This window comes from Lates calcarifer, unplaced genomic scaffold, assembly GCF_001640805.2.
Source record: "Lates calcarifer isolate ASB-BC8 unplaced genomic scaffold, TLL_Latcal_v3 _unitig_4509_quiver_412, whole genome shotgun sequence".
In the NCBI taxonomy this organism is placed as follows: Eukaryota; Metazoa; Chordata; class Actinopteri; family Centropomidae; genus Lates; species Lates calcarifer.
In genome coordinates this window covers 83,496-145,341 of record NW_026116942.1, presented here as the reverse complement: position 1 = coordinate 145,341, position 61,846 = coordinate 83,496, and the positions used below count along the sequence as shown (strand labels likewise).

General features: G+C 39.9%; 3 protein-coding genes across 6 annotated transcripts; 2 read left to right on the top strand and 1 right to left on the bottom strand.

Annotated features, from left to right (window-relative positions):
* Nucleotides 1-6,972: 6,972 nt before the first annotated feature.
* riox2 (ribosomal oxygenase 2) lies at nucleotides 6,973-28,483 on the bottom strand. Of its 4 annotated transcripts, none has more exons than XM_018700916.2 (10): nucleotides 28,237-28,483; nucleotides 26,094-26,546; nucleotides 23,313-23,432; nucleotides 22,346-22,474; nucleotides 17,178-17,281; nucleotides 15,552-15,654; nucleotides 14,387-14,549; nucleotides 14,140-14,228; nucleotides 9,637-9,747; nucleotides 6,973-7,246 (listed from the first exon to the last, which is right to left on the bottom strand). In XM_018700916.2, exons 1-10 carry the CDS (start codon nucleotides 28,252-28,254, stop codon nucleotides 7,094-7,096), a joined length of 1,443 nt encoding a protein of 480 aa, XP_018556432.1. In that variant the 5' UTR covers nucleotides 28,255-28,483; the 3' UTR covers nucleotides 6,973-7,093. The 4 variants fall into 4 exon arrangements, with proteins under 4 accessions (XP_018556432.1, XP_018556434.1, XP_018556433.1 ...); XM_018700918.2 differs by having other exon boundaries at nucleotides 28,144-28,482; XM_018700917.2 differs by having other exon boundaries at nucleotides 28,249-28,481.
* Nucleotides 28,484-44,219: 15,736 nt separating this feature from the next.
* LOC108900062 (SIM bHLH transcription factor 2) lies at nucleotides 44,220-57,700 on the top strand. Its single transcript, XM_051068401.1, has 10 exons — nucleotides 44,220-44,439; nucleotides 49,596-49,678; nucleotides 51,929-52,018; nucleotides 52,416-52,524; nucleotides 53,498-53,583; nucleotides 54,737-54,936; nucleotides 55,201-55,307; nucleotides 55,510-55,657; nucleotides 55,746-55,923; nucleotides 57,368-57,700. The coding sequence occupies exons 1-10, from the start codon at nucleotides 44,265-44,267 to the stop codon at nucleotides 57,698-57,700; spliced, it is 1,509 nt and encodes a 502-aa protein (XP_050924358.1). The 5' UTR covers nucleotides 44,220-44,264.
* On the top strand, nucleotides 57,089-58,856 carry LOC108900063 (uncharacterized). Its single transcript, XM_051068390.1, has one exon. It carries the CDS (start codon nucleotides 58,035-58,037, stop codon nucleotides 58,773-58,775), a length of 741 nt encoding a protein of 246 aa, XP_050924347.1. The 5' UTR covers nucleotides 57,089-58,034; the 3' UTR covers nucleotides 58,776-58,856.
* The last annotated feature ends 2,990 nt before the right edge of the window (nucleotides 58,857-61,846 follow it).

Here is a 61,846-nt window from a genome sequence, read left to right as displayed (position 1 = left end):
ATTCACCATGATGACAATGTCTTGCTGGATATCAGCTTGGACATTCAAGTTTTGTCAGATGACGATCTTGAGGCTTTGTTGTCAGGCCAGTGCCTGCTACTTCAGGTAGCCTGGACGACACATCCTTCTTTTTGCTATATTGCCGTGCTGCTCAAAAGTTGAAAGTAGAGTGATCTTCTCCCCCACCAGCTCAGATCCCATCATGGTTCACTAGGTTTTTCCCTAACCCTAACCCCACCTGAGCCGACGACAATCAAAAAAACACCTGCCCATGTTCCCGGATTTTGTCACAAAATTAACATCTATGTGGGACCAACCGGGTTTGTTTGGCCAGTCGCTTGATGCTATCCAGGCCAAATTTTAGCTATGGAAGAAGCAGATGGAGGCGGTATGATGCAAAGCACATGCCCTGTCTGCACTTCGCGAATCCGCAACGCCGGATATGTACTCAGAGACATAGTCCCAAACGGCATTGCGTTCCGCTAACACAGCACAGCCACAATCCCACCGTACACACAAGTACACTTTTGTTGCCTCAGGCTGTAGCTCCTGGTTTAGTGCTTCAAATGTTTCTCAGGTGGGTAGAGAGAACTGTTGCTATGGGTTACCGGTTGCAGTTCTGTGTCAGACCACCTCGTTTCATCTCAGTGGTGAACACAGGTGAATGGGACGAGGCAGCAGCTACAGTATTGAGGGAGGAAATAAACACGAAAGCAATATGAGTGGTTCCTACTTCAGAGATGAACAAAGGTTGGTACAGCCGTTACTTCCTTGTCCCAAAGAAGGGGGTCTTCATCCTATTCTGGACCTCCAAGTGTTAAACAAATACCTAAGAATGTACAAGTTCAAATGTATGGCATGTCACTCACCCCACGCACCTTCACCAAATGTGTTGAGGTGACGTTAGCTCCCCTTAGGGAGAAGGACGTTCACGTTCTGGCCTATCGAGATGACTGGGCTCTGGTAGCAAGCTCCAAGGAGCAGGCAGCAGAGCAGCTGAGGCTAGTTCTGTCTCATATTCAAGCACTGGGGTTTTCAGTGAATTTTCAGGAGAGTTTGCTTTTCCCGAGCAGACAATTTTCTTTTCTCGGGCTGGAAATATGTTCCATTTCCAGCCAAGTGCGTCTGTCAGAGCACAGGGTCGAAGCGTTTCATTGTTGCCTTGCTCAATTTCAGTTGGGATGCAGACTGTGTTTCCATTTGATTTGACGGCTAATTGGCATGACAGCTGCTTGACATGACTGCTCTGACTGTTGCAGGTGCAAGCCTTTCAACACTGGACTCGAGCTCACAGAATGTACACATTGCATCACCTCTGGAGGAGGTTGATGATACTGTCCTCTTGCATGTCAGCTCTTCCTCCATGGAGGAAGCCCAGTTTGCTACATCAGGGCACCCCCATAGGGAGGGTGTAATTTTGCAAAGTTGTGTCAACAGATGCTTTCTCCTCCTTCTCCTCTCTCAAACAGGAAGGGAAGTGATTCATCTGTGCCCAGAACTGTGGCGGCTGCATGCCTACCTGTTGAGAGGTCTAACTTGATTGCTAAGGGTCTGCTTCCAAATGTTGTGGCAACAATCCATAGTGCAAGAGTACTGTCTGCTAGAGGTCTGTATGCCTATAAATGGTGGCCGATTGAGCAGTGGTGTCAAAACTGAAATGTACTCCCATTTCAATGCTTTGTTGTTGACATTTTGAGGTTTCTTCAGGAGCTGCTGGATAAGGGTCTCTCCTTTTCCACAATTAAGGTCTATTTGGCAGCTAATCGTTGCTTGTTATGTTGGCTTTGACAGGGTTACACTGGGTGCTCACCCTTTTTTTTTTTTTTTAAACTCTTTTTTGGGTTTTTATCAACAAATTTTTAAATAATTAGTTTCCTTTCCTATTGACAGCTGTACATAATATTTATACATATATTTCAGTATTATAAAAAATAAGTATGTGGAAGCATACACACATAGCCGCATGTATGCACACATGTAACACAAGTCCATCAAAGCCCATCAGCAAGGTAAGCCAGAGGTTTAATGGCACAAGAGGTAAATCCAGGCTGAGGTACAAAAGACAGTAGGCAAAGGGCAGGTCATAAAACAGAGGTGAAGTCTAAATCTGGGAATCACAAAACTACAAAGACAATGCTGGAACACTGGTAGAAGACTCAAGACGAACTGGCACAGGAGGTAGGGAATGGCGGGCTTAAATGGGGCACAGGTTCAACCCATAGGGCCGGGCCAGGTAACCAGGCACGAGGGCAGGACAGGAAATAACTGGTCTGGAATGAGAGACAGGGTTAGGGTTTCGCAATAAAACAGAAGACACAAAAGGTAGGGGTAAACATGACCTGCAGCTGACAGGGGATGTGGTCTGTGTTCCATAGTTTCTCCAGCATGAACTGAAATACACTGCTCAATAAAATAAAATAAAAGGGAACACTGAAATAACACATCCTAGATCTCAATGAATGAAATATTCCAGTTGAAAATCTTTCTTCATTACATAGTGGAATGTGTTGACAACAAAACAAAAGTGATCAATATAAATCAAATTATTCCATGGATGGAGGCTCAGTAGTGTGTGTGGCCTCCACGTGTATGACCTCCCTACAACGCCTGGGCATGCTCCAGATGAGGCGGCAGATGTTCTCCTGAGGGATCTCCTCCCAGACCTGGATTAAAGCATCAGTCAACTCCTGGACAGTCTGTGGTGCAACGTGGCGTTGGTGGATGGAACGAGACATGATGTCCCAGATGTGCTTGATTGGATTCAGGTCTGGGGAATGGGCAGGCCAGTCCATAGCATCAATGCCTTCATCAAGCAGGACCTGCTGACACACTGCAGCACATGAGGCCTAGCACTGTCATGCATCAGAAGGAACCCAGGGCCCACTGCACCAGCATATGGTCTCACAATGGATCTGAGGATCTCATCCCAGTACCTAATTGCAGTCAGGGTACCTCTGGCTAGCACATGGAGGGCTGCCCTCCCCACACCATTACTGACCCACCGCCAAACCGGTCATGCTGGAGGATGTTGCAGGCAGCAGAATGTTCTCCACAGCATCTCCAGACTGTCACGTCGGTCACATGTGCTCTGTGTGAACCTGCTGTCATCCGTGAAGAGCACAGGACGCTAATGGTGAATCTGCCAATCTTGATGTTCTCTGGCAAATGCCAAAGACCCTGCACGGTGTTGGGCTGTAAGCACAAGCCCCACTTGTGGACGTCAGGCCCTCATACCACCCTCATGGAGTCTGTTTCTGACAGTCAGACAGAAACATGCATATTAGTATCCTGCTTGCACAAAGGAGGAGGTAGCGGTCCTGCTGCTGGGTTGTTGCCCTCCTACAGCCCCCTCCATGTCTCCTGGTGTACTGGCCTGTCTCCTGGTATCTCCTCCATGCTCTGGACACTGTGCTGACAGACACAGCAAACCTTCTTGGCACAGCTTGCATTGATGTGCCATCCTGGATGAGCTGCACTACCTGAGCAGCTTCTGTGGGTTGTAGACACTGCCTCATGCTACCTTTAGGGTTGAGTATTGTTTAAGTGTTCCCTTTATTTTTTTGAGCAGTGTATGTTGGGCCCATCCTAGCCATTACTTATGGTGTTCTAAAATATCTGGTTATTATTTTCCATTTGAATTCCCTCCATGAGTTCACGTCAGTGGACTCCTACGTGTAATGGAACCGAGTTTACCACTACGGCAAATAATCAGACCCTTAGTAACGACCTAGCAACAGAAATGATTTTCTAGTCCCAGATGAGTTAACTCTGAGCTGACGTTAATGCTTTCCTGGGTCTTCAAACATAGCACCTCTCCTGCTTTGACGATCCCTTTCATGATGATTTTTGTGATTTTTTGTGTCCTTGTTGAAGCAGAGTGTCACATATTTGGTGCCTTAAAAAAAAGCATTGGAATTATCAGGCAAGTTTGAGCATGACATCACAACATAATGATTCACATCACAAATGATTATGCCAGTATGCATTTCTATTTGACATTGCTCTTTGAGAAACCCACCTGTAAAATCACGTTTTATGTCAAAGGACTGAGGTGTTAGTTTCCTCAGACCCTCCTTTCCTCTCCTCCCAAAATGTAACTGGATGTCGAACCACACTTTGTTTATCAGCCCCCTAGGTGAATTAATTGCCTCTGACCTCCTCAAACCTACCAGGTCCTCATTGGTGATCGCAGCATGATTTCCCATTTTGTCACGGCCCACTCTCCTGAGAGACTTTATGAGTCCACTAAATACATTGTTTGATGTTGTGAACTCAGTGTCTTGCATGAGACACCATGCCCGACTGAAAGGAGGGTCGTTGATAAAACGGTTGATGCCTGCCCTCAACCCGACGTAGCTGCTGATGGAGTAGTGCTGACCTTGGCTGTTTCTTGCTGACCCATAAAATTCATGAAGAATCCTGTTTAGCTCTTCTTTCAAAATCTGAACATTTGAGTGTCACTAATCATTGCCATCACTGAGTCTTACTGTTTGTCAGTTACCGGCAAGGATATACTCAGCCTTCTGATTCTGCTGATGGGAGAATGTTCTTAACGTACTCCATGGCCTTTTTGGGATCTAGGAATTCCTTGTTCCTCCTGGTGTGAGATCCAGAGTCTGGCTGGGCAGAGCAGACCGTAGCTGATTCCCTTCTGGCCTTGTAGTGCTTTGCATACATCAGTGAATGCGGCTCTGGCCTTGGCAACGCTGGTGATATAATCAGGGAATATGGCAACCCGATTCCCCTTGTAGGTCAGTGGAGCTCTGTCTTGGGCTCTCCTCAGAATCTACATGGCGTCTTCATCATATGACATGACTTTGAAGGCTAGTTACTGTGGATTGCAGCAAAGCTACTTCGCCGGACCATGTCAATGATCCACCCTTCATGTCCAGAATGTCCGACCTTCATGTGGTCAGCTTCCGCTTGGATTGCTTTTGTGTTGCTAAGTGAGCGGTTGTTTTGGCTTTCTCATGGGATTGTGGAGGCTATCTCTCTGGCTTACAACAGCAGGGGTCTGCCATTGCTTCAAGGTGTGAGGGCACATTCAACCAAAGGCATGTCAACATCATGGGCACTGTTCAGAGGTGTATCTGTAAGTAATATCTGTGTTGCAGCTAGTTGGTCATTGCCACACACTTTGGTTTTATCTTTTGGATGTGACTGCTGCTTCAGTTGCTCATGCTGTCCTCTCTGCTGGGTCTCTGATGCACTAATGTGCTGTGTGCTTCGGTGGCTGCTCTGTGGGGTGTGTATACATGTCCCATACTTATGGAGTGTATGGAGTGAATCGACTGAAAGGGAACGTAATAACTACTGCTCCCCTCACCTCGTTCCTCTCCTTCAGGGAACAGTAGTTATAGTCATAACATTATGTTTTTCAGATGTAACTTAACTTACACTTCTATGTCAAGCCTTGTAGCCAGAGCTTTCCTACATTTTTGTATGGACTGGCTGCTGTCTGGAATTGATTACAGTGACACTATTAAAAGTGAAGAAAATGAATAAAAAGGATGTGTGGGACTAGTTTATTCCATATAGCAATATATCAATTAATGGCACCATAGTGGTGCAGTGGTCAGCACTGTTGCCTCACAGCAAGAGGGTTCTGAGTTTGAACCCTGGTTCACCTGGGACTTGTCTGTGTGGAGTTCATGGAGTCATCCATCCAGGGGGCGCCACGTGACAGAGACAGAGGTATAGTAAAGATAATGAGATGAAATTATTTGTCTGTTGAATTGCATTAGTTATCTAGCAGACTGTAACGTTAACTTGCTTTTGAACAATAGTAGCCTTAGCCTAACATGGTTTGCTAATCAATAAATAGCTAGTTTTAACGTCAGTTCATGTTACTGCAGCCGAGTGTTATGGAAAATAGTCATGTAGATTACATCTCCCACCTTACATTCCTCAGGGAAATTTCTAAAGATTAGATCTATTCAGCAGGTGTTATACATTTGTCTACATTTTATTGACATCTGGTTAGCTAACATTTGCCCTGCTTGTAATAGTCAATCAAAATGCTATTCCTTTTCCACCCCTTTATATATCATAGTTGTTAGTATAGGTGTTTGTTGTTACAGTTAATGTTGTCTAAAATGTGTTTACAGTGTTAAACATTACATCAGTGTTAAAGTTCACATCATTAATGTTACTCCATAACTACATACTTGTGCTTTGTTGTGTCAGTTCTGGTTTCTTTAATATCTTATTTTGTGCAGTGCCTTATTGATATTGCATTTATAATTTATTTTATGTCACTTGTTAAAAGTTTTGATTTTCTGAGTAGTTAAATCTTATATTTTGTGTAGGCTATTTATATTTAAAATGTTTTGTATTTATTTATTTCTAATGTATTCTACTTCTTGTTAACTTGTTTTCTTAAAAGAAAATGTCAAAGACAAAGCTATTCATTTTCGTGTGTATGTAAATTGGCAGTGGAATTTACTACAATGCACCTAAAGTCTTGCCTAGGGCAGCAAATTGGTTAAAGTCGGGACTGGAAGTTTCCACGTTCTCCCTGTGCCTGTGTAGGTTTTCTCTAAATTGTCCGTAGGTGTGAATGTGAATGATTGTTTGTCTATATATGTCAACCCTGTGAAAGACTGCTGATCTGTACAGAGTGTACCCCACCTCTCAACCAATGTCAGCTGGGAGAAGCCCCGGTGGCGACAGAGGTACCATGTGGGAACCACAAGAACTGTCACTGGTCAGCATGGGCTGCTTCTGTTTTCTCCTACAGGTTCTACTTCTCCTTTTCAGTAACACAGCCTAGATGTAACTGCAGCTTTATTTGTGATGGACATTACAGGTCTTTGTACATCACTGAGTTACAGAAGCTAGTGATGTGACGTCAGAACTTTGGCTCTCAATAGCCAATTCTAATGTGAAGCAGGTCTACATCAGCCAACACTGACCAGCTGTAGAGAATATATAATTTAAACAACAACAAAGTATTACTATGGGGACAAAAGGTTACATTTGCAGTGCTGGAGGCATGGCAACTTTATTCAGGAGAAAAACGCAATAAATCACCAAGAAGTATTATTAAAAATCAACATATATTGATGTAATACTTCAGTGATATTGTGGTGTGCTACAGCACATGCAACAGGCTCTCACTCCAGAGAGCCAGGACCAGATTGAGTTTGGCCTCGTCTGTGGGCAGCTGGAGCTGGGCCACAGCCAGGTGCTCTGCCTTTTGGAGCTGTCGCAGAGCCTGGAGGTGTGACAGAGGAAACTTCAGACCCTGCATAGACAACAACACACGTTTCTCAGTTTAGACAAATAGGGACATTCTTCATAAAACAGATTTACACATAAATCAAATAGAGCAAGGACTGTGCAGTGCCAGTACTTTATGTTTTAATCTAAGTGCAGAACTAAGTGCTTCGGGAATTGATGTTAAAGTCCCCTGCTATCAGACTGTGCATCACCAGTGAGCCAGACCTCAGACCTCCCTTTCTAGCTGTGTAATGGCTCATATACCATCACCACCCCACTGTGATTTATGACCAATATGCCTGCACATAATCACATCAGGTTTTCTCTCAGTACTTTATGGCTTTTCTACTCTAAAATATCTAGTTTCTTTTTAAAAAGGTCAGTAATTTCCTAGTTTGTCAGTAGATTAATTGACACTTTAGTGAGTACATTGCAGGGTGGTGCTGGGCGGTGTTATGTGGGACTGAATCAAAATATGTGCATCTACAGACCAACTTTTAATCATAATGTGATTAAATGATAGACTTCAAAACAGACTAAAGAACTGAAGTAGATTACGAAGAAATCCAGCATAAAAGCAGCAGACAACTTGAAAATTACCAGCAACAACAAGGAGAATCAAGACAGCATGCCTCAGTGACACAGACATTCACCAGAACACTCAGCAAACATGTGGTCTACCCACACCTACATGGAGCACATGGAGCACATGACCCCTACGACTACGGTGAACAAAGAACAGAAAGGTAGTTTTAGTTTTAGATTTTTCTGTAGATTTTGTCTACAAAAGACATTTGACACTGTATGTTAAAATATGTGTATCTGTAATAATATGTCTATGTTGTCTTAGTCATGTTTTTATTCCACCATTCTTAAGCTGGAAGGTGTACAAACAAGTTTCATAAAATACAACTGAGATTAATAATCATAATTCCAATTGACCTCTCTTGTTTGGCCAGCAACAAGGACTATGCCCCTATTATTATACCATACAGTCTCTACTTTTTTCCCTCACTGTCTGACATTAAATATGACTAAAGCAAAATAATTTCTATTTGCTAAATGCCAGAATAATGAGAAATAATTTTTTATTACTTTCTTCAAAGTCAGAAGTTTACATACATTTCCTTAGTATTTGGTAGCATTGCCTTTAAACTGTATGACTTGGGTCAAATGTTTTGGGTATCCTCCCACAAGCTTCTCACAACAGTTTTGGCCTATTCCTCAGACAGAACTGGTGTAACTGAGTCAGGTTTGTAGGCCGCCTTGCTCGCACACGCCTTTTCTGCTCTGCCCACAAATTTTCTATGGGACTGAAATCAGGGCTTTGTGATGGCCACTCCAAAACATTGACTTTGTTGTCCTTAAGCCACTTTGTAACTAATTTGGTGATATGAATAGGGTCATTGTCCATCTGGAAGACCCATTTGTGCCTAAGCTTTAACTTCCTGGCTGATATCTTGAGATGTTGCTTCAATATTTCCACATAATGTACTTTCCTCATGATGCCATTTATTTTGTGAAGTGCACCGGTCCCTCCTGCAGCAAAACACCCCCACAACATGATGCTGCTACCCCTGTACTTCACAGTTGGGATGGTGTTCTCAGGCTTGCAAGCTTTCCCCTTTTTCCTTCAAATGTAATGGTGGTCATCAAGGCCAAACAGTTCAATTTTAGTTCCATCAGACCACAGGACATGTCTCCGAAAATTATGGTCTTTGTCCCTGTCTGCATTTGCAAACTATAATCTGTCTTTTTTATGTTGCTTTTGGAGTAATGGCTTCTTCCTCACTGAGTGGCCTTTCAGCCCATGTCGGTACAGGACTCGTTTCACTGTAGATAATGACATGCTATTACCAGCTTCAGCCAGCATCTTCACAAGGTCTTTTGCTTTTGTTCTGGGGTTGATACGCATATTTCGCACCAAAACACGTTAATCTCTGGGTCACAGAACCCTCTCATATCCCTCTCATTATTCTGGCATGTAGCAAATAGAAATAATTTTGGTAATCTTAACTGACCTACAACTGGAGTTTAGTCTGATTTAATGTCAGACAGGGAGAAATTATGTTATGTGAAAAGTTATGTGTCTTTTTATACAGTGTATGCAAACTTCTGGTTTCAACTGTATGTCATTTTTCATAATTCCCTTCAGAATCACACCATATCAGCATTACAAATTCCTAACCAGAAGAGCAAACATGAAGTTAATTCTTTTAACAAAAAGTATTCTTAGTTTTAATTTCTTAGTATTTATAAGTTTGTTTGGTCTCAGTGAATGTTAATCAAACTGCATGTTAATGTGACTATCATTGTGAAATCCTTATCCTTTATAAGGAGTGAAAAAGAAAAATCACTTTTATCCTGTTAGTATGACAAAACCCTCAGCAAGGAGATCAGGAGTCAACAACTTACCCTGGAGATATCACGTTCCTCCTCTTCAACACAAAGTCCACCCATCATGTGGCTCTCCCTCTGGTTCTTCAAAGAGTGTAAGACAAGGACAACCAGCTCTGGGGCCTCATCCTGGAAAACACACACATGCATGCACGCACGCGCACACACACGCACGCACACACGCAGATGGAATATGTAATTCCCCAGCAAATTCTGGGTCTACCCCTGGGTTTCCTCCCAGTTGGTTGGGGGCTAGAAAACCTCCTAAGGAAGGCACCCAGGAGGCATTTCCTAATCAGAGGCCTAAACCACCTCAAGTGGCTCTTTTCGACACGAAGGAGCAGCAGCTCAGGGCTCTCTCTAGACGTTTGAGCTCCTCACCTTATCTCTAAAGCACAGTCCCGACACCCTATGGAGGAAACTCATTTCAGCTGCTTGTATCCACATTCTCATTCTACGCACTACCCAAAGCTCATGACCATAGGTGAGGGTTGAAACATATACTCAGTGGCCATTTTTTAGGGACACCTGTGAAATCTAATGCAATGCAATACAACAGCACAGCCATAAATTTGACCTTTATAAAGAAAATAATGTTCAGTTTTGAGCTGTCACTGTCACAGAGGTATTAATCTATCTATCTTTATTTATCATTGAGGTAGTAGGTTGCGGGTGTGAGGAAATGAACTACTATATACTGACAGGTGTTTCTAATGTTTTGGTCACCCCATTTAGAAATATGAGGGGGAAGAATACTAGAAACACATCTTCAATATTAAAACTGTGAGCAACGTTGAACGGGCCCTCGCGCCCTGCGCCTGTTGGGGGACTGGCAGCCATGAGGTCATTGTGACTCGTACAACACCGAATGAAGGAGTTAAAAATCACATACTGTGCTCCTCAGCCGGATATTTGTATCATGCATGAGGTCAGCCACCTGCACAGATATAGCCTGAAAACAACTTCTTCCTCTGTCCTTTTCCCCTCAGACTTGACAAGTACGCTCCTGGCTAATAAATGTAATGTCTCTGATCTAATGTGAAGTCATACAACATAGTTCTGAAATTGCATGACCGTTGGACGCAGAACAAATGAGTTAATAATACACTCTGTGTCCAGCAGTTGCATATTTGCATATTATTTCAGAAGGCAGTCCTGTGCACAGACAGACCCTTAGAGGGGCTTAATCCTCTTCAGGGCTCCAGACTAACTTTTCATTTTGTAGCACCGGTGGTCCTTACTGAAAATTTTAGGAACACCAGCCCAAAAGTTGGGAGCACATTTACACTGAAATTCAATACAACATATTCATATTTTTTCCATGTTAGCTATATTACTGATAAATGCTTTAGTAATAAATAAAATAAAAATGTGTTGTTGTATTTTAAAGGTAAAAGTATTATTAAAATCTACACAAATGATTTAAGTTGCCTTTTTAGAGAAAGGGGAAAATAAAGTAATCCACAGCCAATTTGTGAAATTTTGAGATTAGTGACAAACTAACCAGTTAGACTACATACAGACAAGCTTTCATTTCAGCTTCTTAGTAACAATTCGCTATGAGCTTAACCAGCGTGCTGTGCTTCCTGTTAAATGTGTGTCGGGAGACTGTGATGCTGGCTGAACAGCTGGTTTGACAAAGAAAAGGTAAAGGCCAGCAGCTTTTACCTTTTCAATTCCTCACCTCAACGCCGGTCAATGTAGACATGCACTTTTGCTGTCACCGGACACTGCGTTAACACGTAAATATCAAGCGACCCTGTGTGTAATTTCGTAACTGATCTAAATGAAACAGTAAAGACAGCATCAATCCATGCACAGCTTTTGTCAAGGGAAAACATATGGGAAAATCTGTAGGTTCAATTTAACAACACCACACACAAGGTTTTTTATGGTGTGATAAAAATGGGGCTGTCAATATTTACATTTCCAAGCCAGGTTTGACAACTGCGAATATGAGTTTCTGAAGAGGGGCCTGCTCAGGCTGAGTGTTCTGAATAATATGTATTTTCATATCAGAAAAACACTGCATTAAACATTAACTTAGTTCACTGACCTGAGCTCAACAGGTCAAGCTGCAATGGCTCCATCTGCTGGATAAAGTAGCAAACTACTTCAACTACTTGGATTGGACTACAGATTCCCTCAGACTGCAGGATTGAAACTAACCATGCCTTCACATGCTGCCCTTCAACAAAAACTCAGTTTTCACAAAGTCATCGTGAAGGCCTTAAGGCTGTCCTGTCAACGTTTGTCGTGAATGGGATCAACCTGCTAGTAACAGCATGTCGCACTACAAAATAGTTAAAAGTGTCATTTCCTGTTCTCAATAGGTGGCGCCGCAACTTTATGAATATTGACATATGGATGTGTGCAGGTAGGGACCATTAACAACTCTGTGAAGTTTGGACAAAGTATGGCTGAATTACAGCAAGTTAAATGCAACTTCCTGTTTCATGGCGAATCATTGAACTTTGAGGGCCTGGGACAGGCACGCACTTCAACAAAAACTAAAAAACTATAGTAAAGTTAATTAGTTAGTTCAAGTGCGACCCCTGAAAATGGCCAAAAATACATAAATTTTTCGCCTTCCGGTCAAAATAACAGACTTCCTGTTGGGTTTAGGGTATGGCCATGATAGACTTTTTGGGATGTTACTGCTGTGTGCAACTTTTCATAGCTGTAGGTGAAACAGGCTTCAGGGGCTGTAGAATATGTGGCAGAGCTGTTGTACTGGACTGCACTGGATCGTATAGGTGAACCGCACACTCTCCATGGCTGCACCTTGAGATTCTGTCCATGAATATCACAAACATGATCGGAGACAGGAGACAACCTAGAAAATCTGTGAGACTTAGTGCCAAGAATGCAGACACAGCTCTCACTTTGGTTGTACAAGGACAGGATGGCTCATAGCAATGGCCCCGGAACCCCTAACTTCCACAGTAGCACTCCGGGGGACACAGCTGTAAGCCTTCTTTAAATCTCTTAAACATATGTAGACTAGATAGTCAAACTCCCATGACCCCTGCACTCCTGCAAGGGTAAAAACCACCCTGGGTGGGTTTTTTTTCTCCATGCAGTGTTTTCACTTTATTTGTGAGCTTGGTCTGTCGGTTGTTCATCAGAGCATACTCAACTCAACAAGTAGCAGAAGGGCAAAGATACACAGTCACCTTCTAAACACTGGCAGTACACACTATACCTGTGTTACCCCCTGGTGATTTGGAAAGGGGTGGAGCACAGTGAATATAGAAAAAAATACAAAACATCATTACAAAACAATTAGAGAGCACCCTATACTAACAATATTCATCTATAATTCCATCACATTATCATAATGTATCAGTGATTCTCAGGTTAAATAAGAAAAAAATCTCAAAAAGATATAGAATAAAGAGATATGTATAGGTATATCAGGTATAGGCGATCAGAAGCCATAGACCTTGAAATTCTATGACAATAGCAAAAGCAATTTAGCATAGATTATAATATTACAGTGTGAATCCAATAAAGCTCCCTTTGACATATCTTTTTTCTCGTGGCAGTATAATGTGTTCAATACCCTAAAATTGTAGAGAGGAGATAGGGTTTGAAGGCAACAGGATAGTTCACATCATTGCACCTGATAGAGCTCTTATGCTCACTGATCCTTTGTTTTAGCATACCTATAGTTTACCTTATATAAATCTTATCACATGGACATTTTAATGGATAAATAGCATTCTCTGTGCTACATGTGATAAAGCCCTTTGTCGGCCTGTTTTATAGACAAAAAATTGGGTGGGGGCCTTGAAAAGCTGAGTCAGAGGTCAAAATAGGCCAGTGTTTTAGAATAGTATTTTTGAGGGGTATATGTGGTAATACAGGAGACAGAGTAAGTTGTATCTTTTTTAACTTGTTTTTATTATTATTATTATTTTTTTCAGAATGGGATTCCTAAAAAAGCAGCTTGGTAAGCCTCATAATACACTGTAAAGAGTAGTCTCTGTCCATAAAGTACTTTTTCGTTGTAGCAGCTTTATGAATGAATTCCTCATTAGAATGACAAAGGCGCCTAAGTTGATAAAACTGAAGACCAGGTAAACCGTATTTAAGAGCGCTAGGGTGAGCGCTACTAGCCAGAAGGAATGTATTTCCATCTAAAGTCATCTTAAATGAAAACACTGCATGGATTTGAATGTACAGGGACCTTTTCTACCATTAACAACAGAGGTGAACACTTTAATGCTAGCAAATTTGATTTTATATTTGCTAAACCTCCTAATGTTAGCTACCTAGCTACCACCATTATTACTATCATCAGCTGTAACATGTAAAAACACCAAGTGAGTAATCTGTTAAATATTAAGAGTAGATATGTGACTGATTTGAAAGTCATTGTTTTTTTTAATTTATTTAACAGGCAGTCAGACCAGACAAAATAAGAATTCTGACATTCTGACAGAAAAATTAGGAATATGAGATCAAATTATTGGCCAGGTCAATCCCTGCTTAAAATAACAGATTTAATGTACTTACTGTTCTCTCTTGGCTGGGCTCCACTGTTATTACCATGTGGTCTTTAAATCTCAAACACACCATATCCTCCATGGCAGGAATCCTCTGAGCTGTGATACACACACACACACACACACACACACACACACACACACACACACACACACACACACACACACACACACACACACACACACGTTTACATACAGGTATGATATGACAGGTAGATAATGTTGGAACACATACAAATAAGCACAAAGAAGCTCACATGGTGTAAGTAGCTGCTGGCTGTATGGTGGCAGTCTGTTCATGATAAAGTCTCTCTTCATGTGAGTGGAATGGACTCCCAGCTTTCCTGTTTCCATTTCATCAGCCAAAGATCTGAGGACACTGGCCAGCCGCCTGCTGGTGTCTAGGTCCTCACTGCTACCCTACACATAAAACAACAGGGCCAGTGTAAATGCTTGTGGCTGAAGATGTGAATATTGAGAAGCTGAAGCTTGCAGTGCATGCAGGTGTAGGTGCATTAACTACTTGCTCGTAGAGTCTCGGGTGCTGCACTTTGTGCACTGGGATGAGTTTTTGTGTCTTGGCATCATTGGCATCAGGTTGGTCTGTCTATTCTTACAGTCTTGTGTGATTGCTTTGTTGACCAGTAGCTGGTGCTTTGGCCCCCTGGTGTTGCTTCCAAGGCCCTTCAGAGCTTTGCTCATGTATTGACTTATATGCCTACTCAACTTAGCTGCTATGTTGTCTGAGAGGAGCTAACATGTTGTGGAGAAGCCAGGTAATATCCTGGACTTTTGTAATTTGGTTTCCAACCTTATTTTCCACAGGGGACTCTCTGCTTTGGTTGGCTATGTTTAGTCTGGCCACAATCTTCATTTTCCACTTAGTATCATCTAGTTCTTAAAATCCTGCTCTCTCCTCCTGGGATTAGCTCAGTATCTCCATGCTGCTAATAGTGCTGCCATTTTGTTGAAGCCTTTCATTCTCTACTTTTGAATTACATGATGTAATCCTTCACACTGGGCCACCAGCTGCTTCTTGGTCAGTGTGGATGTTGGTCTTCTGCTCATTCCATAGTTCCCACATATGCTGCATGTAACCACTTGCTGTTATAGTAGAATTCCATCAATTCCATATTCTCAGTGGTTGACCATGTGTATCTTGTTCCAGCTAGTACAGCTTTACTTATACTTAAATTATACCCATTCATGTTACAAGGTAGGTTGAAACTTTCATTTGCATCTGAATGACTGTCGAAGGCTTAGGCCTGGATGTTCTCCAAAATACATACACAGACATGTTCACACATGAATATGGTGCTTACAGTCAATAAATTCGGGCTGCACATGCATGCCCGCATAGAGCTTGCAAGCACCTTTGTATCATTTTTAATTGTGCCATAGTTGTCAAAACAGCAGTTTTACCAGCAGGAGTCTTCTGGGCATGCCCTCTCTCAGACTAATATCAGTCTTGCTGCTGTCACATAGCAAGCTCGGAAATACGTCCAACAGCATATCTCCCCATGACCTGAGGTAAGGACAGGTAGAGAGGACAGGTGAGAGAATAAAAGTCACTCTTTATCAGCCACATCACAGAGGAAGAACTACCATATGCCTGCTGGTCACCTGCCTGTCTAGACCCATCCAGACTGTACATGAAAGCTGACAAGCCATTACTGCAGTGGCACCTTACCTGTAAACCCATGTGTCATACTGTAATATATAGTATGTGGATATATGAATTTTGACTTGTGCTTCGTCTGTCACATCCAAAGTGGAATACAGTTCTATTTGTTATGGCATTCAACACTCCTGGCTCACACTCTGATATTTATCTGAATTTGCCATCTCATTTTTCATATTTAGTACTTTATACATATTGGTTACACACAGAACCATGGCAACAGCCAATCAGCAGTGAAAGCTGTGCATGCACAGTGCTCACACACAGAACAACTCTGCTTTTTGCACCACAATCTGGTGCTGCTCAACTGGGACTACTAATTGATTTGAGACTCACATTTCTGTGTAATTTTATTTAACTTTGTTTTATTTACTTTATAAAACTTCAGGAAGCTATTTATTTATTTAATTAAAATTTCAGTTAACTTTATAAGTCATGCTGCTGAGCCTGGGAACTCTCTGCACTTTTTGTTTTTGTTTGGACTTAAAACAAAGATAAGTGAAAGATAAAATAACATTTCAGTTATATTGAAATTTTGGTAAACTTTATTTGCTGTAGAAAACTTTAGGGAGCTATTTATTTGTTTAAGTTTTAATTTAACTTTATAAGACATGCTGCTGAGCCTGGGAGCTCCCTGCACTTTATGTTAGAATTTAAAAAACAAAGCTGTCTATTGTCTAAGATAAAAAAAAACCTTTAACATGTTGCAAATCTGAAAAGCTGTTTAATAAACATATTTTTAAAGGCATTTAAACAAAGTTAAGCGCCGGAGTTTGTATTATTCAAAATTTTTATGCCATTTTTACTGCAAATGAATATCGGCTCCAAATATCGGTTATCGGCCTCCTTGACTACTAATAATCGGTATCGGCCCTGAAAAAAACATATCGGTTGATCCCTAATGTGGACCTAAGTAATGACAGCCTTAGCTCTGTGTTTATCTCAATGCTGAACTCCTTCTGCTTCTCTCAGTTTTTAAATAAATCCACTCACTGTTTGAACCCCACCCTCGACCTTGCTCTGGTTTATGGCATTGTTATTGAACATTTAATTGTCTTCCCACAGCATCCTCTTTCATCTGACCACTATTTAATTACTCTTTCATTCTCATTACCAGATGTGCCATTAGGCAAAAATGTCCTTATTAGAGGTCTATATGATTGAAGATGAAATTTAAGGAACTTAATTCAGTGCCATCTCTCAATATAATAATTGGTGCAACCCAAATCATATTTTTACACATCAAGTCTGTTTCTTCTGTCTGTAACTAATATACATATGCACATAACTAATGTGTTGCTCACGCTACACCTCCTGTGTAGACATAACGTTAAAGTGGGGGCGGTGGAGAAAAGTAGCTCTCTTACATTCTCTGGTAGGTGCTGAGAGTCAAGTGGGTGGAGTGATCCACTCCTGCTGGAGTCTTGGCTTGATGGATAGTTCCTCTGGGAAAGTAGAGAAGATCTCCAGCCTGTGGAGAAAAGATAATTCATTAACACAGACATAACACAAACATATAACTTTATAAAGCAACAACTTTGTGTATAAAAATTACAGATTAAGTTGACATTCAAGTTTGTCTCTTTGATGCTAGTCTCACATAGCCAGACCCATCATTGGGCCCAAGCACACAAGAACTGTACAGCCAGGAACTGGAAGAAGATTCTGTGGTCAGATGAGTCCAGTTACCAGCTTTATCCTCCTCCTGATAATGTGAGGGTACACAGAAGGCCAGGCCAAGCATTATCTCCAGCATGTACAGTATCTACTGTCAAGCATGGTGGAGGCAGTATCATGGTTTGGGGATGCATGAGTGCTGCTGGTGTTGGTCATCTCACTGTCTGTGATGGCACATTGAACTCTGCCAAGTATTGTGCCATTCTCAAAACCCACATGCTCCCTTCTGCACGTGCACTGTTCCATCGAGGTCAAAACTGGATGTTTCAACAAGATAATGCCCCTCACCACACATCCAGGGCCAGGAGAACTTGGCTGCAGGAGCACTGTATCCAGGTCTTAGAGTGACCAGCTCAATCCCTGGACATGAGCCCCATTGAAAATCTGTGGTGGATTATCAAAAGGTCTGTTTCAAAGCGTAAACCAAAGAATGTAGAAGAATTAAAAGCAGTAATTCAAGAAGAATGGGACAAGATTACCCCTCAACAGTGTGAAAGGCTCGTGGGGAACCTGCCAGCCAGGATTAGAGCTCTACTGCATGCTGCAGGACTGCTAAATATTAATTTGATGACGTGATGGTTTATTTATTTTTTTTATATTTTGAACACATTCTCTGTTAATTGTTGACTTTGATACCGACAACGTTGAGAACTGACATATTGAAACTGTCAAGAATTTAGTTTTGTTAGTTTTTCTTGTAAATAAACAAAAAATATCATTTGTATTTGTTTGTGTCTGTCTAATGCAGCCACACCTTTTGAAACACAAAAAAGATTCTTCCTCAAATATTTCATGATAATATTTGAGATTGTGTAAAATTTTAAGGGTGTGGCCTGAAAACTTTTTTCCACCGCTGTATGACAGAGTTTGGCACAAGTGCCGATCAGTTGTGATCAAATAAGACAAGAACACGTTAGCATGTTACACGTTAACAAACCGAGACGTTAACATGCAGAAACTCTGCTGACCGTGACACAAATTTCTCCCATGGAGAACGACGACAAAAGGGGAGAGGTGAACACGGAAGACCCCTTTTATATGGGGGGACCCCCAGTAGTGCACATAGGGGTGCAGAGACTGAACTTCAAATGTTCCACATATTGATCATACGTGTCAAGAAAGTATTTACACTGATTTTGTGTAATTCTATCTGATTTACATATGCTATCACTGACACTGTTACATTGGGAGCTGAATTATCTGCAGAAGCATCCCCCTTTCAAAAACAAACAGACCTGATAAGTAAAACTGGAAAAACAAATGAAGTAATTTCACATTAAAAACAAGTCTTTTTCTGGTGCTCCTCGGCAGACACAGGATGTCAGTAAGCTGCTGCTGCCTGCCGCTAACATAAGCTCAACTTGTTTTTAGGTTAGGATTCCATCAATGTCAATCATTCAGGAGGATTTTACTGGGAGTCGAATTACCCACACAGGTCTCCTCCTCTCTAAAAACCAATGGACCAAAGGATACAAATTGTTAGGAACTGGATAACACATTTGCACATTACAAATTGATGTTTCTCCATGATGCTGAGAGGGGTTGTGAGGGGGGCTGTTTGTTCTACTTCTTTCTCTGATTACTTAAGATCCAGATGTTCGATGACAAAAATCCTTTATTCACTTTCAGCAGGAGTGTACTGATATGCTGGTATACACCATATTAGCATATACAAAAACTCATGGATTTCCATATAGGATGCACCTGTCATTTTCTGTATGGCGAAAGTAGCAGCTGTCAAGCTGTCAAGCTTCCATCATTTCATTGAGGCTATTTACTGTGGTTGGAAAAATTATGTTCTAACCCAGTTTAGATGAAACCATGCCCACTTCCGTATAAGGACAGCTTCAATGAAATGGGCGTGTACAGAAACGGGCGTGGTTTCATCTAAAGCGGGTTGGAGAAATTATGTTCCAATTTTCCAAATGCCATAATCATGAGCTCACAGAATGTGACCGACTTTGAATGAATAATTTTTTTTATTCAATTATATGCATCTTGAAAAGCAACAACTAATTTCCCACAATATTATCGTAGTACATAACCAAAAAAACAGTGGTGGGCTGTCAGGGCCAGCAAGGCCTGTTCTGCTGGCCTAAACACAATCACTTAATTATATTTTTATTATTAATTATAATTATATTTTTACATATGTTTTTTCCATTAATACTACATGTGTTAAATTGTTCCCAATATAAGACTCTAGACTGTGACCAATTAGGTGTCGCACCAGTGCGACTTACATTATACCCCCAACGGCGTTCTAGGGTCGGTTCTAGTGTTTCCTAAACATTACGGCCCATTTGTTGTTTATGTAAGTGGTCTTCTGACATGTTTAACACAACCAAGCGTGCTGGTTAAGCTAATAGCAAATTGTTACTATGAAGCTAAAACAAAAGCTGCCTCTATAGTCTAACTGGTTAGTTTGTCACTAATCTTAAAATTTGGCAAACTACTGTAAACTTTACTTACTTGCTAAGATAAACAATTTCTTTCCAGTGAGATTTTGAGTTTAAATGATTTTACTGTTGTGAATAATACTGTTGCTGCTTTAGAAAAGTTATTTAGTTGTATTTAAAATATGATTCAGTTCTACTCCTGTTCTGATTTATTCTTTTAAAAAAAGATTCATTTACAGTTATTGTACAGTTATTTCGTAATGAAAAAGAACCAATAACAGTGTGAGCTGGACCGATAAGGGTCTGGATGGACAAGATAAAATCCTAATGATACCCATCCCTACAGCTGGTTAGAGGCTTCACCCTGACTTTAGGCGGATGAGCATATCGCTGTTCAAATAACTTCACTATAAGTCTAACCAGCGTGTTTAACCAGTGATATTTTGTGATTATTATTTTTTATGGCACACTGCGATCATTCTCAAAAACGTGAAGTATTACTTTATTTTGTCCCATATTAATGGGCAAGTTGAATCATTCATGAAAAGTAAAACAATACATTGTTATTGTCTATTTTTACCAAAGCATTTATTAATAATATAGTTAACATGGAAAAATATGAATATGTTGCATTGAATGTCAACTAAAGCGGTGCTCCTAACTAGTGCTACTAGAGGAAGAATTAGTCTGGAGTCCTGCAATAGTTTATTCTCTTTGTCTCATAGCTTTCCTCTTGGTTGCAGTGCTTCCAATAAAGTCTGTTTATGTGAGAGCTTTTGTCCAGTCAGATTTCAGCCAAGTTAAAAAATCAGAGTCAGAATCAACAGTGCAGGCTCCGGTAATTTAAAATTAATGGCAATGAAACTGTTGCCTCGCAGATCCTTTAACCAATCAGATTTGAAGTTGGTGAGGCTAGGGCCATCTAACAGTCCTACGATAACGTCAACATTTTCATATCATTTGATTAGATGGTCAGAGAGCGTACTGGTCAGAGCTAGCAAACCGCATCTATAGCTACTAGTGCAAGCTAAAACATGTGAGTATAGATTTAATAGCTGGAGGAGGAAGAGCTAAATTATTATAAGTTATTTGTGCATCTCACTTCCAACAATAAGTCCTTTTCAATTGCTATGAAGGCTAACGCTGAAGTAAGTTGCCTAAGTTTTAATTTGCTTTAGGGCTAAGAATGTCCCCTCGACAGAAGCAGTTTTTTTTTATTTGTCTACAAATAATCAGCAGATTTGGTGAGTAAAATGTATTTTACCTATATTTTATTGATTACATCTTTGTCATTTTATCAGTTAATATTGATACTTCTGCTGGAGATGATGTGTGTGGAGCAGCTGTGGCTGCAGTGTTTAGAGACCTATTGAATTGTGTTAATTGGGTTTTTATAGCATTGCTTCAGTAATGGCATTTATTCTGGCTACAGGACATGCCTGTCTGTGATGCAAAGTTCTGTTATACTGCGTTCCTGTATAATGTTGATGGTTTTCTATAGCCTTGACATCATAATGATGGTATTAAGAGGTTAATTCAGGTAAGACACCAGTGAAACATATATAATTGTCTCACATTATATTTTCTTAATTTAAAAAAATGTGAATACCAACATGAAGGTTGCTGGAATTTCCACTATTTTTTTAATACACAATATCTACTTATTTTAAGGTGCTGGAACATAGAAAAAATTGTTTCAAGATAATCAGCTTTATGCATTATTCTAATCGCTCATTATATATAGACATTTCTTATTCAACATTTCCTTGGTTTTATAAAGAACACCCATAGATTTGGATAATTTTCTTTTAATATATTCTATATGTGGTTTCCAACAAAGTTTCTGTTTTATAATCACTCCCAAAAATTTTGTTTTATGAACTCCTTCAAATTCAACACCATTTAAACGCAGTTTGATGTCAAAAGCAGCGCTGATACCACCAAAGGCCATGAATTTTGTTTTGTTTTCATTTGGAGAGAACTTAACATCAAACCATTCCTTCAAAATAATCAGTTCTCTTTCTGCTGTATTTAATAATTGTTTCATGTCCTCTCCTGAACAAATACGTTAGTATCATTAGCAAACATTAGGAATTTCAATATATTAGGTACTGTACATATAATTTAAATAAAGTATATTGCTGTTTCTTTACTACCGTTGCTATATTTTCGATGAATTCCATCACTACTAAAAATGTTATGTTACTGATGGTCACTCAGTAACCCCCATTTCTCAACAATGTCATCAAGTCTATTTACATATAGTTTTTCAAGTACTTTAGACAACTGAGGTAGTGAAGACATAGGTCTATAATTTGACACAATATGTATATCACTATTTTTATAGATTAGAACCACTATAACCACTTGACTGCTGTCTTCTTATACTCCACCCCAGCAGACAGATAGACAGATTGTAAAGGACACTCTGAGGTTGTCTTCAGTTAGGGGAGCTGTACCTTAAGTATAATATCATGAGTTGGGCTACCGATCCTGTCCCCTGATTCCACACTGTACTCTGCTGCCAGTGGAACGGTAGGAGTGTAGAGGAGCCACTGTTTCTGTCCCTCCAGCTGCAGAATAAACACCTGGAAAAGAAGACCATCAGAGTAAGGAAAAAATACACTGAGACCAAGTCAGTATCTGCTCAGCAGGGGCCATATCTGTAAACTTCCCACATGCACATTTTCTTAGTGGCATTAAAGATTCTGAGTGGAGAAACCCTTAGAAACTAAAACAGACAGACAGATTGAGGTGGGTATAGAGGAGCAGCACCCTCATCAAAGTTTTTTTTTTCACATTTGAAACACGCCATACATTTTTGAACTTAATTATGATTAAGTTTGCCAAAAATATTGAGCTGATTTCCTCACGTAAAGTAACCAGCTACAAAAGTAGCTTATCGCTCCACTCTGGGAGGTCTATCCCATTTTTCCATTGGATGGGAAGCATACTTTAGTCAAAGTGGCTTCTGAAAATAAGCGAGATAAAACATTTTTTTTATCAATTTGAAACAAATCTACAAAACAACAAAGAGTGCAAAAAGGGATCTGAGCACTTTTTGAAACCACTCATGTTCTATACCATATTTTCATGGTTTCATATTTTTGTCTTTATCTTTGCTTATTCAGTCACCTACCTCCTTGCTGCATGTTTTGTAGCATCTCTTTTTATGCCTTCATATTCTTGTTGTGCTGTTTAATATGTCACAAAGTTGGAAGTCAACATGAGTTAAATTTGTAGGATTAGGTCAGATTTAGTGCAGGACTGCTGCATAAGATTGTATTTGTTTGAGCTGGGTGTGACTGCAAAAGTGACTGTAAAATACACATTGATTTGAGTTGTGAACATTTTGTCAAATGAGAGTGTGTCATACATATGAAGCGACTCTGACAGCTGAGTCCAGTCACAGATTCATTATAATACCTCAACATCATCATAGTGAGCTGGAAGGCCCTGGGACTCCTGTGGTGTGATGTAGACGTTAGAGCCCACCAAGGCTCCAAAGAAACACTCCAGCTTCTCCTGGATCCTCCACAATTCATCCTGACAACGCACAGGAAAAACTTAATCAACTGCTTCTTGATTGAAGTATCTGATCTTGAGGAAGCATTCAAAGGTTTTCTAGATTTTCATCATACTTTCTCCATTTATCTGATTACATCAAACTCTCTCTCTTCCCAGCAGGCTGAATATTTGCAATTGGGTTATTCCATGTCATATCACATCAAGTTGTTGCAGCACCACCTCAGATTTTGTTCAAACCATATCTGACTGACCCAATCAGATACAGGTCTTCAGCCCTTGATATTATTTCATTTTACAGCCTCAAAAACATAAATATTTTAACAAGTACTGTTACTAGCCACACCAAACTTTGTAGGAAGAGAAACATGTTTATTAAATTAGAACAGAGCACTGCTGTCAGTCAGTGTTTACTGGACACATACTCTGGCCAAATGAAACATGAGTGCATTGATTCAGTCTGTCTTTGGGACCTGGATGGATAAGGTCACATGCTGACATGCCACTGCAGTTTGTGGTGTTCATCCTATTGTTGAGACATTGTAGAGACAAAATGAGCAAAATCTGAGAATGACCAAATTTGCTTTATAAATGTAATATGATTTTAGAAAGTTAACAGTAATGGTAGATATTCTGGTCCAAAACATACTGAATATGAAATATGTGTTCTTAAAGTCTGGATTCAGTAAGGTCTGGCAGACTTTTATTTCTTATTTTGAACATGAGTTTTCATCTGCTTCAACATAGTTGGCAGCTTGTAGAACCCCCCACACCCCCAGTCGTTTAGTTTTATGTATGTTTTTTTTTTGTGTGTGTGTGTGTGTGTGTGTGTGTGTGTGTTACCTGAGAGTGTCTGGGCCACACTGGTGGTGGCTGTGTCTGATGTCTGGTATTAGTATAACCTGTTTTGTTATTGTAGGAGTCTCACTGTCTTTGTCTGAATGGGATGTTCACTGTGTTGTATAAATATTAAAAATCAATAAAAACACATTGATTATTATTAAAGTCTGGATTCAGGACTAGAATATCCCCCTTGTGTTCTTTTACTTAAAGACCAGCTGTTAAAATAATCAACAAATGAATCTTTACTTTATTGGATAATACTTGTACCACTTTCCCACTAAATGTGACAGCAAGAAGTGAATGGCCTTTTGAGGAAGCCATCATTCATTTGCTGGAGGTTGGGACATTGCTGAAATCCTGTGAAATTTAGCACTGAATGTTTTATCAGATTCAAAATCTTTTTGATCTGCCGGACTTTTCTGTAGCTTACAGTCAGGAAAACCCACCTTGAGTTGTTGTTTTTATTTCAGTTAATCTAAAATTGTTACAAGCAAGAAAACAAGAATAGTGTCCAATAAACTGAGGAAAACTTGGTTCTTAAGCTGCTATGATCCACTACATTTACTAGCTACAGTATCTCTAACTGTGTCTGTTTGCTTTTTAGTGCTGAGCAGGTAGTATTCAGTGGGTCAGAGTGGGTCAGTGGGACACGCAACTACACTATGTAAATCAACAGGTGCTGGATGGCACAGTGGTGCAGTGGATAGCACTGTCACCTCACAGCAAGAAGGTTCCAGGTTCAAGTCCTGGTTTAAGTCAGGGGGTTTTCTGTGTGGAGTTTCCATGTTCACCCTGTTCTGAATGTGAGTGTGAATGGTTGTTATGATGGATTGGCAATCCCACTTCTCACCCAATGTCAGCTGGGATAGGCTCTGCCTGTTAGCTCAATAATATTTCAATATTTTATTCAATCATGTGATCATCATCATCTAATGTTTAATATTTCTGTTTTTAGAATTGTTCATTCAAATCCCTTCACAGTTGACACTGCACTTGACCTTGGGTCTACAACAATACTTTCAGTCTGAAGTTGAATGGATGAACAGTCTTTGAGCAAACTGAAGGACAGACAGAAAGAGATTCCTCCATTTATAGAAAGGACATAAAATTGAGTTTTTTGTTTTAAAAAAGATCATGTAGCTGGACATAATGCAATTAACTTTTTTAAATCTGAAACATCTTGAGTCAGGCCATCTAACAAAATTGAGAAATCTCTGTCTGTCTTTCTTTCTGATTTTCTCGTCAACCGTTCATCTGATTAACTTCAAACTTGGCTGGTATATTGCTGAGGACCCAAGGAAATGCAATGTTGGCTGTGAACTTTCTTGGATAAGCAGATCCATCCATCAATTCATTATCTCTACCACTTATCCTTTAAGGGTTGCAGGGGTGCTGGAGCCTATCCCAGCTGACATTGGGCGAGAGGCAGGGTACACCCTGGACAGATCGCCAGTCCATCGCAGGGCCAACATATAAACAACCATTCACACTTCCATTCACACCTACAGGCAATTAGAGTCATCAGTTAACCTGCATGTGTTTGGACTGTGGGAGGAAGCTGGAGAACCTGGAGAGAACCCACACACACACAGAGAGAACATGGAAACTCCACACAGAAACCCGAGCCCAGATCCTTCTTGCTGTGAGGCGACAGTACTAACCACAGCCTGGATGAGCCGTTGTTGAACAACAAATTTTGAAAAAATTAATACACATGAATGCCAGAAATAACGATGTCACAAACTGGACATGACAAAATGAGCAATATTAGCAGTAACATATTTTGGCATGCAGCTAACATACAAAGCCATGATTTCCTCTCTTCTCTCTCACTCTCACCTTGAACCTCTGTGGCTGGTGGAACTGGATGGTGGCCTTATTCTGAGACAAGTATTTAGTGAGAACACTGCTCTTAACTTGCCCTTCCTTGTTGAGCACTTCTTTTTTGCCATTGGTGCAGCGAACAACGTTGACATCCCTGTAGTATTCCATACCCTGAGAACACAAGCTGTACAAGTCAGACAGCTGGAACAAAGACTGGTAGTAGGAGGCTGTGCTGGAATCAGACCTCTGCAGATGGAGAGGTTTCTTCTCCCAGTACTCCCTGAAGAACACCTCTCTATCCATGGGCTGGATTAGGCTCTCGAACAAGCTGACTGGGCTGTCGAAGCACAGAAGGGGTGGCATCTCACTCTGCTTTACCCTGCTCAATTTAGGAGGGAGCTGCTCATCATCACTGCTCCATCTCTTTACAGTCTTTGTCAGTGCTTTTCTTTTCTTTGGCATTTTAATCTGAGGAGAGATTCAAACATACAATCAGTGTGATGCTGAAATGAAAACAGTTTGGGGTTTAGATTCACTACCTGTTTGTGCTTTCAGAAACTGCCTTAGTTTACTGCTCACTATCTTTACTGATCCCTGTCAGTTGAATTGTAACTGTTATTAGTGTGTGAGTCACTCTACTGATGCAAACCCTCCTGCTTCACATTAAACGATGGACACTGGATTTTTGAGGCAAATACTGATGCTGATGTTTTTGTATGTATATATATATATATATATATATATATATATATATATATATATGTGATAATAAGTCAATCATGTTTTAAACATAAACAATCTTAATACAGATAGCCCAGAGTTGTTCTTTTAAGAATTACAGCCAAGACACATACTAAGCAGGACATTTTTTAACTTGACGGTGCTCTCTAGTGGAGAAACTATGTAATGGTGACACAGCGTCTTATTGACCTCAAAGCCACTCATATATTATGATGCTGATCATCTCATTACAATCCAATATTCTGCTGGGAAACTTTGGGTGCTTCATTCATCTGGATGTTACACTGGCACATACCACCACCTTAACATTCTTATAGAATAAGCAGAGCGTTGTTGCTGTTATTTACAGTCACATTTATTTTCCTCTCCTCTACCTTTGGTTTCACCCAATGACTGAATATAAAATTTATTAAAAATTTCATCTGTACTTAACAATAAAATGGGACAACACTGATGTGTATGGACTTGTAAATCCAGGCCCCAACAAGTCACATAGTTTAGTATAGTTTAGAAGTTTATTTAGCATGGACCATGCACAACATAACCACTGGGCCAGAGTTAGCTCTATATCTAATTTGCATCTGCAGTCCCTGGGCAGGAAATTATTAAGAATGAATGCAGTACAGTCCGAACAATACAACAATTCACAGAATTTACAGAAGAGTACATCATATATAAAATGCCATACCAAAGATTCATTACATAATCTCCCTGTTTGAAAAGAGTTGGTTCCATACAAGGTTTAAGTCAGTTATGACATGACTGATTTGTCTTGAGCCAGATTTTAAGTCTTGTTTTAAATTTACGGAATTATTAATTTATACACCAGACACTTAAATGCACCAACGAACGTTGTCCAAGGTAAATAAATGCACCTCTCCACTTACCGAAATTAATTTTCAAAAAGAGATCCCACGCTACGACTCGTCACCGTCAGACAGCTGTGGGATGGAGAGGTGCTGAGGGTGCTGTACCCCCCCCCCCCCCCCCAGGTGCTCATTTTGGTGTTTTTCACGCTACACCCTGTCTGTCACCATTTGCATCTTCGGTTTTAATTATTTGAGCAATATGCTAGCTTTCCAAATGGTTAACTATAATATTGTGTTCAGTATTCTATTGTACGTTTTCTGATTTGGTCTGTCCCACAGGGTTTGGACAGAACTGAGACAGTCGGACTGTAGCACTTCTAAAGTGTGGTTTTGTCATGACAACTCTGTGCTGTCAAAGTAGTTATACTGTAAGTCAGTGAAGATTATATCGTTTTATTTCGCCACAGAAATAACCCAAAGGATCTCCAGTTGTCGACAGAACAGCAGCGGCTTACCGTTCTCACTGCTGATGGCAACGCGCTTCACATACACTGTGTTATACATTTGTTTAAGTTTAACACAGCGTTATCGAGTAACAACTGTAATACCTCGATACTCACTCGCATTCACAGCCACGTCTGACATGAGCCCTCCACTACCACACGTGAATCAAGTTGTGTTTACCTAAATATGTCCGACAAGAAACTCCTACTAACGTGGTCACAGCAAAGAAGTAGGCTGTGCCCAAAATTACTCACTATTATAGAGTACACCATATTGTGAGTTCGCCATTTTGTACTGCTGTCTGAATGTATAGTGAGAATTATTACACCATATATAGGGACTCAAAGTATCCAACAATGCATTGTGAAAAGTAGTGAACAACCAAACAATATAGCCCATCATGCATTGCGTTCGCGCTGTGAGAGAGCGAAAAACGTCAGACAGACGGGAGGGGAGAGAGTCAAAAGGCGCGAGGCCAGTGCAGCTCATTTCAACAACGCGGCAATTCAAAGTGCTTTTAACATAAAACTTGCAAAGCATCAAGACAAAATGTTAAAAAAAAAAAAAAAAAAAAAAAAAAAAAAAAAAAAAAAAAAAAAAAGGACATTCAAGTACAATTAAATATAGTTATTGAGGAGTTTAGAGATTAGAAAATAAAAATAAACTAACATACAGTGAAACAAATAGAATGAAAGAATAAAAGTTAAAATGCAGAGCAACAAATTTATCATAAGTCTCACATTTGATTTAATAGAAGGCAACGACAAACTGGAAATATTTATTACGGATCTTCACCAGTCGACATTAATCTGACTATTATACTAATATGTAATTGTGCGACTGACATCATTAATTGTGCGACAGCAATGACGTGATTAACGGCGCAGAGAAAACAACCCGAGTAGTGTCCGAAAGAAACACCTCACCGATGAGCCCACTGTATAGTGTATGAGTGAGTGATTTAGGACACAGCCAGAGTCAGAGTCCGTGGCTGCGGTAGAATAGTGAAAAAATCTCCTTTCCTAACCACTTTTCCTTGACCTCAATGGAAAGCATCATCAGGTCGAGGAAAGACAAGAAGCAGAATTCATAAGGAATTAGGAAAAGAGAATCATGGTATTTAGAGAATCTGACTGCACTTAAACTAGGCGTTTTTAAACTAAATTTTATTTATAATATATGGAAGATGGACAGGGACAAACTCTGTGGTGTAGGCTACAATTAAAAAAAGTTTCCTCTCCAACACTAATAATAACATGAGAGGAATATACAAGTTGAGAAAGTTGAGCCATTAAAATAAGAATACAAAAGAATTGTGCAAGGGTCCAGAGTAAATAATATCCAGACAGAAATATATAGTTTCCGGTTATGGGTGCTTTGACCCTTTTTATACCCTAGTTTGTTAAGTAGAGGTTTTTTATTTTTGTTAGCGAGGGAAGGAATTTTGTTTTGGAGGTTTTGGATCGTGTCACAAACATAAAACAGGAGCTCTGTTGCGTCTACATGTTCATGGGTCTGCCACAATGAAACTATGACCATTCATCGCTTTAAATGCTGCTGCTGCAAGGAATTGTGGAACAGCATTCTCTACACCAGCAGTGTAGACTTTCCTGGATAGCAATAAAAATACCTCAATAAGAAACAGTAGACCTTTTAAAGGTTATTTATGATCATCAACTACTTCTGAAACAATTACGATATGTGTTTTGTTTTAAATCATTGTAAATGTAATATATTTGTCCCTGTATATAGGAGTAGCATCTTTTGACTATTGTGTAATATTTAATAGAATCAGATTCATCTTAAACTCTGTTAAAATTAATTAACAAAATTAAATGTCCCACTAAATAATTTAAGCTCTGTGCTACAGCTTGCTATATGTCTAGTGACTTGGTGTGTGCATTTACAAAATGCATTTGCAGGTTCATCCAATACATCAATTATGAAAGTTATAGTGTTAGTATAGTAATCATATAGTTTATATGACAGTATTAGTGTACTAACTGTAGAAATTATAGTAGCCTATGTATTGTATTTCAGGCAAAGTATTTACAATAAATTAATATACTTCCCTTATAGCACTCCATAACATTGCTAGCCAAATTTTTATTTCAGTTATTTTGCATCTCAGTTATTTTGTACTAAACAAAGAAGTTACACCTAAAAGGCTCATAAGCTAAACTAAAGAAGTTAGACATAATGTTTTTCAGGTATTGGAATCAAATGATTATTCTTCGTGTCTTGTAATGCCACTGATTTATTACTAATGACCACAATTTATTCTTTTGCAGTTAATCAGCTTAATTGTCTTAAAATTTGCAAGAAATGTGTTTTGATTCATGTTTGTATTAATGTATTGTCTTTCTTTAAGTATTAGTGCCACCAAGTTATATCTCGTCTTGTACAATGTCTTAATTGATCATGGTGGAAGGCGAATATGTGATATGTGTGAGTATTCCAGATTAATAGTTTAGAGTTTATTAAGAGATCAGCTGAGACACAGAGAGTGAGGACAATGAACCATGATTGGCTGAGACCACCTCACTCCACCTGTAAACCTGATACTATCCTCAAGAGAATAAAAACTCTGAAATCAGCTCCAAGCTACACAGCCACTCGCCGTGCACCTTCATTTTCTATGTTCCTTGGTTCTCTTTCCACCACGTGCTCCGCATGTAACTTTTTCTTTTATCTATACGCACGGCTGTGGCTTAGGAGGTAGAGCAGCCGTCCACCAATCAGAAGGTCGGTGGTTTGATTCCCGGCTCCTCCAGTCTGCATGCCGAAGTATCCTTGGGCAAGATACTGAACCCCAAATTGCCTCCAATGTGTGTGTTTCACATCGGTGTGTGAATGTGTTTAGAAAAAGCACATTAAATATATAGAATATGTGCTGTATGAATGTGTGTGAATGGGGTGAATGTGATCTGTAGTGTAAAGCGCTTTGAGTGGTCGAAAAGACTAGAAAAGCGCTATATAAGTACAGTCCATTTACAGTCCATTTACAAGTAACTTCCTCTATTTCTTCAAGCCAAGCAACGTCAAGTTAAGCCAAAGGAACAAAAGTATCTGAATACTTAGAACTAATTTTTGATAATCCTGTGTTTTTATTCTGAAGATTTTTTGACACTTTTTGACAGTTGTCTGGCTGACACCAGCCTCCTCTAAAGTTATCCATAAACCGTTATCCAGAAAACAGATTACACGACCGCCTGCAAAGAAACCTGCAAAAAACTATGTTTGCTGAGACAGAAAGTCTGAGACACTGGCAGAATCCATCATCGTGTTAACCAGAGACACAGCCTCCAGGAGAATCCACCTGGATCCTGCGTTTCCAGGGTAACCACCACAACCTCAGCCACCTGGATTCCATCCAAGTCTGCAGCTGCTGCAACTCACAGTAGGCTGGTCTTAACATTCTGCTCATGACAAAGGTTGATGATAAAGTAAGTAAACTTTAATTATCGCCATCGTTAGACAGAATTCAATAGATTATAGTTACAGACTATAACGATTTGCTTCCACCAGATCACTCTGCTCATTTTACCTGCTGTTAGTTCACCATGCTAGTTTGATCATCACATGTTTTCACTCTATATATCTTCACCTTAGTAATCAATAAACTGTAAATACACCTGTAGACCTAGAAGTTTTGTGTGCTTCTTTGCAATGGTGAGCCGGATCCCTCGATTGAGAAATCACGATCTTAGCTCAGGCTGTGAACTTTGAAAGTGAGCTGATCTCTTGCTGTTATCAGGAGTTGACAAGTCATTCACCTCACCATACCATCCTATGGGGAACGGTGGCATGGAGAGGTTTAATCGCACCCTGGGCAACATGTTGAGGTCTCCACCCATTTGTTCCAAACAGAAATGGCTGCAGATGATCCAGACTATGACCTTTCTGTACAGCTGTACTGTTCATGAGACCACCGCGTTTTCTTCTTTCTATTTGATATTCAGCAGAGTTCCTAGGCTGCCAGTTAGCCTTCTATTTAAAAATGTGCTCCCTGTGTGACCGTGTGTGACTATGATGCATACGTGATGTCCATTTTGGAAGACCTGTGCCGTGCGATGGCAGTGGCTCAGAAGAACTGCACAGCTGAGCAGAGATGTCAGTGTGACCAATACAATAAGAGGGTCAAAGGTCAGCCACTTTCACGCAGCAACTGGGTGCTGCTGGCAAACTAGGGTGCCAGGGGGAAATGAGAGCTCTCTGACAAATTGGAGCCCATTGTCTACACTATGTTGGCTGCAAAACCAATCTTGCATATCTACCAGATCTGGGGTCAGGATGGGAATGAGCATGTTGTCCACTGGAACCTGTTGCTCTCAGTCAGCTTTCTGCCCCTGGACAAAGAGTTGGATGATGATGCTGCTCTGTTCCTGCCTCCGGCATGCCTAGTGCCCCTCCACCTTCTGATTGCCATGAGACTGTGTTATCTGGATTGAACACTGTAGCGGGAACAGCTGAACCATCCCTTGCTAGTTCCCTCTCGATTGCTGATGGCTGGGATGATGGCTGCACTGTGTCATGGGTCCATGAGCAGTCCACCATTGATGGATCCCCTGGTACAGACAGCCCACCACCTCCCTCTGTTGTGGTCTCCCCTTTCTCTGATGCTCCTGCCACCAGCTCTCCAACAGCCGTCCCTGCTCCCCTGCCACAACCATCGCCTGCATGTGCCAATCCAGGCATCAAACGTCAGGCATCAAACTTCATGAATCAAATGCAGAAAACCAACTTACCTTGTGGTTTGGCAGAGTCATTTGGCCAGTGTGTCATTTGATTGAGTCCATGATAGAACTTGGAGTATGTTCTAGGGGTTAAGCCAAACCCTCATGCTGTTATCCATGTGTGAGATTTATTTATTTTTTATGGTTTTGTTATTAGACTACTCTTTATATTGTTATGGAAATATACTGCTGTGTGATTTCAATTACCCATGTTGTTTGGCCTGAGTATGTGTGGTGTATATGGCACTGCACTTTGTCTATGGAGTATTATGAGTTCTTGCTAGGTGCGAGGCAGATCCCTAACTCTCTTATCCTTTAAATAGGAAGCTTATGTTTCTAGTTCACTTTGCTTCGTTATGTGTATGTTTTCTTTGTGGCCAGTGTTTGTGAATGTGGTATGTTTTACGTCACAGAATTTTGTGTAATTCTAGGGGGGGTGAGTGGAACAGTGTCAGTTATAGCATGTGTAAATTAGTTTAGAATTACACAAAATCTATGTAAATAGTTAATACCTGACATGTATAATCAATATGTGTAACATTTGACGTTAAGTCTCTGCACCCCTACGTGCACTTTTGGGGGTCCCTCCCTGTAAAAGGGGTCTCCGGTGTTCACCTCTCTCTTTTTGTTGTTTTTCTCTGAGTCTCACAGTCAGCAAAGTTCTGCATGTTAGCTTATTTTAATTTAAAATGTATGTCCATTTACCATTTTACCTCCTCTCCTCTTTCCTCTCTCTAAAACAAAAAACAGAGGACAAGCAGATTGTAGCACCTCCAGCGACTACAGACCGGTGGCGCTGACGTCCCACCTGATGAAGTCCCTGGTGAGGCTGGTCCTGTCACCTCTCTGGCCCCTGGTCAGCTCATCACTGGACCCTCTTCAGTTTGTCTACCAGCCGAAACTAGGAGTGGAGGATGCCATCATCTTCCTGCTCCACCATGCCGGCGCCCACCTGGACAGACCGGGAAGCACTGTGAGGATAATTTTCTTTGACTTCTCCAGTGCATTCAACACCATCCGGCCTGCCCTGCTTGGGAGTAAGACGACAGTGATGCAGGAGGACCCTCCCTTGGTTTCCTGGATTATGGATTATTTGATGGGTCGACCCCAGTATGTCAGACTGCAGGACAGTGTGTCTGACACTGTGGTCAGCAGCACTGGTGCTCCACAGGGAACTGTTCTTTCCCCTTTTCTGTTCACCCTGTACACCTCAGGCTTTCAGTTCTAATCTGAGTCCTGCCACTTGCAGAAGTTTGCGGACAACTCTGCAATTGTTGGCTGTATCAGTGAGGGGAATGAGGAGGAGTACAGGGGCGTTGTGGACTTCTTCATCGAGTGGTGTGGAACTAACCATCTGCATCTCAACACCACCTAGACAAAGGAGCTGGTGGTGGATTTCCGCAGGAGGAAATCTGCCCCAACACCCATTTCCATTAATGGTGTGACTGTGGATGTTGTCCTGGATTACAGATACCTTGGAGTACACCTGGACAACAAACTGGACTGGGCCAAGAACACCAAGGCTGTTTACAAGAAGGCCCAGAGTTGACTCTATTTCCTGAGGAGGCTCTGGTCATTCAACGTATGTAACATCATGCTGAGGATGTTTTACCAGTCGGTGGTAGCCAGTGCCATCTTCTTTGGTGTTGTGTGCTGGGGCAGCAGGCTGAGGGCAGCAGACGCCAACAAGATCAGCAGGATCATCAGGAATGCTGGCTCCGTCCTGAGGGTCCAACTGGACTCTTTGTTGGTGGTGTCTGAAAGGAGGACGTTGTGTAAACTGCATAGTATCCTGGACAACAATGCTCACCCTCTCCACCAGGTGCTAACCTCAAGCAGAAGCACCTTCAGCAACAGACTCATTCCCCCCAGTGTAACACAGAACATCAGAGGAAGTCCTTTCTTCCTGTGGCCATCAGACTGTTAAATTCATCTACCTCTGGTCGTAAGAGGGACAGTGGAGGCACTGTGTCCTGAGGCCATAATGTCACTCATCACTTTATTTAGTTAATATTTGTATTTTTCTGTATGTAATTTATGCTGCTATTTATTTTATCTTATCTTATTTTATTTTATTTTATGGTAGCCTTTTGTTAACATGGCCTTTTAGTGGCTGGATTTGCAGTAGTGAATGATGACCCAACAAGGATTCAAAGAACTCAACGTGCAGTTTATTTACAAATCTCAGTGACACAAGTAGAACAATGAAAGTAGTCAGCCTTACCAGCAACACAGTCAGATGGAAACTGGTGCCTTTTATACTGTGTCCCTGGTGGACTACATTGCACCCTACCATTAACAGGTATGCTCAGTTTCTGTTTACAGGTGGAATTACACTATCCATATGTAGTTCAGGATTTAAACAAAATATATACAATTGTGCTCTTCCTGCTATTCACCTCCCGCCAAACATAAACCCCAAAAGCATAATTACAACCAATATATTTAAAGTACAAATTGCCCAGATCCCCTCGGGGACTTCTTTTGGCTGAACACCCAGGAGCAGACACAAGACCGGACCGGTAAGTGTTTCCATAACAATTCCCTTGTATTGACTACCTTCCTGCACTATAATAGACACTTCATTTATACTAAGACACTTTTACCTACAGCAGCTAAATGTACATTACACCACAAAGAGCTTAATCAAACGATTGTTCGTCAATTATGAACACTGCATATTACCGTGTTGTCGGAGCCTAACCAAACTCCCCTCTCTTCCAGGTGGAGCCCAGCGCCTGTCAACTGATAACCGTACTGTGACATGTTCAATAAATATGCCATGTAACCAATCCATATTTGCTACCAAATATGCAAATGTCCTGTACAAACGCTCTGTGTATAATAATAAGTGCAAAATGTCGCTAGTAATGTTTGTAGTCATTTGTTAAGTATAATTGTCATAATCTCTCCCGCTATACAATATTTACAAGGCCAAAGCCGTCAGTCACTAGTAACAAAGTGCCCTTCGTTACACCTTTATTTTACTTATTTTATGATAGCTTTATTTCTACTCTGTGTCACACTGTATTACTTTTCCACCTTGTATGCAACTGTTACACAGCAGTTTCCCTCGGGAAAATCTAGTTAAAACATTAGAAATCAGGTTAACGCTAGTTCATCACTGCATGAAATCTGATAATAATGTGAAATATTTACCTATATTTGAGGGGGTTTACACATGGTATTGCCCTCCTGCCTCCTCCTCCCTTTATATATATTATTATTATATTTACCTTTTACATGAGAGGCCCTCCCACTTCCTCTCCTTCTCTGTTCTTCTCTTTTTTTTCTCTTCTTGTCTCTTCTCTTCCTTGATGTTTTCTTCTCTTTCACATACTTTAACTTCCATAATGTGATCCTTACTTCTCTAATGCAACTATACCTGCTAGTACAATTTTGTTTCCTAGTTTGAACCCATGTAACAGGGTGCACCAGTCTTTTTAACCATATATAATGTTATTACTATTATTACAGCTTCTCCAAATACAACCATTTATTCTCCCTTTTCTACCTATTGTGGACCCCTGTGTTGAGGCCCTTGTCACTGCCAACTCCTATTGGTCTTGGGTGGGTGTCAATAGACATATGAACCTCCTTGACATGCTGTTGCCATCCTTTTCTTTCTCTGTCACAGAGGAGTTTCCCCAGATCACACTCACTCACTGGACACCCTGCTTGAGTTATGTTGCAACAACAAGAACACAATGCTCACCATTGCACAAATACATTTTCCAACAAATTCAAAGCAACTAAAACGGAATTAAAGCAAAATTTTTTTTAAAAATCACCACAAAGTAATTACATTCAGATGCATTCAAAGAAATTCAGTTCAAAGAAAATGAAAAAGTCTACCCTATTCTCATAGAGAGGAAACAGGAAGACACGCTTACCTGGAGACTCACCTTCCGGTTCAATGTGTCTCTTGGCCATTAAAATAACGATAAAAAAGGAATTGTGTGACGGGTCCAGAGTAACTTAAATTCAGACAGAAATGTATGGTTTCCTGTAATAGGTGCTTTTACCTTTTTTATACGTTTGTTAAGTAGAGAACATTTATTTTTTAGAGGGTGGAAGGATTTTCAGAAGTTTTGGATCGTGTCACAAACATTACACAGGTGCTCTGTTGTGTTTACATGTTCGTGGATCTGCCGCAGTGTTACTACGAAGGTGCGTCACTTTAAACGCTGCAGCTGCAAGGAATTATGGGACAGCATTCTCTACTTTCTTTTCGTAAAGTAATGTCCAGTGTGTTGTATGCTAAAGGAGATCAGATAGGAAGCACTGAAGCTCCTTTCCTTAACATATAGAGAATTTGACCAGGGCTGTGTTTGAAACCGCACACTAACATACTGCCTACTACATACTCAAACAGTATATACTGCCTACTAAATCAGCGTTTAAGTAGGTGGCCGTTCACACTGAAACATACTACCAGTATCCCAGAATGCATTTCACACCACCGGCGGCAACAACGACAACTGGCAGCGATTTAAAGCAAGGATTTTTCACGTTTATTGATTATTTTTCTGTCCTTTTAGTACATTGATTTTTTTTAGGCAACAATATTGCCATATAGATTTTTAATTTGTATTTAGTTTGTGTTATAAACACCTGTTTATAAATCTGCTCCGAAGTTTTCGGAGATTTGGGCAGAGCTGCTGGCTGGCCTACCTTGTTTACCGGCGTTATCCTGGGTCCGAGGCTTCAGTTATGCCTCTTTCCATCCACCTGCTGTCACTCACAGCAGGGAGACGACGGAGGCGATCGGCTCGTCGTCTGCAGTATATTATCCAGATGTACATCAATTCTGGATTTCCCTCAGAAGTATTAACACACATCAAGTTTCAGTCAGATTGCTAGCTCCCAGTAAATTAATGTGATGTGAACTGCTAAGACTGGGGGAAAGTAAGAAAAAAGAAAGAAAAGAAAATGGTCTCTTTCATTAAAATTAGTTATTATTATTACTATTATTATTATGATTCTTATGTATTGCTTACAAGAAGGTACGTCATTGTACGCAGTCTGACGAAACGCAATGCATTATGGGGCAGTTGAGTATATCCAGTAAGCTCACGGTGCATACTCTGAAATTCTTGCCGATTTAGTATACATCTTGGCATTTCTCGTGTACACAAAATTCGCATACTATGCAGTGTGAACACACTACATACTAACTTTGACATCAGACTTAGTATGAATAGTAGCCCAGCTCTTATCATGGCTGCCACTGAGCTACTTCCGGGTAATTTCACTCATTTAGGAACCTTCCTTCCTTCGAACCTTCCGCAGGACTGTGCATTTGAAGATAGTCCTTAAAACGTCATCAAAATGCACAGATATTGACCACAAGACATTGTAATCATTTATAAAGCGTGTAAATGTATTTTCTTTTATTTTCAGAAAAGCACCGAGTTATTGGACAAACATTCGCTGCTTTCCATTACAGAGAGTTGCCAGAGGAACACCTCGCTGTGGGCGACTTTTTCGTAACTACTCCCATAACTATATATTTATATATATTATTTATATATATATATATATACACACACACACACAACCGTCCCAGTGTGGTAAATCCCTTTCATCGTCTGCAGCAACGACATAGAGAGGATCATGGGTTTGGAGCATGGATGTATTATTAGTTGTCATAAAACACCCATGGTTTGGAGTTGGGAGCTGAAGCAGAACCTGTAGTACCTCCACCCGAGGTTCCTAGGGATGCTGGTCATCTTGTCACCCATCGCTGACAGGCGCCGGTGGAGGACAGTTAAACACATTTAATACAGATTTAGATGGATACACGGTGAGGACATCCGCTGCGGATCCAGCAGCGTCCTCTTCAAGATCACTGTCGGTCCCCCCCGACCCCTCTACAGCAGTTTGACTATAAACAAATTACCACTTAAATCACACAGCCAGTGTTATGTTCAATACCTTTTTTAATTTACCTTACCTCTTTACTGAAACTTACAGTAGAAAAATGATACTAAATCAGTTTCATGTAATACACTTGAGTTCATTGCCAATGTGTAATTAATTCATTTTAAATACACATTTGAATAGAAGATAATTTAATTTTATTTCAAAAGCTTCCATGCAATGTGACCCAGTGACTCAAGTGACCAAGGATATGGCAAAATGGTTCGAGGGTGCCCCCTAGAAAATTTGGAAAATTGTCCGCAAGACCCCCAATATAGGGCTCCCAGGGAGATAGGGCCAAGCATGGATTAGAGGCGGGAGGCATGGGAGAGATGTAAGTGGAGGCCGGAATAGCTTGAGGGAGTCAGCTGGTTCATCTGTCCACTGAGTTAAGTTACACTGGTGCTGAGGTTCTGGAGAGTGTCCACAACCTCCAGGAAGACCTTCTCATGCTGTCCTACTGGCATGACTTGGGAGGCTAGGGCCTGACACAGTGAGTCAGAGTCCACTGGGTCCATATTGGCCAGATTGTTCTGTTAAGAATTGGCTAGATTTTGTCTTGGACCTAAAGGCAGACTCAGACACACTGGTGGCAAAAGTTGAAGGTTTTTAATGAGAAAGGCGAGGGTGTAGGTGAAGGCAAAGGAGGGGGATGATGACGGCGACTTCAGCTGGAATAGCAGGCGCTGAACAGGTGAGAAGTAGCAGAGGTGGAGGTGAAGAGGCTGCATTCGGCACAGAAAACACTGGGGCACGGGGAGACACATGTTAGGGGTTGAGACAAGAGAGAAAACACAGAGCACTACAGAGAAATACTAGAGAAAAACATGAGTCATAGGGGCAGCAATGACAGCTCAGAGACTGCTGGCCAAAAAAAATCTGTTACTACAGGTTTAAGTTCATTACTCATTCAGCACAACTTAAAAACAAAACAAGAATGTAGAAATTCTCAAAAGCAACTAGCAGACCTACTGGTCAAGCTCTTTTACCAGTCACACATCATCAAGCACCTGAGCAAAGAATAAATGCCAAACTGGATAAATCCAGGCTCTGTCCCTTGTAGGTAGCAGCTTCTGTGTCCTGGCAAACAACCTACATTAAAATTTTATGATTTCTATGTTGTGTTTTGTAAATAAACCCAGAGAGACATGTACCCTCATGAAAGAAACCACAGAGAGAGAAGGAGAGACAGTGATTGACTTGATTTGTTACTGTGATAATCATATAGTTTGTCTATTGACAAAATTCCATAGCTTCTAAGTAGCAACAGACAAAACAAAAAAACAAAAAACACCAGAGGTGATATCTTTAATGACAACTGACAAACTGACAGTGTGTCCTTTGTGTGTAAACACCTAACGTGTAGCTATTGGTTACAGCTGAAAGTGAAAACACAAATAGTCATACAGCCTAACTATCTAAATCAAAATTCTGTTTTTTCTATTACTTAATTCAATAATCTATTTTATTCTATCATTGTGATTTGAGAGAAACTCTATTGTAAAGAAAATGCATTAATATCATATATAATATTCAGTCCTAGGCAGATGGCTGCCCACCCTGAGTCTGGTTGTGCTCGCGGTTTCTCCCTCTTAAAAAGAAGTTTTCTTTCCACTGTTGGCTAGTGCTTGCTCCTGGTGGGAGTTGTTGGGTGTCTCTCTGTATGATATAAAGAGCATGGTCTAGACCTGCTCTATATGAAGAGTGCTTTATGATAACTTCTGTCGTGATTCAGTATATCATTTTTAATAATTAATATAATTCAGCTATGAAATTGAATTGAATTGAATTGGTTTACTGTATGTTGTATGCTGTTAAAATAAAAAAGTTTAATTTAGTTGTTAGCCATATCACTTGGCTTTACCACACACATCTGTTGTTTCAAACATTAACACATGTTCTGCAGACCTGGGTGGATTTCATGCTTGTCTCTTGAGCAGAGAAAACCAAACTTTTACATCCTACAAAAAAGTAAACCAGGCACTGGTTTGAACAAGATCAATAAGCATGCTGCTTTGTGTTTGTCTGTATCTGTGTCAGTGTTATTAGGTCATGGTTGTGATTTTTGTTTTATCAGCAGCCTCACTTATGTGACTAAGTAAACTACCTAGTAGCACAGGTGACAAATGACCATCCACCTAAAGCATGTCAGTCCTGTTATCCATTTTTTAAATGTTTGCTTTCATACACTGTTACTGTTTTACTGGGTATATACAAGTTTAGATTCAAAACACCCAAGTGAGACTTGTGGTACGATGTTTTCTCTCTACAGCCAGGGCAATATTCATCCATCACCACCGACAGCCATACAGAAAGTGATAGCCAACTATACCAGCCAATGCAAATAAATGGACTGATTACACCCTTATGAAAGCTGCCATTAGGAGTGCAAGGAGCATTTTTCCTCCAGTTACTATCCAGCTCATCCACTCTGAACCATTGGCATGATTAAGTTATCTCTAAAATGTTAGCTAAATGTTAGTTTGAGGTAGACAATAACCAAATTCACAATGTTGTGATAAAATGTGTTATTTCCCCTCACTCCTTCAATCTTGCACACTGTATTGTGTTGTACTTTTAATTAAATGGATAAAATTGCTATTTCCACCCATCAATCTACACTCAATAATCCACAATGACAAGGTGGAAACATATTGTTTTTATATGATTATAAGATTACAATAAACATCACAATCTCAAGCTATTATTTACAGTAATATTTAAAGTATTCCTTAGCTGTGGTACTCCAAATTGTGATCAGGTGTATTTTGTTTGCTTATATCCTTGAAATATGTCTCAGATTTTGGTAGTGCCACAGGTAGATCAGGGACAAGGGTATAAAACAATTCTAAAACTTTGAGTGCAGTGGCCTCAATAACTATGAAATGGAAGAAGTTTGGATCTACTAGGACTCCTCCTAGAGTTGGCTGTGCAATAAGGGCTTTTGTCAGGGAGCATCTCAGCAGCAACCCATCAATCAGTCCTTTAAGATAAACTGGCTTGACGGAATCCACATTGAGTAAACATGATAGCCGACTTGGAGTTTGCCAGGTGGCATTTAAAGCCCATGAAGAAAAAATATTCTCTGGTCTGATCAGATGGAAATTGATCCCTTTGAATAAAACTCCAAATATCATGTCTGGCATACACCAGACTCTGCTCATCACCTGGCTAATACCATCCCTATCATCATGCTAGTACATAGAGGTCCTTCATCAAAGTACTGAATTATATATTTCTTGAAATGTTTGTATAATGGATTATTTAGTGTAGAATAATTAGCAAAATGGCAAATCTAACTCTTTTTAAACATCTTATTAGGAACACCTAGCTAAAACTAATACAGTTACTAATACAACAGTTCTGTAGTAAATCCTACCTTCATGACAGTTCATGAGGTTTTAATCGAACTTTATGGTCATTTTTGAGGCTGCAGTTTGTGGTTCATGTGTTTATATTATTTTGTTTGCCCTGTTTAAATCAGTGAGGATAGGCTAAATAACAGAAACATCTCCATCAGAGACTTCATCCTCCAAAATTATCATGCACATTTGAATCAACACCTCTCTAAAACAGTTTCAATAAAACTTGAACATTATAACCATCATGAAAGTAGAATTTATTGCAAGATTGTTGTCTTAAACTGCATTAGTTTGAGCTTGCAGATAAGCTGCCAACTGACTATATTTAACTCCTGATTAGAAGAAAAACCTGCAATGATTTTTTGGTTTGCATCTGCAGAATAGTTGGAATAGATTTGTCAGGTCAGCCCAGTATGTCAAAAAGTTAGGGTTCTGTTACAAGATGGTTTTGAATCGGAACAGAAAAAATACTCAAAAATTATTTCATATAACTTAGACACATTGGCCACATGAGAGTGTGTTGCATAAAATGCACACACAGTTAGATAAAAGGATTAACTGACTGACCCGCTGACCATCTGGTGGGGCCTTCTTCACTAATTGATGTGAAGACTGCCTGTTTAAATTCTGGCCAAAATCATCAGGATGTTTGAATGTCATATACATTTTGTTTTGCCCATGTGAAAAAAAAAATACATGGGCAAAACTGTCATATACAGTTGCATTGGAAGAGAAAATATCATGTCCAGATACCAGACATTTAATGAATTTGGACATAAAACCAAAGATGTAGAGTGTCCTGATGCTGGAAGAATTTAGGTGAGTCATAGAGATAGTGACATGGATAAATACCCTTAAAACTTTAAACTCTAATGGCCTGAATGAAGAATGTAATCCACTGGTCTTTCTGTAAAAATAATTGTTGCATTGGGACCAACTGTTTTATGAACAACTGCACTCCTGATGTCTACAGTGTATACCAAGGTACCTAACCTTCTAAAGGATTGTAGATATTACACAAACCCTCTGATCAGAAGTTTCCCTCTTATGCCAGTGTCCTAACCTCGAGCTCCATTCTTCACTACCACCTTATCCTCTAGACTCCCATGAAGTTGCCTTCATATTCCTTCATCTACTCATAGGACTGCTCCCTCTGCTGATCTACTTCCTGGTTCCTTCCCCACCAAAGAAGTTTCACATCCCTAGAACCAGATTAAAGTGCCAGGGGTCAGTGTGCCTAATTATCCATCCCTCCCTGCTGACAAAGCACTCAAATCCAGTGCATGTCCATGTGGGTGGTGGGCTCTGTCACGAATATAATCAGTCCTAATAAGATTCTGGCTGAAGACTTTTATATGTCTCTCCTCTCTCTCAAAACTAAAAATGCATTCCACAGCTTGTTAAAGATGTACAGCAACATAATGACTTTAATAAAAGGATATGAGGAATGTTTCATTTATTTCTTGCTGTATTTTTGTATTTAGGTTTCTTCTAGAGCCCTCCCTCCAAATCACGGTTTCATTACTAAAGAAAAAACAACACACACACACACACACACACACACACACACACACAAAGACAGAAAGGGACAGCCAGGCAGTGGACAGCGCAGATCTGGTCTGAGGGGTTTTCAGACCAGATTAGTTTGCAGTGTTATCCTGTCCCACTCTCTGCAGTGGGTTACAACACGCATCTACTAACTTATGTCATTATTCTATTTGTTTTCCTTTTTCGGCACGCGAGACTGTCGGTGTCAAGACCGCAGCGGGAAATCTGGATATCTTAATATCTGGATGGATGAATGCATAGATGGGCGGAAAACTGAAAGGACCGTGAAAACACCGTGAAGTGGACGTGGCGTTCAGCCCCGGAGTTTCTCCAACTTTAACTGCTGTTAGTGCTGAACAGGTGAAGCTGGAGAGTTGATCTGAGCTTTAACAAAACTGCTTCGGACATATGCTGCACTTCTCTGGTTTTCTCTGGAGTGCGTGGAGCTGGTGGGATAAATGTCTGCTCTGTTTCTTAGAGTCACATAAGACAATACGGACAGATAACAGAATCCAGCGGAGACTTACTTTTTAAGTAAGAATCATTCAGTTGAAACTTCCAGACATGAAGGAAAAATGCAAGAACGCGGCGAAGACTCGGAGAGAGAAGGAGAACGGAGAGTTTTATGAGCTGGCCAAGCTGCTGCCTCTGCCGGCGGCCATCACCTCTCAGCTGGACAAGGCCTCCATCATCCGGCTGACCAGCAGCTACCTCAAGATGAGAGCAGTCTTCCCCAACGGTAGGAACATTGACGCTTATAAGGCTGCACGCAGAGGGACTGTGAATATTGACATAGTAGATATATAAATATGTCCCAATACATTTCCAGATTTTAGGACCGAGGACTCAGAACAAGCCTAGTAACGAACGACCATATAGCCATAGTATGGCGGCATATTTATATGTTTAACCATTGTAATATCCTATAAAACACAAACTCCATATGTTTTATAGGCCAATACCATCAGTAGTCAGTGTAATCATAGTCAACCTGTGATAGCCATTTTCTCTAAGAAACTATTTCCTTATTGATGAATATCAAAACTATAATGTGAAAAATAGCAAAAAACAAAAACAGAAAAAAGAGAATTTGCATTTTTTACAGGTTCCACACACACACACACACACACACACACACACACAAACACACACACACACACACACACACACACACACACATTGTATGTATCAGGACCCATTAGTTTTCATTATATTGGCATATCAAGCTGCCACTTTTTCCCTGTGTAAAAAAGAGAAAAAAGAATTCTGTAACAGAAGCAGACGTAGGCGGCTCTGTGGCCTAGAAACATCCGTGTAATTCACACGTCACACACTCCTTTTTATTAATATTACTAAGAACATATAATTTGTAAAGAATTTATAAATAATGACATATAATAATATATCTTTATTAATGGTCAGTAAATAATTTCCTAATGCTTGTTTAAAGTGAGACATCCATCGGTATATATTAATTATTTACCAACGAAAACAACTTACTACTAAAGAATAAACACCATCCCAATGGATTTTTCATAAATCCCAAAGTTGTTCTCGATAGTAGTCAATAAATAAATGATTAATTAGCCAATTATAAAGTCATGTTCGAACTTAAAAACCTGTTTGGTGCCTTATTAGAAAGGGGTCGCCTCCTTTTACCGTTTCAAAGTAACATCAGTTAACTGACATTTATATTAAATTTAATTAAACTTGTCCTATTAAAAATCGAATTAATCCAAACTGTTACATTTATGGTTACATTTTGCTATACAATTTAAATACCACTGTTCCACACAAATGTTAATTATTATTATTATTATTGTTCTTGCTTAAAATAATAATATGCTATTATCATTACTAATACCGTAAGGTTGCGCCTTCACTCAACCATCATTTCTGAGCTGTTAATTGTTAATTAAGGTGTAATCGAGGTTTTGACTTGTTTTTCCCTGATACAAATCTCATGTCCAGTTCGAACGCCTCACTCATTCATCATGCTGAATTATTTCATTAGGCTGCATACAGCCACACTGAGGCAGGTTAGAGGGCAGGAAAACAGTGCTTTTCCTCTCTGTCATCACTCATATAACCAGACTTAACACACGGCCTTTTATGGACGGGCCACCCGTTAGAGTCTAGTGAAGACATCTTTGTCCGAAACACCAGCACAGCCTGCGCAGTTATTCACTCCATCAGCCTCTGAATTCTTAATGCTCATTAATAAACGTCTGATCCAAAAGTGTGTTTTTAAAAATCCAGAATGTCACGGATCTGTGATGATTTTTTTTTAGTCCCGTAATCCCCAGTGAGGCGCCATAATGCAGGGGAAGTAAAAAATCACTACGACAAACTTGTCGATATATACCAGAGGTTCTAACACCGTCCTCATTTACCGGAACAAATTCATGCAGAATGAGCTGATTATGTAAACGAGGCAATAACAGGCTGATTTATGAGATAATGTTTCAACTTCCAGTTATTTATCTGATGCTCTCAGTCTGATCAGTGTTACTGTGTCACTGTAGTTATAGCATAAACAAGAATATCAAGTCTTATTTTCGTTCATCTCCCATCACCTGCCAACAGCTATACATATAATTCTACATTCAAAAGTTAATACCTGAAGGGAATAACCCGTCAGACGCGCTGAGTCTATTTACTGTCAGAGCTGAACACAGGCGCAGTCTTTAACCAGGGAACAGCAGTACCTTTATTATTAGGTCAGTTCAAATAGATTACACACACATATGAACGTTTAATCTGTCAGATTGTGCAAAAACCTGAAAAGTAGATGATAACTCTAAAATGTGGAGTTGATTTGTTTGGAGCCGACAGGAGGTTCCGTCCTCTGCACTACTGAAACACTTCGTTATTTGATTTACATGGTTTCACTGAGACTGAGGTCTGACAGGTTATTCATTTTTGCAATTTTCCTTTTTCTTACCACCCCAACACACACTCACACACACACACACACACACACACACAGAGAGAGAGAGAGAGAGAGAGAGAGAGAGAGAGAGAGAGAAAACTGAAATAAAGACAGACCAATAACACAATTAATACACTTAGAAATATTAACACAACAGTTAGAATAGTCTAGAGTTTAGCTTTTGGTTATTTAGGTAAATCTGTCAGCGTTATTTAGGGAAGAAGAACATCAGGAATCCAGCGAACTCACTAAAGATTTTCTAGCAAATTTTGCTCCCGTTAGTAGAGATTCAACTACATGAAGCTGATAAAAATAAATGCTAAAATGATTCATTTGTATTTCTAGTTTATCACTTTTTTCCCCCAGTACCATACAGCACTATATAACGTGTAGGCCTTCTACGGAAGCCTATGTACGGAAGCATATTGCTGCTACGCCAGAAAAAGAACAACGGATCAGGAAGATGTTTGTCCACAGAAAATATTTTCATGTTTCGTGGTACAACTATCCACTTTCACTTTATTACAATGTACACACTTACCACGATACAATTTACTGTTTGTTTTGTTATAACGCGAAATATTTCGTTTTAGAACGTGATATATTTGCATGCTGTAATAACGTGAAACAGTTTTAGGCTTCCATAATTATGTAATCTGCAAGATGCAAAGTAATGTGATTACCCAGGCACTGTGTTAGTTCAGTTTAGAGGCACTGGTGCTTCTAAACTGAACTGATTCTGCCACAGCATCACAGTCTTTGAACCCAGAGTTGTTTGGGAATTTGCTGAATATGTTTGTAATTTGATGCAACATTGGTTAAATAAAGTTGGTGAAAAAACAAAACCTGAACACATAAGGATTACTCAAGTGACTGAGTTTCAGAATGAGCATTAATACTCTTTGTAGCCTACTACTGCATTTTACTGCACTTTTCCTCTATAAGTTTCTAATTCCTGACATGTCTATTTCACACCCAACTCATTTTAAAATCAAAAATGAATGTGTGTTGAGCTTTGATGGTTTCATGTCCCATTTTTGTGCTCCTGTCTCCATGTCTCAGTTATTATACTTCACAGGGCAGGTTTAATTTCACACTTTCTCTGAACATCATTGGCCAGTTCATGGCCTGATGGTTAACCATTACCAAATATGGATGGGCATAGTATGAACAACTGAACATTTGCATATTACGTTCAAGCACAACACTGCTTATTGGTGACCCTCCCAGCTCAGGCATTTGAGTGGCCATCTATGTGGAGTGGTCCGGAAAATGTGGGGAGTTCTGAATGTCAGCATGGATTATGGAAAAAAGAGTGAAGCTTAACAGTGTCAAGCAATAGTATTTCCTCCTGTCTTTCCTGATCAGGTGATGACAGATCATCTGTTTCCTCCAGTGTTACCTTGTTTATAGCTGTTCCCACACACACCTTTATACAAATATTTATTTCTACTGAAGTATATCACTGAAACTGTTTCATGAATCATGTCTCAGTTCTATGTCCCAAACCAAGACACACTTTGTCAAACATGTCAAAAGTGAGTGCGACACATGCTCCTCTCTCAGTCTGCATCTGTTCTGGACTGTAGGTAGTTATCAGATCCACTGCTTACCTTAGAGATTGATTGGTAATATGGAAATGGGACACGACTTACAAATACACATATATTGGATTATTTGCATGGATTGCAGCACAACATTTAGATCCAGTTTCAACATTTAGTGCAATGCAGTGTGCTGTATGTGGAGCACGTGACTTCTGCAGGGGTGTGGAGGATGGGGTGGTGGATGGCCATTTAGTGCTTCTGACTTTAATGTGAGAGACTAGAATTTGCATTCTGTCTCCAACAGCTTTTTAAAAACTGTAATCACAATCTTTCCTTTATCTTAATCCTACCATATGTGCATGCACAGACATTGCGTAAAGAAATAACATTATTGGTGATTATGTCTCTAATCTAATCCACCTCTTGTTTATGGCATGCAGAGTGTGGTCAGGGATTTTTTCGTGCCACCATGTCATTGCAGATATTTCATATGTTGGCACATGTGATCTGTTTTGACATTAGAGAAACCTGATTGACTGTTGTCAGCACGACAAGCTTGTTTTGATTCCAGAGGTTATAGACAAGTGGATGGAGCATCTGCCACTCAACAATAATCCTGGTCAGATGTTAAAGTGGATGAATGTGTGGTCCTTTTCAAAGGTCACTGCCCATTCAAAGAATATATGCCAAGTAAACCTTGGAATTACAGGATCAAGATCTGGGCAGCGGGAACAGGGAGGTCTACACAGGCGAACGTACTGGTGCAGCTCCAAAGAAGAACCATGGCAAATGGTTCTGGACATGACTGCAGACAGCATCACATGTTATGATTCCTTTAGTTCGTGTGCACTTGGCTGAGACCTGGACCATGGCGGAGATGGTCATACAGAACAAGCCTGAACTTCCTTCTGATGGGCACCCTGCACAGAGATGACACTGTGAGCACCAGGAGGACAAGACACCTGATACTGTCCTCCACTTGTAATATCTTCAGTGTCTTATTGTGTTTTTATTGTGTTTATGTGACATGTTTTTTATGCTGTGCTACTGCAAAAATAATTTCCTCTTGTGGTATAATAAAGATCTGAACTGACCCTAACTGAACTGAACTGGTGCCATCAGTGTCAGAATAGATATTTAAATATAGATGTTTTGGTTCAAAGTTCAATTTAGTTGAACTTTTTTAGCTGAATTTTATTTTTTTGTGAAAAAATCATAGCAGTGGTGACAGAGATACTCATGAGGGTGCTGCCACTCTGTGCCCCAGAAATAAAGCTCTTGATCTGCACAGTGTCTAGCTTGCATGTTCATGTTTGACTGTGTCTTTATCTGTCAGAATATCCTTCTCTTGTATGATGGATGAAATATCAGTCTTTGTCTCTCTGACTGTCCTACCATGTGTGTTTCTCTCTGCAGGTCTGGGTGATGGATGGGGTCAGTCACCAAGGTTCAGTCCTCTGGACAGCATGGCTAAAGAACTGGGTTCCCACCTTTTACAAGTCAGTACAGTAGTTACACCACTCTGTTCTATGACTATGCTCTGATGTGCTGCATGAAACCAAATGATATTACTGTATGCTGTGCTATTCCAGATGGTCTAAATCTGGCCTTGTCCAATTATTCATTTACGAGGTATGGCTATTAAATAATGAGACTGCACTTATGAGGATAAAACCATGTGGTTCACAGTCACACTGAGTGCTATATATTAAAGGTTGGGTATTCACACACAACTGCTGTAAGTTAATAAGTGACGTCTTCAGTTCACTGCTAGATACTGATTGAAGTGCATGTGTTTTTGCTGAGGCGTCAGAAAATGATTTGCTTGAAAGTTGAGCAACACATTCACTTGGATTTTTTGATGAAATTTAGCAAAACAGTAGCTGAGTCTTTTCATACATTGTATGGGGAACACTGCATGTCACATGCACGTGTGTTTGAATGGCACAAAAGACTTTGTGAAGGCAGAGAGGATGTCCAAGACGATGAATGTTCTGGGTGCCCATGCACATCAAAGACTTCTGAAAACATTCAATAAATTGATCAAATCATTTGAAATGATTGATGACTCAGTATAAGAATGATAGCAGAAATGGATTCCATTGATAAAGAGACAGTTCGGCAAATTTTGCATGAAAACGTTTTGAGTCAGAAATTAAGAAAAGAATGACAGATGATCTGAGACAGCTGTCCAGAGAAGACCTACTGCACTGCTTTGATCAGTGAAAGACCTGAATGCAGTGCTGTGTTGATGATGAAGGCACTGAAAAATGTTTATGTTCAATAAAATTGTATTACAGCATTAGTATAGTTATTTAACAGCCATACCTTGTATCTACTGAATTTAATTTGAAATTTGCATTTTACAGCACGCCAGTAATGTTCTTCATTATTCCACCATAAATATGACAATGAAATGCCATCCTGATTAAGTATTCTAAATAATATACTGTATTACTGAGAGCAAGTGACATTCAGTTTAGGTATTTTTTAGTAATACAGTAAGCTATGCAGGAAGTGTTGGCTTTGACTGTATCCCAGCTTAACAGGGGAAAGTTCTGTTCATCATACAGAACTTCTCCACTGCAGGAACTTAACAACCCGCAACAAGGGGCTTTCCATAACCTAAATTTGTAAGAAACTTGAGAGATTTTTGTATCAGGTTTTTCCTTGCTTTTCCATTTTCTTTTACAAGCGCAGACATTTTTAGATATCTGCAACTTAAAAGCCAGCAGTGGGGCACACTTTTAAATCTGTCCAGGGCAATGCAACCTGTATATGGAACCACTGTATATGGGCAAACAAAAGTAGAGTCAAGTTTGGGTCTATTATGGATAATTACATAGATCATGGTATCGGTTTGAGTGATTCCTATCATGCACTATTATGCACAGAAAACATGGGCACATCATCATGTCCAGAAATGTGTATTCAACTTAAAAAGTGACATCATCTGCTCTTGGAAGTAAATTTGACTGTTCATTTTGCAACAAGTTTCCTTTGAGAAACCAATCCCAGCTGACATTGGGTGAGAGGTGGGGTACACCCTGGACAGATCAGCAGTCTGTCACAGGGCTTTTAGAGTCACCAGTTAACCTGCATGTGTTTGGACTGTGGGAGGAAGCTGGAGAACCTGGAGAGAACCCACACAGGCACAGAGAGAACATGGACACTTACACTGAAATGTCCCAGGAGAACCAGGGTTTGAAATTGTTCCCTATCAATATTTTTTAGTTTAATATAATTTAGTCTGATCAAGACTGGTTCACTGGTAATTTTGGAATTTTCTAAACGAGTTACTATAATATTTAATTTAGACAGAATTTCTGCTATATATATTATGTCACCATGCATCAAAAAGAGAGAAGAGAGTGTTCACTGCAGTTAAAACAAGATCCTGTTTACAGTTAAGACAAAATTTACTTGCTATAAGCACCACTCAGAGCATGCATTCTATTACAGAAAGTGCAAAGAAAATGTGCATGCAAAAGAGCATGGTAATTCAATCAGGAGTCTGTCAAATTACATAAAAATATTTTTATGTTTTTATGTAATAACTTTAGAGTTTTTAGAGTGTTTGCACAGGACATGGTTAAGAGCCGATCTTGACTGGAATTTTAGTATTATTAATTTACATCAAATTCTCAACCATTTTTAGGAATATTTTCCAACATTACATTGTAAGAATTGAAATCATTAACATCACTAACTACTAACTTAAACAATAACTCCTCTGTTACTTCATTCAGACTCTGGATGGCTTCTTGTTTGTTGTTGCCTCTGATGGAAAAATAATGTACATCTCAGAAACAGCATCAGTCCACCTTGGCCTGTCCCAGGTAAGAGCCCACCTCAACAAGCAACAAGCATGATACAGTACATCCATAAGTAGCTTTATTAAAACCACTGATGTGAAGGTGAAAATACAAGCAAACATTTTTTGCAAACAACTGTGCTTGATAACATTTCAGATGAACTACTGGTAATTAGTAAAGGAGTGTGATCTCATTTATACCATCGGAACAAAGTATAATAAAAGCATGTAATACACAACAGAACTATTAATATGCACACACAGTCCAAATTTCAGAACAGTATGTGTCAGAAATGGAGTGGTGTTTCATTTCATACAGATTCAATATGTTTTTATATTTTGTCTTGCATTCTGGTTGATGAGTTGTCGGGTAGCTGATCACTGTACATCTCAGCATATTTATGGAAATGTGTGTACTGCAGGTGGAGCTAACAGGAAACAGCATATTTGAGTACATCCACCCATCAGACCATGATGAGATGACAGCAGTCTTGAGTGTTTGCCAACCCCCACACCATCACTTCTCTCCAGGTACTTAAAGAACAGTCTCAGCTCACTCTGTGTCTCAGTCTCCAGGCTTTACTGTAAATTCTATAGTGCCTAGGGTCATTATTTATGTCAACAGCATAGAAAAACATTATTAGAAACGGGCTTATATTAGAGATAGATTGTTAATTCACCATGTGTATCTGTTGCTTTGATAAATTCAGTGCAATGAGCAATGTGGGTGTTGACAGGGAAGGTCTAAATAAAAGACATGAGTTGGAACTTTGACATATGCTGCTTTGATTTTGATTGCTCTTTTTTTAATCTTGTGAGTCTTGGGAATTGCTGGGGTGCCCTTGTACCCTCTGCTGGTCAGTATTAAGTCTAATAGAATAATTATATATCCTCACAATTACTTTTATTTATTTTGGTTTATAACATGAAAATCTATTGAAATTGTGCCTAAATTACAGGAGATGACAAAAACATCAGTCAAGTGTGTAAAACAGGTCAAAGGCTAGAGAGGCTGTTGCTGACTCAATATCCTTTAGTTGTGTATAGCCAGCGCCAGTTCAGGTTGCCACGATGATGGTACCAGTTTCTCTCCCCCTGAGGGAGACTCAGACTTACGTGAGCTTTGGCTCAGCACACCTCTCAAACTCTTGTTATTCAGTCAAAAACCATAAGTACAAGTTTTTTCAGACAATTTTGTGTACAATTTTGTGTGGTGTCAAAAATGTGGAAAATAGAGTGACTTTTTTTAAGGGTTGTTTCTATTTTCCTCTGAAAATACAGGCAGTTGAAAAATGATGTGTGAAATTTATGTCTGTGAGGACAAGTTAACACTGTCACCCATGAAAAAGAATCCTTTAGAAATATTCAATAAACAAAATGGCTGCCGTGAAGAACATATACTGGGATTGTTTGCACAGCAATGGGATATCGTATTGTAAAAATGCAGTATATTATATAATGTAACATGTAAGTAATGCTTTTGTAATTTGTGTTTGTGTGATAGATTATGAAATAGAACGGTCCTTCTTCTTGAGGATGAAGTGTGTTCTTGCTAAACGAAATGCAGGACTGACATGTGGAGGATATAAGGTAGGTGCAGCCCCTGGATTATCATTTACTCCCAACACACACATACTTACCTCATAAAAGGTCTCAGGGGCCATTGTTGAGTGATGCATAAACAAGTCATTGCTTATTGGTCATTCTCAATCAACCACTGTGTTAAACATTAAGGCTATCTTTATTAACCCTTTCATGCATGAATTATGAAATCCTCGGTCAGGATTTTTTTTCCGAAATTACTTTATTTCAAGGAGTTTCTCACATGTCCACTCAGGTGGACAGCATGCGTTTGAGTTTTCAACTGAAGAGCTATGTATTTAACAAACAAATCATTAAAAATATATATTGTGTTAAAATTAACAATACTATTACTCCTTAGATGTTAGTTGAGGTGACCAATTTTTTTTTACCTGCAGGGGTCTCATTCTACAGAGGAATTGGCACGATATTCTTGAACTGCTCAGCATTTCTGGCCATGGTTTTGATAAATTTGTGTTAGATTTACATTGACTGGGCAATGGTTGGCAGTGTATGGAACGACACTCTAGTGATGTGTAATTCTACCATCAAAACCCATGTATATACAAGAAAACAGCTTATTAATAGCTGTACTGACCACTATGCGTGAAAGGGTTAAGCTCATACTGTGTCTTTAGGCAGCAGTAGCAGCTGGAGGTGTCCTGGATACAGATGATGGTTTTCTGTGGTTTCTAGCCAGCAACTATTTAATAATTATCTAATGACTAACCATTGGATGGTTACAAATTTTGGAAATTCAGGAATGTTTCCCCTCTATGAAACTAGAGCTGCTTCAATGAATCAAGCCCCTTATAATTTTTATAATTTCTGTTATCAAAAGTGATTAAAACTCTGAACTGATCAGCATCCTCTGATTCCAACACATTATGGTTAAAGAGACAACTGTTTCCAGATGCACAAATGTCCTTGTGTCACAATAAAAATATTTTTAGCTTAAGTTTTTGCAAAACGTAATTAATATCTTAAGTTAGAAGTTAGAGGTTATTATAATTATGCCTGGGACAGATCAATGCATTTACCACCAAAAAAGAGGATCAGACAACAAGGGAAACTGCATCAGGGGTTCTTGTTGTCCAACCACAAAAACAGGGTAGACCTGGGTCCATCCAGATTAAAACACAACTTTACTGTTTTTTCCTAGGTCATTCACTGCAGCGGCTACCTGAAAGTACGGAAGTACATGATGGACATGGCACTGTATGAATCCTGTTATCAGACTCTGGGTCTAGTGGCAGTTGGTCACTCTCTGCCCCCAAGTGGTATCACTGAGATAAAACTCCACAGCAACATGTTCATGTTTCGGGCCAGCTTGGACTTTAAACTCATCTTCTTGGACACAAGGTAGGAGAGACTCTTGACTGAGTGGGTGGATAAACAGATGAAAGCCATGATATCATGATATCTGGATAATCTCTATATGGAATGTAGAACCATAAAAAACATGACAAGTACAGAAAAGTGAGAATGTCAAAATATGTACACAATGTTTTAACATATGTGGACTGCTGGATTGTTACTTGAACATTACGATTGCAATTCAGCACATTTATGTCCAAATTAGCCCGACTATTATCTTGTGCCCTCTCTCCTATGTGCTGGAGCTAGGGTGGCAGAGCTGACAGGCTATGAGCCACAGGACCTGATAGAGAAGACTCTCTACCACCATGTCCATGCCTGTGATGTTTTCCATCTACGCTATGCTCATCATTTATGTGAGTCCTCAAGAGTCACACTTGTGGGAGAGTTTGTGTTTACTACTTAAAACACACTGAATGTTGTGGCTACACGACATTACATTCAAGTTACAGTCAGATGAGAAATTTCTGCTTGTTTGAATAACTGATCTGAATGACCCTGACAGGCTGCATTGGACTGTTTTTCTCTCTTTGATCCTGATCTTTGTGTTTCCTGTAGTACTGGTGAAGGGGCAGGTCACCACAAAGTACTACCGCATGTTATCAAAGCATGGAGGCTGGGTGTGGGTGCAGAGTTACGCCACTATTGTCCACAACAGCCGCTCCTCCAGACCTCACTGTATTGTCAGTGTGAACTATGTCCTCACGTGAGTCATTGCCCTCCTCCTCTAATTCTCTTTGTAAAACCTTCAGTTAAACCAGAACAACATTCTGTGCCTGTCTGTTTGCACACAGTGACATCGAGTGCAATGAGCTGCAGTTATCGCAAGACCAGAGTCGAGCCATTAAGCCTGGTCTCAGTCTTAGTTCCTCAGAGGACCAACACAAAAAACTGAGAACCAAAGCAGTCAAGATGAAGACCAAACTTAGAGCAGCTCCCTATCCTGAGGTGGGACTTCCATGTGGTGTACTGGTAGTATTTCTCTCATGGTTATAATTTTGAAGTTGCAGGCAAAATCAAGCAACAGGCAGAAGCTAGGGGTGAGGCTACAACAGAGCCTATAGTAGGCAAGGAATCCAAAAATTAGTAAACAAAAGGTGAACATTTTCACACAATGATATGAGGGAAAACGTTTGGTGTTTAAAAAATATTTTAAGCTTGTAGTTCAGATTTAACAACATGAATATTACAACATTATTAAAAGGTTTTACAACAAAACTGTGGGCTGTATAGCTATGACACCTGTTAGGGTTCTACACTGTTTCTGTTTTTTTACTGTTGTGAATAATATATATTTGGCACCACCAGTAAAATTATTTACACAGTTAAATTCCCAGTGATGATTTAGTTGAGTATTATCCTGAGTATGAGGTTGCACTGCTGTGACAACCACACAGATGACTTATCTTCCTGATTATTAATGAGAAAATTTGGGTATCCTTCTTTTGCATTACTTGCACTCAAATGGTTTTTGCAAAGGATATTTAAAATTACAATTACAAATGCTACAATATCATTGTGGATCACCACAAGATAAAAAAAAAAAAAAAAACCCAATCTACTTGCAACACAGGACTTTGGTCATTTCATTGATTACATATAATTGAAAAGTGATCAATGTATGCTATCAGACTGAGTGCTTGAGCCACAGCTGGAAACAGTCATATGGTGACTGTTGCCAACCGAGTAGGAGGTGGAGCTAATGAGACATGTTTTAGTCTGTAAAATATCTGTTTGTTAATAGTTATTAATTAGTAATTAATTGTCTTAAAATATATTCACAAAATTACTTTCATATTAACATAATCATATCATATTTAAGCAATGCTTAAATGTAATTATGCAGTTAACATATTTTTAATGTAACTAAAAATACAAAACAAAACAAAAAAATCTAAAATGATTTATTTTGGGTTTTCTATAATTTCTTTCTTCTCATAACAGAATGTAAAATAACGATAATTTTGACACATATGGTAAAATTATGTAATTTTACATTTTAATATTGTAAAATAAATAAATGAACAAATCAAAACCATCTGTACCATACAGATATTTTGCTGTGGATATCATTTAAATTTTTTTACATGTATTTTTTCCATGTGATTTTACCAACATCTCCTTCAATATAAATATGGGAATGTGAGTGTCTTGACTTGAAAAAATATGAGTTTCCCCCTGCTTCCACTCTTTATGCTAGGTGAGGATAAATAGACAAAACATCTTTTCAGCTGACAACAAGCATCACAAAAAAACATCAGACTCTTCCTTTTAATAGCCAGGCTATATCTTGTGCTTGATTAAACAAGGGTCAGGTGGGAAAGCCAATTAATATAAACTGCTGCAAATACAGAAAAAAAGTGTGATTTTGAAACAGACAGTAATATTATCTATGTTGTTATGTGTTTATGGATAGCAGCGGGCCACTAAGCTCTTCCAGCCAGACTGCTTGAGCTGCTCCCCACAGAGGAAGGAGAGAGCCCCATACCTGATGACCCCATGCCGGGAAAAGAGCTCCAGTTTGAGCCCTAAAGCAAGCCAGCTGTCTTGCAGCCCCACTTACAATCTGACCCTCTGCTGCCCCAATAACCACCGGCATCTGGATGCTCAGAGCCAGCTGCCTAGCATAGTTTCCTCCTCTCACCTGGCTCAGCAGATCATCGGCTCCCTACACAGCAGAGGGCCTGTTGGATGGAGCATCAGCAGCCCCCGAACACCCAACAAATACACAGGTACACTCTTTATTTAACAACGTCATGCATCATTGTTCATTTAATGTACTTACTGTAGTCTCCCTGTATCATGGATGCTGAATATTTGTGACACATTGTGGGTCACTGTGGACTTTTTTGTAAAAACTGAGGCTTCTTTTTTTTCTGTGTGGGAAAAACTTCCACATATTGTGGAAAAGAATATGGTCAGGGATACTGACATTATATCAAAATTTAGAAAAGTAGCTAGTGTATCTTCAAATATCTTTAGACCTGATTCATTAATATACTGCCTGACATTCCAACATTTTTATCAAAAATACTTCTCTGAGCACTGTATGCCTCTGAATATTGTTTTCCTCATCAGGACCCATGCTTGCAGCAGACTATAGATATCCTGATGAGATCCACCATGATTGCTCCAGCAGCACAAACCAACATTCTACCAGCAAGGAAGAACCCTACAGGCATTACACACTCACCCACAACGAGGTGTCTGATGTTTGTCCAAATACCCGTCCTCATGCCATCAAAGACAGTAAGCCTTTCAGCCAGGATGTCCTGCATAATGCTAGAGATGTTGAGGGACTTCAAGGTGACAGAGCCCTGGCCTGTCCTTTGCTTAGTGGCCTGGTACTGGGTAAAGGTGAGCAGGTTGGCTCGCTGCATGGTATGGACCAGTCTCTCCCAGTGCAGATGGTGCTGGAGCAGAGGAGGAGGGTGTGTATGATGGAGGCTCCCTACAGCCACACAGCTGCAGCATATTCACAACCTGTTGATGGTAACCAGCAGCCTGAATCCGCCACTGAGCTACAGCCCAGGTCTGCTGAGGAGGACAGGAAAATGTTGATAGGTACGGGAGTTGGCGTGGGACTTCCCCAAGCTCCATATATGTCTTTGAACTTTCATCAAGTCTTGGGCAAACACAGTTCCGTTAAACGCCCCCCTTTTACTAGACTGAGCCATATAACAGAAAGCCACATTTACCATGGTAAAGACATGGCCTCTTACAGCTTTATCAGCCAGAGCCCTAGCTCCAGTTCATCCCCTGAGAGCCACAGAGAGATCCCACATTATATTGGCACATCAGTCATTATCACAAATGAGAGGTGACCCAGGACATCTCTCAGGATGTCCAGCTAGGGTCATTTCTCTTTGATACATCTAATTTGCACTCCTGCAGGATATTTAACATGCAACAAGATTTTACAGCTGTAAGGTTTATTTCTACCATTTTTTTCCATCATATAAAGGATCAACTTGAAGATAGACTATATATACGTGATACAGCTTTTGCAAGAATATAAACTTTTATTATTATTCAACTCTAACCCAAACTTAGGGTTTTAAACATGCTATATAATTTGAATCTCATTTTGTACTGTATAACACTTAAATTCCCATACCTGGAAATATCTGATCTAACTTAGAAGTGAAAATCTCAAGTGTTAAAATCAACTGTGTGAGGACCTCTGAAAATCTGTACTGGGTCATTAAAACAGTAGGCATCAATAAATAGATCTTGTATGGAATATGCAGATCAGTAACATTGTAAGTAAAATAGCTTTTGAATGAATAATAAACTGAAAAATCTATCAAAATCTTGATTGTATTTCCACTCAGCCTTGTCATTTTTGACAAATAAATTTGCAGCTCCTTTACTGGACCTAATGTACTACAACTCTGTGTATATGATAAGGTACAGTCACAGCATGAATAGAGATGGTACAACAACGAAACAATGGAAAGTTCCATTTTATTTAAGAGGCAAAAACCTATTTCAGGCACTTTTTATTCAATATCATAAATATAGTGCATAATTTAAATTATGCATTATGGTGCATGAGCACTGCTGTAGTGTATTGTGCAGTGTTGGCTGCACAAACATGGAACAGTCATCAGTGGGATTCCTTACCTGTGACCTCATCATTAAAGTGAAGTGCAAACTGAGTTCTTTGTCCACAGTCACCAAAGGTGTTTGGGGGGGGGGGGGGGATAAAAAGAACACCTTGCCAGTGGTACAGGAAATATTGCACAGATAGAGGGAAGATTCCACATACAGCATTGTGAATGCAATGTCATGCAGCCAGCCAAGTAAGTGAAACTGAAAAGTAAGAAGTAAGAAACTGTCTTCTACAGTAGAACAATAACAATAAGTAAAAGACACATAAGCTGAAGCTTTCGGAACAACCCTTTCAGTTCTCTGACTTGAACATCATTGAAAATCTGTACCTAAGTGCAGCCTCACAAGCTGTTAGTAAACTCTTTATTTTTTTCTTTTTTTTTTTTTTTTATCTTTTGTTGTCTTTTTTGTACTATATTTCCTTCCATTTGAAATATACAGAGTACCAGAGTGGTCACATAAAAAAAAAAAAATCAACGTGCAAACATAGTAAAAAACAAATTTGTGTGTGTGCACAAAACACATTTCGTTCATTAATGTGAATCAGAATGTAAATTACTCTACTTCACCTGTGCCTCTACCTCTCTGAACTGCTGCAGCTTGCACAGAGCTTCTTAGCCACCAAGCCCATTCAAGTCTACTGCGGGTGAGGTAGGGGTCTGGTCAGCCACAGGGTGGATGGATTGGTCACACCAAGGAAGTTTGCCCAACCCTTAATCACATCAAGCCATCTCTCCAGTGTTCAGCTTCAAGGCCAACCAGGGCAGGGGGAGTCAGGCCGTATAGCACTAGTCCTGGTCAATGGGCAGTGGGAGGAAACCTTACTTTAGTCAGCATGTTTTCAGAGAGTAGTTCTGTCCAGTATGGTCCTCAGGGAATAGTGGAGTGAGGATATGTCAAGGATGAGCTGTATTGATGGGGATGAGCTTGTTTACTCCATGGCTGAGGTCTATCTGACGGTGGTAGACAAGAACTTTCTTTTGTCTGTAGCATTAGCTCCAACATTGTCATATCCAGTCATTCTAGGCATTGATGTCCCTACACTGTATGACCTTATGCATACAGTTTGTAAAGCTGACATGAGTGAGCTCTTGAAAGGAGGGACAAACTGGACTTTGATTTAGGAATATTACAAAAACAGGACTCTACATTGACTCAATAATCCAAGCTGTCTAGATGATACCACCTATGTAGTGAAAGACCTCTGTATCTTTAGGGACCTAAAGGAGGCCATCTACACTAATTCAGTTCTTCACAGTCCAAATTTTGACAAGCCTTTCATCCTGCAAACAGATTCTTGTGGGGTGGGTTGGGAGCAGTACTGTTGCAAGAGGTAGAGGGAGAGACAAGAGCAGTTGTGTTCCTGAGTCACAAACTGCTTGACAGAGAGATGAGATACTCTACAGTGGAAAAGGAGTGCTTGGCAATGAAATACTACATTGGCCCATTCCCTATTGAAAAAATAATTAACAAATTTTCTGTTTGCTTCAAGTTGCCTAACTCCCTCAAAATAGCTGGAGAAGAACATAGCATAACACGGTTTCCATGTAAAAAATGTAAGGTGATATCAATAATACAGTAATAGTAATGATAGTAGTGATAATTAAAGTATTAACTGCTAACATAGCAATAAAACTAATAGCAGTACAAGTAATTTCTAATTATAGCAGCAGGTGTTGAGTGGAGTTGTAGAGAGACTTGTCATCACAGATCAGACTCTACAGCTCTAAAGGCTCTCCCTTCTCAAACCAACCCCCACCCCCCACCCCCCAAGATCGTGGACAGCCACCCAACCTTTTCAGTGAGCAGGATTTTGGATGTCAGGTGCCGAGGCCGGGGTTTTCTGTTTTTAGTGGACCGGGAGGGCCATGGACCAGAGGAGCACTCATGGATACCTTGTTGGGTCATTCTGGATCCTACCCTCATCTCAGACTTCTGCCGAGCTCACCCAGACAAGCCTGGTAGGCCACCAGGGTTTAGCCAATGGGGGGTGGTAACTGTTGGTAACTGCTGTGGCCTACTTTTGCAGAGAAGCTTCTAGTGATTAATTTTGGTACTTGGTATTTACCTTAGTTTTCTTGTGGTTCCAGTTCTTGCCTACTCCACTGCTGCTGCTCTGCCTCTGTCTCTCTGGACCAAGCCTCACTTGAGAGGATTCCAGCTTAGCCATCTCACCCCTCTGGTTTCCCCCCTCCCCAGGACTTAATCATCATCCTCACTCCTACCAAATTCCCATTAAAGACTGTTATGAACTGCTCAACTATGTGTCTGCACTCCTCTT

Bases quoted from the DNA above. Each gene is read 5' to 3' on its own strand.
- LOC108900063 (XM_051068390.1), top strand. From the start codon at position 58,035: ATGCTTGCAGCAGACTATAGATATCCTGATGAGATCCACCATGATTGC.
- LOC108900062 (XM_051068401.1), top strand. From the start codon at position 44,265: ATGAAGGAAAAATGCAAGAACGCGGCGAAGACTCGGAGAGAGAAGGAG. The intron at 49,679-51,928 runs GTCAGTACAGTA...TACTTCATTCAG, and splicing joins TGGGTTCCCACCTTTTACAA to ACTCTGGATGGCTTCTTGTT. The intron at 55,658-55,745 runs GTGAGTCATTGC...GTTTGCACACAG, and splicing joins AGTGTGAACTATGTCCTCAC to TGACATCGAGTGCAATGAGC.
- riox2 (XM_018700916.2), bottom strand. The intron at 22,475-23,312 runs GTATTATAATGA...CTTCTTTTCCAG, and splicing joins CTCACTATGATGATGTTGAG to GTGTTTATTCTGCAGCTGGA. The intron at 14,550-15,551 runs GTAAAACTGCTG...TTTTATGTGTAG, and splicing joins TGCCCAGAAGACTCCTGCTG to GGTAGCAGTGAGGACCTAGA.